The 72,089-nt window shown below is 38.7% G+C and overlaps 1 protein-coding gene across 1 annotated transcript; it reads left to right on the forward strand.

Moving 5' to 3' along the window:
• Positions 1-31,100: 31,100 nt before the first annotated feature.
• On the forward strand, positions 31,101-38,367 carry LOC122195016 (uncharacterized). The gene is made up of 5 exons (XM_052765411.1): positions 31,101-32,891; positions 33,672-33,895; positions 34,203-34,275; positions 35,054-35,121; positions 36,178-38,367. The coding sequence occupies exon 5, from the start codon at positions 36,344-36,346 to the stop codon at positions 37,403-37,405; it is 1,062 nt and encodes a 353-aa protein (XP_052621371.1). The 5' UTR covers positions 31,101-32,891; positions 33,672-33,895; positions 34,203-34,275; positions 35,054-35,121; positions 36,178-36,343; the 3' UTR covers positions 37,406-38,367.
• Positions 38,368-72,089: the final 33,722 nt, after the last annotated feature.

A 72,089-nucleotide genomic window follows, 5' to 3' on the forward strand; every position in this document is an offset into this window, starting at 1 on the left:
CTTCTAACGCATGAATACGAAGTATTTTATATGAAATACGTGTAATGTGTATATTTTTTTGTTATATGTGTGAATGTATACTCACTTTCTTCTACCGCATAGATATGAAGTATTTGCTATGAACTATGTGCTAGGTGTTTATACATTGTTTGTTTACTTGAGATAAATGTTGAAATAATGTGTTATACATGTTTTAAAAGATTTAAAACTGTATATGTGTTTGCATCTACAAATATGTTGGGTAGAACATGGGTAGATGAAATAGTTGATGTGAGACGAAATAATAAGTATTTGTGAACTCAATGTGTTCATTAGGTATTTTTGAACTCTATGTGTTCACTTGGTGTTTGGACTCAATGTGTTCGTTAGGTATTTTAGAACTCTATGTGTTCACTTGGTGTCTGGACTCAATGTGTTCATTAGGTATTTTAGAACTCTATGTGTTCACTTAGTGTTTGGACTCAATGTGTTCATTAGGTATTTTAGAACTCTATGTGTTCACTTAGTGTTTGGACTCAATGTGTTCATTAGGTATTTTAGAACTCTATGTGTTCACTTGGTATTTTTGGACTCAATGTGTTCATTAGGTATTTTAGAACTCTATGTGTTCACTTGGTATTGTTGAACTGAGTGTGCTCACTAAGTGTTTTAGAATTAAGTATTCACCAGATGTTTTGAATTAATTATTCACTAGGAGTATTAGAACTAGGTGTTTGTTAAGTATGTTGAACTAAGTGTTTACCAGTGGTAATTTGTGGACCTTGGCAGTGGTGGACTTTGTGTCAATTCCTTAGGTCAATCCTTAGGAATAAATGGATAGAGGATAGTTGATTCTTAGGGTAAATCTTTAAGAAATAAAGAAGATAATGGGAATGAGTATTTGGGTTGATTGTTTGATAATTGAATATAATAAATGTATTATTGTGGGATGAAAACCCTATATGCTCACCAGGCTCCCAAGCCTGACCCACTCAGTTTTCTTTGCATTACAGGTAATGGCACAAGAGTATAAGTTGGTGGACTTGACGAGAGGTTTTGAATTATAGATCAGTAGTTACAAATAACTGTTGTAAGGTCTATTTTATATTGTTTATGATTTTGGTCTGTATCAGAATATGACATCCCGAGGTTTTATTATTTAATGAAAATACATCCTCTTTGAGAAACGTTTTGATAAATTTTATTATATTTTGTTTTGGGAACAAGTTCCGCAACTCTTTTAAATCAAAAGAATTTACTCTGATTTTATAAAACGAAGCATAAACAAATCGGTCTTTTCTGGCCGTGAAATTGGGGATGTCACATGTCACAGTTGGTATCAGAGCATTAGTTTAAGTGAACTAGGAATTCGTAGGATTTCTAGACATAAACTTAAAATGCTAAGTGAAATTTTGAGATGTGTGTCTGTGATATTTTAGACACGAGCACTAGTTTATTTTAGGAAAATTGCCTAAAATGCTTTTATGTGCTAAATGTTATATGTTTGCCGTATATGATATTATTTTTTCGGATCTATGGTCTGTTACCGATCGGATCTGGAAACCTTATGTGTGTAGGATTCTAAGCGTACGTCTACGATATTAGAACTAGCATGTAAACGTTTCGGAGTGATAAGGATGATTTGAATATCTATCGTGAATGAGGATCTAATTTCACCTTATTCGGTGTGTAGATCAAAAATGGTGAGAATAAGAAGTGGAGTTGGAAATGCTGATGAAAACAGGAATCAACCACCAGTGATTGAGCAAATACCTGTCATAGCAGCAACACCTGAGCCGATAACAATGGTTGGTGTACAGTTGATGATTCAAATGATGTTGGATCGTCAAATGGAGGAGACTAGGCGGTTGCTTCAACAAAATCGTGAAGAACTGTCAATTCAAGTGGAAGAGCCCGAATTAAATGAAGGGCACTCGGAAGGTGGAAACTTCAGTGGGTCTATTGGTCAAGCCAACCCACCGATAGTTAGGCAAAACAACCATGACGGAAGGAATGATGGAATGGGATGCAAGTACAAGGACTTTCTAACTTGCAAACCATCGACCTTCACTGGAAAGGAGGACCCGATCGCAGTGATGGATTGGATCTCCGAAATGGAGTTAGCCTTCATGACTTGTGGCTGCAGAGGCAAGTTGCAGACTATCTATCCAGTGCATCAGTTCCGAAGTGGATCCGTTTGTTGGTGGAACACTCTAGGGAAAACTTTAGGCCCTAATGAGCCACTGCAATTGACATGGGCAGAGTTCTTGGCGCAGTTCAAGCGCAAGTTCTGCTCGGCTCAAAATCTGTTGGAGTTGGAGAATAAGTTTCTGGCATTGACGAAAGGCAGCATGTCAGTTGATGAATACACTAATAACTTTACAGACAAGATGGAGTTTGCTATGCGCATCGTGCCAGATGAGCTGACAAAGATTGACCGATATGCAAAAGGACTCCCATGGGAGTACGCAGTGCCAGTTCGTTAGGCGCCTACTCTGGAGGCAGCTATTTGGGCTGCCAAGTCTATTGAGGACATGATCAAGGGAAGGACCGCCGACAAGGTTGAAGTTGGCGAAAAGAGAAAATTTGAAGGAACTTCAGGTTCCAACAAGAAAAGTAAATTTTCGAAGTCAAATTCGAAGAAGTTTGGAGGAAAGGGAGGCTAAGCGAAATGGTGTGATAAGTGTAAGAAAAAGCACTTTGGGAAATGTAGTGAGGATGTAACCTGCTACAAGTGCAGAAAAATTGGGCATTTTGCCAATGAGTGTCCAAGCAACAAAAGGATGTGTTTTGGTTGTAATGAAGAGGGGCACATTTTGAAAGACTGTCCGAAGAAGAAGGAGGCAGCGAAGCCCAACATTCCACCAAAGCCAAAGGCGAGAGCCTTCCAGATGACACTTGAGGCCGCGGAAGATGAAGTTGATGTCGCTTCAGGTACCTTTCTTGTTAACGAACTACCTGCTCAAATTTTGTTTGATTCTGGAGCCAACTACTCCTTTAGTTCGCAGGAGTTTGGTAGAAAACTAACTTTGCCTGTTGATAGACTAGATAATGCTTTATTAGTCGAAGTTGCTAGTGGCAAGTTTGTACCTGTTAGCCATCATATGAAAAAAATCTTAATCGACCTTAATGGGAATAAGTTTCACGAGGAATTATTGCCTATCGAACTTAATGGTTTCGACATCGTTCTGGGAATGGATTGGCTTAGCGCCAATGACGCCGAGATTTTATGCAAGAAGAAAATAGTGAAAGTAAACCCGCTTGGGAAGGAATCGTTTATGGTGTATGGAGATAAACGCAGAGTAAATTCTGGAATCATTTCTCTAATGAAAGCCAGAAAGTGTTTGACCAAGGGGTGCACATCATACTTAGCATTCGTGATCGATGCTAAGAAGGAAAAGAAGGTGATGCAGAATATTCCCGTGGTGTGTGATTACCCGGAAGTATTTCCCGAAGATCTTCATGGATTACCGCCTGATAGACAAGTGGAATTCTGTATTGACTTGTTACCAGGAACAACGCCAATTGCAAAAGCACCGTACCGATTAGCACCGACGGAGATGAAGGAGCTGACGATGCAACTTCAGGATTTATTGGAAAAAGGTTTCATTAGGCCTAGTTCATCACCCTAGGGAGCTCTGGTGTTATTCGTAAAGATGAAAGATGGAAGTATGAGAATGTGCATCGATTATAGAGAACTGAACAAGGCAACAAAAAGAATAGATACCCGTTGCCGAGGATTGATGACATGTTTGATCAATTGCAAGGTTCAAGTTATTTTTCAAAGATCGACCTGAGGTCAGGATATCATCAGCTAAAAGTAAGAGAACAAGATATAGAGAAGACTGCATTCAGAACTAGATATGGACACTATGAGTTCTTGGTTATGTCGTTTGGACTAACCAATGCTCCAGCAACATTCATGGATTTAATGAATAGGGTTTGTAATCCGTTCCTTGATAAATCCGTGATAGTGTTCATAGATGACATTCTGATTTATTCGAAAAGCCAAGAGGAGCATGGCAGACACTTGCGAGAAGTGTTGGAAGTCTTGAAGAAGGAGAAGCTGTATGCGAAGTTCTCCAAATGTGATTTTTGGATTCGAGAAGTCCAATTCTTGGGTCACGTGGTCAACCAAGAAGGAATAATGGTTGATCCGGAAAAGATTGAAGCTGTGACGAAGTGGGAACAGCCGAAAAGTCCCACAGAAATCCGAAGCTTTTTAGGATTAGCCGAATATTACCGAAGGTTTATCCAAGGCTTTTCTTCGATCGCTAGTCCGTTAACAGCTTTGACCCACAAAGGAGCTACTTATGCTTGGAGTGATAAGCATAACGAAGCATTCGAGAAGCTAAAGAAGAAGCTATGTGAGGCACCGATTCTATCTCTACCCGATGGAGTTGAAGACTTCGTTGTTTATAGCGATGCGTCTGGGGTTGGATTGGGTTGTGTTTTGACCCAAAGAGAAAAGGTGATAGCATATGCGTCTCGACAGCTGAAGGAGCATGAAAAGAATTACCCGACTCATGATTTGGAGTTGGCAGTGGTAGTTTTCGCTCTAAAAAATGGAGGCATTACCTCTATGGCACGAAGTGTAAACTTTTCACTGATCATAAGAGTCTCCAATATCTCTTTAATCAGAAAGAGTTAAATATGAGCCAACGACGCTGGCTAGAGTTACTCAAGGACTACGACTGTGAGATACTTTACCACCCCGGTAAAGCTAATGTTGCTGCTGATGCTCTCAATCGGAAAGTCAATGTTGAGAGAAAAAGGCCAAGAGCGTTGAGAATAGAAGTTGTCTCGACAATTGTGGATAGTATAAAGAAAGCTCAAGAAGAAGCTTCTAAAAAGAATGACCGGAAGGAGGAACGTTTGGGAAAAATGTTGGTGTTTGGTACAAAAAGTCATGGACTGAAGGTATTCCAAGATCGTATTTGGGTACCTAAGTCAGGAGGAATAAGAGATCTTCTGATGGAAGAAGCTCACAAAACCATGTACTCAATTCATCCTAGCAGCACTAAAATGTATAGGGACCTGAAACCCTACTACTGGTGGCCGACGATGAAGCTTGATGTTGCAAAGTATGTGGCCGAGTGTGTGACTTCTACAACAGTCAAGACACAACATCAGAAACCATATGGGAGTTTAGAACCTTTACCTATGCCTATGGGCAAATGGGAAGACATTGCTATGGATTTTGTCACTAAACTACCCCGAACAAAGAATGGTCACGAGATGATTTGGGTGGTCGTTGATCGATTCACTAAGAGTGCGCATTTCATAGCAGCCAAGGAGAAATGGTCTATGGATAAGCTTGTGAATTCTTATGTGAAGGAAATTGTGAGGCTTCACGGTGTCCCGTTAACGATTGTGTCAGATCGTGACAGCTGTTTCACCTCAAGGTTTTGGAAAAGTCTACAAGAGGAAATGGGTACCAAGTTGTGTTTAAGTACAGCTTACCATCCACAGAATGATGGTCAGAGTGAAAGAACAATACAAACACTTGAAGATATGCTGAGAGCCTGTACCCTAGAATTCCTGGGCAACTGGGATGAACACTTATCTTTAGTAGAATTTTCCTACAATAATAGTTTCCACTCGAGCATAAAGATGGCACCTTATAAATCTTTGTACAGACAGAAGTGTTGTACGCCGTCTTGTTTGCTTGAGGCTGGAGAAAAGCAGTTTATGGGACCCGAGATGGTCCATCAGACTGCTGAGAAGTTGAAAGTGATCAGGGAAAGAATGTTAGCAGCTCAAGATCGTCAAAAGAGCTATGTTGACAAGAAGCGAAGGCCGATGACCTTCGAAGTTGGAGATTCAGTTTTACTTAAAGTCTCGCCGTGGAAGGGACTTATAAGGTTTGGTAAAAGGGGAAAGTTAAGTCCGAGGATTATTGGACCGTTTAAAGTTCTTCAGAGGATTGGGAACCAAGCTTACAAACTAGAACTACCAGAAGAACTGAATGGTATTCATAACACTTTCCATGTGTGTTACTTAAGGAAGTTCATAGGAGAAGTTCCTGATATAATTCTAATTTCTGAATTGAGAATTGATGAAAACAAGAGGTTAATTGAAGAACCATAGACATTTGTTGACCGAAAGACTAAGAAGCTTCGACACAAGATGGTCGAATTAGTGCTTGTCCGTTGGAAACATTCGAATGGGCCAAATCTCACTTCGGAAACAGAGAGTGACATGTTGAGTCGTTATCCGCATTTGTATGTTGATGTGTGATTCCGGGGACAAAATCATCCTAAGGGGGAGAGAATTGTAACGCCTGCGTTTCCAGGCTAGGCATTATCCTTGATGTAATAGTCTAGGTTAACCTATGTAACCCAATTTGAAATAATAAAAAATGTATTATTTGTGAATTATGTGAATTATGTGAATTATGTGTTTATTTTCTTAATTATTATAATTTAATGAATTAAGAATAAAATGAGCGTCAAAATTTAAGTATAAAATAAACTCGATATCTTTGCATAAGGTTGTAGTGGCCGAAACGAGGTTTTCGAATATATATAGAGCGCCCAAATGTGACTTCGTATGAGGAAGTTATGATTTTCTAAAGTTTCGACTTGATAGTATGCAGCCCGAATACTCGATTTGAGATCGAACGGTTTTTAGCCGAAACAATCTAAAAGAGAATCGACGATCTCGTTGTTAGTAGCGAAACAATGAAAAGTTAGGCGAGAACGGACGTTGGACGGAGAAGTTATGAATTTATAACGAAGTTTTCCTGTCCGGGCCTACTAAAAATAAATAATAAAAATAAATTCAAAATTAGCCGACGGAGTCTAAATGAAAGTTGTAGAGTATGGTCTCACCTACGCGTGGATATAAAGAACGTCGAAAACGGAGCTCGTATGTGAAAGTTATGCAATTTAGAAGTTTGACGAGTAAAATTACGTCGAGCGTAATTTGAGTACGCCCAGCGTACTCAGAAGTGTGCAAGTTGCCTGACCAATACTCGAGTGCCACCAAATGACACATGCAGTGACGTCAAAGTACGCCCAGCGTAACCAAGTTATGCCCAACGTACTGGGTACGCCCAGCGTAATCCCAGACCCAGCAGCCTATAAATAGAAACCGAGATCAACCATTTTCTATTGTTCAAACTCTTTCTTCTCTCTATTTTTTGCCTCGATTTGCGTGCCAATCGTATCCCGAAGCCCTGGTATCATTCCCGAGCCCCGAAGCAAGATCCGAAGCCCCGAGGATCTCGAAGAGCGTTATTCCCGAGCCGAAGCTCTGCCCGCGAGGAGTCCGATTTTTGTGAAGATCTTCCAGATCTATCGTAGTATACTACTTCTGCAAGTCGTAGTGCTGTCCGATCATCTTTTGATCAGGTGAGTGTGTAGTTACTTTCTTCTAAAATATAGATATGAAGTATTTTATAAAATACGTGCTATGTGTATATATTTTGTTGTTATATGTGTGAATGTATATTCACTTTCTTCTATCTCATAGATCTGATTTATTCTCTATGAAATACGTGTTATGTGTGTGTGCCTCATCTGTTATGTGGAATATATATTGATTGAACATGATATACTGGTTTTAAACTATGTATAAAAATAAATATTTTTATCTACTAATATGTTGGGTAGAACATGGGTAGATAGTTGATGTGTGATAAACAGATGAGAGGCCCCGATGTTGTTTTGATTCAGTCATCTAGCGGAGTTTAGATGACGACCACAGACTTTTCTAGATGGAGTACATCGAATGAACACCCAAGCTCATTAACACCTACAGGTGGCGAGCCTGCTAGTGTTCCACATGGTTGCCTTATTTGACATATATTGTCGGGAAACCCCCGAATGCATGTGTTGTCGCCCCGGTGAAATATTCTAAGACTAGGTCCCTTGTGTTAGTTGTTTTAGGGACGTAAAGTGAGAATAACAGGAATGGGTACTTGGGTTATTGTTGGTTGGTGGAATTAAATATAATTATTTATTGTGGGTTGAAACCCTACATGCTCACTAGGCTCCCAAGCCTGACCCGCTCAGTTTCTTTGTATTACAGGAAGTAGCGCGAGGGCATAAGATGGATAATCATCAAGTTGTTTTGTTTACAAGTCTGTATATGTATATATTTGTTGAATGACTTGTAATGTTATCGTGTATGCTTTATGGTCTGTATCGGAACATGACATCCCGGGTATTGATTATGAAATGAAATTATATTTCTTCATGAAATGTTTTGATAAAAATCTATTTCATCATGTTTACAAATTCCGCATCTCTTTTAAAATCAAAAGGATTTACTCTGAAAATGTTTAAAAAGCATAAATGAAACCGGTCTTTTCTGGCCGAGATTTTGGGGATGTCACACCATCCCTCTCAGGGATTCACCTGCCACGTTTTCAGGCTTCAAAGCGTCGAGTTGAGCCGCCTTAATTTGTGTGGACAAGTGCGAATGGATAGTCATAGTCAATGATTTGACTCTACGACCAGAATATTCCTTCCAACTTAGGGCGTCAGCTACTACGTTGGCTTTACCCGGATGATAACGAATTTCACATTTGTAATCACTGAATAGCTCGACCCACCGTCGTTGTCTCATGTTGAGCTCCTTCTGGTCGAATATGTGTTGCAAGCTTTTGTGGTTTGTAAAGATAGTGCTATTTGTACCGTACAAGTAATGTCTCCAGATCTTCAGAGCAAATACAACTGCTCCTAGTTCAAGATCGTGGGTCATGTAATTGACCTCATGTGACTTTAGCTGTCTCGAGGCATAGGCAATGACCTTGCCTCGTTGCATTAGAACACATCCGAGTCCTTGATTAGACGCATCGCAATAGAAAATGAAGTCTTCTATTCCTTCGGGAAGGAATAGTATTGGTGCGGTGCACAAGGCTCGTTTGAGCGTTTGAAATGCTCTTTCCTGCTTCTCTTCCCAGTCAAAGGCCACGCCTTTCTGGGTCGGTGTTGTAAGAGGTTTCACTATGCGGGAGAAGTTCTGAATGAACCTGCGATAGTAGCCAGCAAAGCCTAGAAATTGACGAATTTTTGTAGGCGTCTTCGGTGCTGACCAGTTCTCAATGACCTTGATTTTGGAAGGGTCCACGTGTATTCCCTCTTCGCTAACCACGTCGCCTAAGAATTCGACTCGTCGAATCCAAAATTCGCATTTCGAGAACTTCGCGTAGAGCTTCTCCGAACGTAATGTTTCGAGGACTTGTCGTAGATGTTGACTATGCTCCTCCTTACTACAAGAGTAGATAAGTATGTCATTGATGAAGCCGATGACGAACTGATCCTAGTAAGGACGACACTATTAGGTTTTGAGCATTCTAACACTCCTATGGTGTACATGCAACCCTATAAACCTTGGATCTATGTTTTCTCTATTATACATGCAAATAAGAGATTTCTAAGGCTTAAATCCTAACTAGCATATTATGAAGTTATTATACTACAAAGTACTAGTTAGATGACATACCTTTTGATGTGGCTTGATGTCTTCAAGCTTTAAGAGCTTAGCCCCAATAGTGTGGAAGCCTCAAATGGAATCACAAATCACCAAAACACCTTGGAAGACTTTAGAGAATATGGATACTTGGTTCTCTCTAGTGAAATCGGCTAGCCCTTCTTAGTGTACCCACACTAGTGCCTATTTCACCAACCAAGGACATCTTTATATAGTATGGAGACTAGGGTTAAACCCATGGCCTTTCATTTCATATGATCCATGGGTTAAACACTCCATGGACTATCCATGAAAGCTTAGCCCAACCTAAATGAACTTGGCCCATTCCATATATATAAGAGTCCATATTTAATTAGTTCATTTTGATCACTTAATTAATTATAAATTAATTCTAGATAAATACTAATTAAATAATATGATTATATATTAATATATTAGAACTTATAATATATTAATATAAATCATAAATATACTATTCTCAAAAGACTATCCATATAAATTGTGTCTGTGAAGTGCAACCCAAATGGACCATGCTGGCTCGGGTCAAGTACATACCAAATATAGTTATGGACTTAGACATTAATCCAACAGTCTCCCACTTGGATAAGTCTAAAACTATTATTAAGTATGACTTCAAAACCTAACTGGCAATCGTAGCTCTTAAAGCTATTGTCGAACTCTGATCTTGTCAACGAACTGGTCCATTAGATAAGGGATCATATATTCCTCCATTCTAGATATCATATGGACTGAGACATGGATTATAATCATTCTCTCTGTCCATTTGTTGTTTCCTGATTTCCGATTCATGACGAATGACTGATTGAACAAATCAAATCAGTCGTGGCTTGGCCAAGCACTCACATGTGTCATCATTAAATCATCGAGGGGCCCACATATATCGCTTTTATCCCGAAGGTAAAAGGACTGGATAAACTTCGACTCATATGGCTTGTTCTGCTACTTGTTGAATCATACACAAAGGCACGTTTTATAACACCGAGTCACCGAATGCATTTTCGTGCAATCAATGTACAACCAACTCATAGTAACAACTCATATCTCTAGGTTTGAATAATATAAGATATTATCGTCTCATGATCACTCGTGATAAAATCCATGAAGTGATTCCAATGAGCGCGGGTTGAATCCAATACTCAGAACTTATGAGCACTCATGAGTGTTGTAGCCCTTTGTCCAACATCTTAGACCTCTACAAGCCAACCCATGACAGTCTTAATTCATATCTACTTCCAACATATGACCGACTGTGGATGGTTTGAATAAGTTAGTCATTCCGGAAGAATAACCTAGTTTATTCTGGAAGTCAAAACATGCAAAGTGAAACACAAGAATAAATGAATCGAACATGGTATCAAACACTATGAATATAAATAAACACTTTTATTTATCACTATACTGATTACTCATTATTCATTGTTTCGGTTTATCAACTTTATACTTGAATTAAAAAACACTAGTTGTCCCATGCTCCAAGCATGTACACTATGTTTTCCTTAAACAATAGCTTTGCCATACACCAAGTATGCACTCTATGTTTGTCTATGATCCTTACTTTGTAACTTAGATCGATTGAACATAACTCCAGTGATCATCTTTTCACAGTCCCAAACGCTTACTGTAAATGCAGGAATTCCAAATTCATGCCATTTACCGAAATCTGTTAGATTCTAAACTTATATGCATTGATCCTCTCGTAATGATTATGCACAAATTCACTTAGACTTGGCAACAATCATTACAGAGTATTCCAAAGAAGATCAACTCCATGGAAACATCCTTCTTGCATTTAGTTTCCTAATCTTACAGATTGAATACTTTCTAACTTTGAAGCATTTCCATATTCCATTTTGACTATCACTTCTGTACAGGAGTTGCCTCCTTACAGATTATGTCAATATGGTCCTTCCAGAATTAACACTATACTTCCAACTGTCCTTGAGCAACCAATCTTTGGTAAACCATAGATTGTCCTCAACAATTGCTAAATCATTTTAGTCATATCCAATTCTAGACCTTTTCCCTTCTTAATGCCCCAGGCATTTGGAAAATTTTAGAAAGGATGAATATAGCACATGTAATCGATCCTATATCCGAAGCATATGGGACACAATTCATGATGTCTCACATAAAGACTAAACTAGTCTTTTGCTATAATACTTCCATTTCTATTTGCCAAGTTCTCATAATTCAGATTATGAAAAGGGATGCCGTAATCATAATCTAATTTTAGAACGCAAATAATGGACCCATATATAGAATTTTCTTATGTTGAGCCATTCCAACATAACATTCATATATAGTCTTGACTAAATACGATTAAAACCTCAATCTAAGCATTTAGATTGAGATGAAGTATAATTTCCTCTCCCTTAATTATAGCAAAACAAGTTTTTCCCAATTGAAACCTTTTGTTTTCTATAATTAACATTGCTAACTTGCAATACTTATCATAATTATCATGCTCCCACTAACATGATGATTATTAGCATAACACTTATGCTCCCACTAGCTTTGACATGTACTCAGAAATCAGCTGACTTTCTTACCAAAGTATTGATAAAACTTTATCAAAATCATACACCTTCCCTTAGATAGCACACTTGTGTGTCTAAATAATTATGAAGAGGGATGCCGTAATCATAATGGTTAGACCTTTTTGCCACTTCTCACAAGTCCATGTTAGTGTGCCGGTTAACCACACACGCTCCACTAACGACTTTGAGAATGCAAATATCACAATTCCTATCTAGATAAAATCTACTTAGTGAAAGTGTTTCCTCGCCATCATTTTCATGAATCGGAGAGAAACCTTATGACACTTAGATTTTTATGGTGTATGAGTTCCTACCCATATGAATTTGTCAAAACCATAATCACAAGATGTGACATCCCCAAATCACGGCCATAAAAGACAGATTTTCATTTATGCTTTTCAATAATTTCAGAGTAAATCCTTTTGATTTGAAAGAGTTGCGGAATTTGTTCCCAAAACAAAACATGATAAAATAATATTTATCAAAGCATTTCATCAAGAGATGCATTTTCATTATATAAAAAAAACTCGGGATGTCATGTTCCGATACAGACCCTAAAGCATAAACGATAACATTACAACTCATTCAACAAATATATACATATACAGACTTGTAAACAAAACAACTTGATGATTCAACCATCTTATGCCCTTGCACCACTACCTGTAATACAAATAAAATTGAGTGGTTCAGGCTTGGGAGCCTGGTGAGCATATAGGGTTTTCAACCCACAATAAATAAATTATATTTAATTTCACCAACCAATCGCTATCGCGATTACCCATTCCCGTTATCCTCACTGTACGTCCCTAAAATAACATCTATCTCAAGGGACCTAATCTAGGATTTTCATCGGGACGGACATCACTGCTAAAGGGTTTCCTCAACAATAGATATCCTAAAGGCAACCATGAGGGGGATAGAGTACACCGGTGAACACATCGTTCACAAAACCTACAGGTTATGAACCTGCTAGCGTTCCACTGGACTGTCTAGAAAGAGTCCGTGGTCGTTATCCATACTCCGCTGAATAACTAGATCAACAACAACAACAACATCGAGGCCTCTCATCTGTTTATTACACACCAACTATCTATCCATGTTCTACGCAACATATTAGTAGATAAAAATATATATTCTCATACATAGTTTAAAACCTGTATATCATTTTCATTCAATATATATTCCACATAACAGATGAGGCATACCACATAACACGTATTTCATAGAAAGCAATTCAGATCTATGAGATGGAATAAAGTGAATATCCATTCACGCATACAATCACAAAATATACACATAACAAGTATATCGCATATAATACTTCATAGTTACTTGTTAGAAGAAAGTAACTGCACCCTTACACATATAAACCACACTTTACTTAATACACTCGAACCATACTTGTATTATTATCGTGTTTATGAAAGGTAGTATACACTCACTTGATCAGAAGACAATCGAACAGCACTACGACTTGCAGAAGTAGTAATCCTCAGCGGATTTGGAAGATCTTCACAAAAATCGAACTTCTCGCGGGCAGAGCTTCGGCTCGGGAACCGCACTTCTTGGGATCTTCGGGATCTCGGGACTTGCCTCGGGGCTCGAGAATAATACCGGGGCTTCGGGGTATTTCTGGCACGCAAAACGATGCAAAACGGGAGAGAGAAGAGAAGAAATTGGCAAAAGACTCGGCTGCCTTCGGATTCCTTTTATAGAGGCTGAGCCTCGCACGTACGCGGGGTGTACGCAGTACGCGGGGCGTACTGGTCCGAGAAACGTCACTGCTTACATATCCGAAGCCACTTGTTGCGATGTCGACACCTTCGAAGTACGCAGGGCATACACGAGTACGCGGCGCGTACCTCGGATCAGATCGATGACTACTCTTCGGATAAAGCTTCCGATTTTTCAATTAAAAATAAATACAATTTATTTATCAAACTTCGGAAATTCATATCTTCTTCATACGAACTCCGTTTTCGACGTTCTTTATATCCACGCGAAGGTGAGACTACGCTCTACAACTTTCGTTTAGACTCCGTCGGCTAATTTCGACTTTATTTTTATTATTTATTTTTAATATGCCGCGACAGAAACTTTCGTTATAAATTCATAACTTCTTCGTTTGACGTCTGTTCTCGCCTAACTTTTTATCGCTTTGATACCAATAACGAGACCTTCGATCCTCGTTTAGAATGCTTCGGCTAAAAACCGCTCGATCTCAAATCAAGTATTTCAGGCTGCATACCATTAAGTCGAAACTTCGATAAATCATAACTTCCTCATACGAAGTCAGATTTGGGCGTTCTATATATATTCGGAAACCTCGTTTCAACTACTACAACATTAACCAAAGATATATTAAGTTTATTTTACACTTAAATTTTGACGCTTATTTTTATTCTTAATTAATCAGACCACATAATTAAGCAATTAAGCACAAAACACATAATACTCAAATAATACATTCTTATTATTTCAAAACGGGTTACAAAGGTTAACCTAGACTATTACATTGCTAAAAAAAAATGGCAAGCCCGGAAACACAGGCGTTGCACAAGACAAGGATGATGACAAATCCAAACTCATATGGATTGGACTCAATCTTAACTTCTTGCCACCTGGCAGCTCAAGGTCCTACCATTGCTTCCAAGTAACTATGCAAACAATTGAGACCATGTTGAACTGAATTGTATAGACAACTTAACTAGAATGGGCACATAAATGTCAACACGATAGGTTATAAACCTCTAGTTGTGTGATAGTGATGAAATACAGGTTTTATGCTTGATTACTTCTTGAGACCCTTTCAGGATCTTTTAGACTCCCACTGTCTCCTTGACATATAAGACTATCTTGCCAAATATTCAAGAGATAGTGCGGATTCTTTATCAAGACAAACACTTCACACAATTGGCCTAAGTTGGTCTTTGTTTTATCCAAAACATCACAACTTACCAATTTCAAATGTACAAGAGTAGGACACTTTTACTCTTACATTTGACAAGTGTTTTAAACCTTTCTTTAAGATATGTCACTCAACTTACAGTCTTGGAGTATGACTCTAAGACTTATTCTGGAACGAAGTATGACTCATCTTCCTGATTTGACCACTTCAACAACTCATAGCTCCTCTTCTTAGCTATCAAAATGCACTTAGAGGATGAATTGAGATAAGGTCTCTTAATCATTAAGTTGATCAAATGACATGATACTAAAGTACTCTCCCATCTTTTCAGATTTGAGAAACTTGTATCCTTCTGCCTAATTTGATTCTTCTCATTCGTTCTGTCATACATTGAAGATTTTTCAATGCTTCAAAATTATACTTAAGCTTGTAAGTATAATCATATTTACTGATCTTTAGTAAATTATGATGAATGATCTTATCGATATTTTGTGGTGGACTTAATCAGTGCACAAGAATGTGCACTCAATCCCTTAGTCCATTACTTGACTCACACATCCATATGAACAAGTAGTTAGTCTTAATTTTCCAAAGCTCAAAAGTTCTCATTCATCATACTATACAACTTACATGATTCCAAGTTTCTATCCAACTGAAACTTGGGTGATGAGAATCTTTCCTTATTTGGTAAATTTAGACACTACCACAAATGAAAGAATCAAATTCATATTTCCAATATTGCTATCAATAGAATCATATAAACAACATCTTTTTTCCCAAATGCCATTGTAAGGATATTTTAAAATAAACAAAATTAAAAACTTTTCTTTTATTTTAAAACTTTGCGAAAAAACTAATCCTTACAATGCAGATGTATATGAAAACTTGTTGTCATCTATTCCTAAGCAATCTATCATAACTCTTAAGCACGTACTCAAAATTCTAATCACCGAACCATGCTATTGAAATCCATCTTCGCGATCAGAATCATCATATACTTCCTTTAAGTTTCTTTACTTTTTGATTCGTAAAACATCAACATGTGACCTAGCCACATCATGTAATAAGAATCTCCAAGTAGGAACTTAATAAAGTTAGACAATGGACTTTACCTGAAATAAACTCAAACTTATTGACTTTATCATCCTTAGGTAAGTCTGGCAGCTTCATAACCAAAGCCCATGCCTTTGGCAATAGAAACATATGGACCCTTAGGTAATAGTACATGGGACTATCTCAGACTTAGCCTTTCTCTTTACCATTTGGTCAACCAAGTTGACTATGGCCAATCCCTTTCCATTGGGAAGAGAATACATTTCTGGATTTCCCGTGTCACTATTGTCCTTGTCCATAAAGTTTTGGGAAGTTGATCTCCTAATCAAATTTGCTTTACTAGTACGCTAAATCATTTCTGATTTAGCAGCACCAAGCAAATAGATAAGATCATTAAGGGTCTTGTCATAGTCCATTTCATAGGAGTCCCAAAGGAACTCACTATGTGACTTAGAAAGCGATTGAACCACTAACTTTCTCAAGACTTTGACACCCAACTCTCCCGACTTGTCAGCATGTGACTTCATCTCCAAGATGTGATCACACCTAGACATTGCCTTGCCAATAGGGCTTGAGTGACCTTAAACTTTTCAAGAACTTGTGGGTTAGGGAGAATAATTGGAGGAGGTGAAAGAAGTATGATTTCCATGGGACATCATCTTCATTTAGGAAAGCTTGTTTCAAGAGATTTGGGAAGATCATAAATGTCTAAACCAGACATCTTTTGGGAGATATTCAAGATAGTTGATCTAAAGTCCTTAATATGACACCCAATATGAAATATTAAGGCTAGGACCGAACAAACTATTTTATAACTTAGAGAGGGATGCCGTAATCCAAGCTATAAAATATTTGAAGGTAGGTGAATGACGATTCACCAATTTCCACCAAGATAAACGAAATGTATTATTAGGTTTTAATTGGATTTGAAACTCCTAGATCTTTTGAGATTCATTGAACTGTTCAATGGCATGTTTCAATCTCGAGTGTGCCCTTCAGGTTTTGTGGCTGGGATGCCGAGGATCACAAAACAAGGTGTGAAGTAACCATGCAAATTACTTGGTACCCTTAAATGTTTACCCCTCAATCGATGTGCCGGTTAACCACACACGCTCCATCGATACTATGATAAACATTAAGTTACCCTTTGCCTACCTTGTTAAATACGAGTTAGTGTGCCGGTTAACCACACACGCTCCACTAACCGTCTTAAACAAAGTGCAAAGTGTAATTTCATGGATTAGCACCTTATTCACATTTTCCTAAGTAACTAAGATTGGGTATTATTAAGAGTTTAGTTACTTAGTATTTGTCATTAATACTTTTAATTAAGGGAGAATTATAGTCCTGTCAAACCCGTTCGGCTAACGACCCTCCACCGGTCAAGGAAGCGGTGGGTGAGAGTGGACACCCATTAAACTGCCATTTTATAGGCAGTAACCTTATACCCCCCTTATAGACCGACTTCGTGAATGAGGCCTACTAGCGGTAAGACTGACTTGCTCTTATACACACACACACACACATATATATATATATATATATATATATATATATATATATATATATATATATATATTATTAACTTATAATATTATAAAGTATAAGGGTTGAATTTTAACTTTTAAAATTCTAAGGGCTAACTTGGAATTAAAGTATTCATAAGAGAAAACTTTAAAAATTCCAAAACTTGAGGGCAAGTTTTGAGACTATTCAAAACTAATTAATTTCATAACTTATGTGTTTAAAGTAGTTTTAATCCAAAAACTCTTCAAGTTCCATAACTTGAGGACAAGTTATGGAAGACTTTAAACTAATAAAAGAATTAACTTTTCTTTATTTTATAACTTATGGAATTAATTAAGGTTACACATTTTATAACTTAATGAAGTGACTCTTGAACTTCCATAACTTGAGGACAAGTTATGGAGTCATAAAATCATTCAATGAGACAAGACTCTTCATTTTTGTAACCATTGCCAACTTTCATGAGTTTTATGAAACTTAAACGTGAACTTTCATGTAACTTGAGGAAAAGTTACACAAACACATTTTAGAATCATCTCTTAGATTAAAATGGATTGAAAACAACTATTCAATTAACTTATCTATTAATCTAAGCAACTCATAAGAACAAGATAATTCAAATCAAATTTTTTCATGTAATTAGTCTAAACCTTAACCTAATACAAAACATGAATCTATTGACAATTATCTTTGAAATTGGATTAGTATGAACATTACCACATCAAAAATAAGTTTATAAGTCCAAAAACAGCTTAGGGTAATGTTCCTAGTCCATTTCTAGCCAAAAAAGTCGAATAAATGTTGCCTGGGGCTCCTACTCGTCGAGTGCATGAACCTACTCGACGAGTAGGATGATTTTACTCATGGACTCGGCAAGTTCATCAGTGGACTCGGCGAGTCCAGTGCCCAGAATACCCAAAATTCGACTTTTTTAGCAATTTGCATCAAGTATAATTGAAAACAAGCCTATTCTCTGATACCACTGTTGGGTTTTGAGCATTCTAACACTCTTATGGTGTACATGCAACCCTATAAACCTTGGATCTATGTTTTCTCTATTATACATGCAAATAAGAGCTTTCCACGGCTTAAATCCTAACTAGCATATTATGAAGTTATTATACTACAAAGTACTAGTTAAATGACATACCTTTTGATGTGGATTGATGTCTTCAAGCTTTAAGAGCTTAGCCCCAATAGTGTGGAAGCCTCAAATGGAATCACAAATCACCAAAACACCTTGGAAGACTTTAGAGAATATGGATACTTGGTTCTCTCTAGTGAAATCGGCTAGCCCTTCTTAGTGTACCCACACTAGTGCCTATTTCACCAACCAAGGACATCTTTATATAGTATGGAGACTAGGGTTAAACCCATGGCCATTCATTTCATATGATCCATGGGTTAAACACTCCATGGACTATCCATGAAAGCTTAGCCCAACCTAAATGAACTTGGCCCATTCCATATATATAAGAGTCCATATTTAATTAGTTCATTTTGATCACTTAATTAATTATAAATTAATTCTTTATCAATACTAATTAAATAATATGATTATATATTAATATATTAGAACTTATAATATATTAATATAAATCATAAATATACTATTCTCAAAAGACTATCCATATAAATTGTGTCGGTGAAGTGCAACCCAAATGGACCATGCCGAGTCGGGTCAAGTACATACCAAATATAGTTATGGACTTAGTCATTAATCCTACAGACACACCCTATTCATTAAGTCCATGAATACATCGGGTGCGTTTGTCAATCCGAACGGCATCACTACGAATTCGTAGTGTCCATAACGAGTCCGGAAGGCTGTCTTTGAAACATCCTCCCCTAGCACTCGTAGTTGGTGATATCCGGATCTCAAGTCGATTTTTGAAAAGAAGTTCGCCCCTTGAAGTTGGTCAAATAAATCGTCAATACGAGGCAACGAATAACGATTTTTGACGGTCAGCTCGTTGAGCTCCCTGCAGTCGATGCACATACGAAATGATCCATCTTTCTTCTTGACGAACAAGACTGGAGCTCCCCATGGTGAGAAGCTTGGTCTTATAAAGCCCTTGCTGAGCAGTTCATTAATTTGACCGGACAGTTCTTGCATCTCTACAGGTGCTAGACGATAGGGCGATTTGGCTACCGGCGTAGCCCCTGGAACTAAGTCGATTCGGAACTCTACTTGACGTTGCGGAGGTAATCCTGGGAGTTCTTCTGGAAAAATATGGAAAGTCTCGTACTACTGGGATGTTTTGAATGTCCTTCATTTCTTGGCTACCATCGACCACATGAGCAAGGAATGCTCTACATTCCTTTCACAAGAATTTCTGAGCTTGAATGCTCGAGATGATACGAAGGTTTGTGTCGGGTTTGTCGCCATAAACTACTAAGGTTTCGCCAGATAGCAGATTAATGCGAACAACCTTTTCGTAACACATGATATCGGCACGATGAAAACTCAACCAATCCATGCCGATAATGACGTTGAAATTTTTAATTGAGACCGACATGAGATCGATCGAAAATGAATGGCTATCTAAAGTTAGGGTACACCCTATAAATATATTGTTAGTGCTCTCTGTCTTTCCATTAGCCATTTCTACAGTGAACGGTTCATTAAGTGCTCATGATTTTTGCTTAAGTAAATGAGCAAATTTTTGGTTCACGAAACTCCTCTCCACTCCACTATCAAATAGAATGCATGCATAAGAGTTATCAAGGAGGAACGTACCAGTGACCACTGTGGGGTCGGCAACCGCTTCCTCATGGCCTATGGCCAGAACTCTTGCCGCTCCACTGGCAAACCCTGCCTTCGGGAAGTTTATTTTGAAGTGGCCTACCTCGCCACATCCGTAGCAAGTTTGGCCCACTCCAGCACCGGGGGCTTGGTTGATTGGTTTTGCCGGAGCTTTACAGAAACGGGCTGTGTGCCCCTTCCCGTTGCGGTTCAGACACTGCATCTCCCGACAGGCACTGACGTGATGGAAGTTGCACTTGTTGCACTTAGGCAAACTTCCAGCGTACTGCTTTACCAGAGCATCAGCGACAGGTGCTATCGCAGCATGTACTGCCACGACCTGCCTCTTCTTGGAAGCCTTAGCCTTCTTCTTGTGATCCCAAAACTTTTGCTTGGAATCAGCGGTTCTTGTAGGTTTTGAGATGGCCAGGGTAGTTGTTGCGGCCGGGGTACGAACCCCATGGTCTATGAGCCGATGTGCCAATTGTTTGGCACTATCAAATGTAGTGGGGTGTGATGCCAAAACATTTCCCTGGTATGGTGGCACCAGCCCCCATATGTATCTCTCGATTTTCTTTCCCTCTGAAGGAATCATGTTGGGACAGAGGGCCACCAGCTCGCAGAATCTAGCGGTGTAGGCGACTACATTGTAGCCCTTCATGGTTAGGCTCCATAGCTCTTCCTCAAGCTTCTGAATCTCACCCCACGGGCAGTACTCCTCAATCATGAGGTCTTTCAAAATTTCCCAGCCCATAGCATTAGCCACTATAATAGATAGTGACGTAACATGGCTATTCCACCAGGTTAGGGCTTTTGTTTCAAAGGTGCAAGTAGCGAACTTCAGCTTGCTCTCCTCGGGACAAGAGCAGATTTCGAAAACCGATTCGGTTTTCTCGAACCATTGTGAGAGGGCAATGACTCCGCCAGTCCCCTTGAAGGACAATGGCCTGCAGTTGGTGAAGTCCTTGTATGAGCACTCTTTCAAGGGCACCGGGATTTCACCATGAGTTGATAGGACATGGGTTCCTCCTCCAGTGGAACCAGATGAATGATATTGAGCCATGGCTGTAGCCACAATTGTAGCTACAACAGCATTTAAGGTTGTCGTGTCGAACTGAGGAGTAGGTGGTTGAGGAGGTGGAGGAGGTGGTGTTTCGTTATTAGGGTTTCTCCTTGGATTTCTACGAGGCGGCATCGTTGATCTATAAGTTTATGAAGATGAAAACATTGATAAGAGTTTAATGGAAGAATTGATGAAAATGACTCATGGACTAACTCTTTATAGCCCAACAATACGATTGAATGTAGATCTAGAACTAATAGGTGATCACATTTGGATAATAATTCTCATAAGATTAGGTACCTGTCAATATTACTGGAATTATAAATGTAAGAAGTTCGGGAAAAATGGCCAACAAAAAGATGCCTTACATCAACCAACATGGGAAAATTTTGACAGTATTAAAAGCTAACCAAGACCTAACAGGCCTAAGATTTACAAAGATAGAGAATTAGACCAGTGCTTTACATAACTAGGTTATATCCAAAAGAGAGAAGTTGATGAGAATCTATCGACAACGAGAACTACCAGACTGAGTTCTTGATCCTGACAGGAGATGTTCTATGTCCCTCATACGCCTATCAACTCTTTCTTGCTGAGCTCGAAGTTCTCTGACTTCAGCTTGGGTTTCAGTGAGTTCCCTCTGAAGAGCTGCATTGTGGACTAGAGTCCTTTCATGAGCAGACTCTAGCTGGTGAATGCAGAGAGTGTTAATGCCAGATCTGGCGTCAATCTCCATGATTCGGTCGATAGCTGCTCGACCCTGTTCTGTGTTCCGAGCAATCCTACGAACTATGATTGGTAGGACTCTGTCAGCAGAACCTCCCTCAGTAAGGTTATAGAAACTCCTGTCTCCATTGTAGGGAATGGGTTGACCCTGTTCCTGACTCCATCTATTCAAGTTAGTGGCCCACAGAGGTGTGGGTCCTTGAAATGCTGGACGAGGATTTGGGTTTTGATCATCTGGGGGCAGGTTATTGACTTCTGGCTCTAAGTCAGAACCATCAGAAAAGCCTTCAGTTTCATGATCATCCAAAGGAATTTGGTGATCATCTTCTGGTTCTTCTTCCAGCCATCCTGCATTGTCGTGGTTAGGATAGTACGGGTCTCCGGGAAGGTGGAATCCAACCATTAAATCTACGTGAGAAGAGAGGTATAAGAATCTAGTACATAAGTAACTTATAGTAAAGCAAAATACTCCTATACTATTTTAAGTTTAGGTTCTATTGTTCTCATTGTGGTATTGTGGGTAAGTTTTTAGATTTGTTGCAACCTCACAACCACACTTAGGCACATGCTAGTCAACCCTCAGATAATATAGTTGACCAGGCTATGTCTTCCCAGTTTTGACTATATGTCTTTAAGTCTACTTGTGTTTCCCAACAATCATAATACTTTTGTACTGTCTTAGTGACACTGATTTTAGTATGAATGCAGGCACGTATACTTAATTAAATATTTTAAATATTTAAAGTATAAACTGTTGGTCAGAGTATTTTTAATCCCTATGTATTTATAGTTAGTATATCTTTTATGGGTTGATATACTCAATTCACTATAAACAATGCTCTGATACCAATCTGTCACACCCTAAAACGATGAACGGCGGAAACGTTCTGGGGCGGAGGACGTCATGTACAATATCACAACAACGAATAGTAGTAAACAAGCAACAACATCATCCATTGCATTAATAATATAATTTCATACAAGTGTGTTCTGTCAAAATATATAAACACCAAAATATACATATCAAAATAAAAGACGAGTCTTGAACGAACTCCATCTTCTCAAAACCTGGCACCTATACCTGTCTACTGGTGACTAGAGAATACAAGTTATTTTGAAAGCAAGTATCAGCTTAAAGCTGGTGAGATCATAAGTATATTAGTGTCTGTGTTTGTATGAAAGCATTTGTAAGATGTTTTGTAAAATGTTTTGTAAGATGTTTTGCACTCTCCTAGAAAACCCTATGTTTCCTACTAACTGTAGCCTTCTACCAAGGCATCTAGTGTTTGTGCGTGTGTCTCTTGTAAGAGTGTGTGTTTTCCCAATTCTAACTATCCTTAACCAAAAATATAGTTTTTACATTACCGTGCATCGTGTGAATATTTACGAAGTGCATGTAATGGGAAAATATCATAGTGCCGTAGTATTTGTAATAAGTGACTACCGCTGTACTAACTACCTTAAAACAAAAGGTGTTCAAAGTAACATGTGATCGACCTGTATCCTACTACCGACTCTAGTAAAACGACGATGTAAGACGCCATAAGAAATGAAATTTGGCACCCGTAGACTTGCAAGTCCCACTGTAGCGAGCAGCAAGGTGTAGGATAGTCAATCCAGTATAGATCTATACGCAAACTCATACGCTCCCCAATTAAGGAGATTCGAGATACAAAAATGGTCATGGCAGGAAGTGCCATGACCCGTTTAATGGTTCACATAACTGCATGAATGTACATGTAATGAATGTACTAACTGTAAAGTGTACTCTTTCTCCATCTAGCTTGTATGTACTGTAATGTTCTGCGTGTGCTAGCTGAAATGTATGTTCTCTCTTTATCTAGCTCTGCGTGTGCTAACTGTAATGTATGTTCTCTCTTTATCTAGCATGTATAGTAATGTACTGTGTGTACTAGCTGTAATGTGTGTTCTCTCTATCTAGCATGTATAGTAATGTACTATATGTACTACTCGTACTGACTCATGAATGAACTGACTCTTTGTATGTTTCATTGTGCTAGTGATAGTATTAGTATCTTCCTGTGCTACCCCTATTGTAGCTTACTAGTAATGTAACTGGTACGTATGAACACGAAAGTATACCCTTGCTACCCAAGGGTATTCAATTGACTGGAAGAACCTTGATGTCTATATATGTATACATAATATATAACTAATATTTAGACGACCTTCGGACGGATAACCGATGCCCTACAGCCACATCCCAACGAGGAAAAGGAGATAAAGCGAGATGGCCTTCCTAATCCCTTTAAACATTGCTTACATATATATATATATATATATATATATATATATATATATATACACACACACACACATAGCCATGCATTTGATAATAAGTATAAAAGAGTTTAAGTAAAAATATTTGATAAGTAAAAAAGTTTGTAAAAGAGTTTGAAGCAAAACAGTTTGATAAACAGTTTGAACAGTAAGAAAACCACTGGTTTTGTAGTTATTAATCAAATGTGATTGATGTAATAACTATAAGTATTTAAATTGTATCCCCCCCCCCCCCATAAAAGCATTTAAAAACATTAAAACCATTGATTAAGGATATGAACTCACCTGTAGTGAGTGGTACGGATGAACTGAAGATGTAGGATTGCTAGGTGTCAAGTGAAGTCTTGAACACACTCTATGATGCTAGATAACATATAATATCACATATATGTATCGAATTAGTCTTTAAACAACTAATAAGCAAAGTCAAGACACCCTAGGACATGCTAAACACCTTATACAAGTGTTATAAGTCCCAAGGATTGCATCTAAGTGTTGTAGGGAAAGGCTAGTGTGCTTGGGGTTCAAGGAAAACTCCATTAGGGAGTTTACGGTTTTGTGGTCATAACCAAAAGAGTTTACGGTCGTAAACTCTTGAGTTTATGGCCATAAGCTCACACATTTTTTACCATTTGTTGTTTGAAGCCTTAAAAGTCCCTAGAAGCTTTTCTACTTGAAGTATGTGACTAAGGAAGGAACTAGGGTACCATTTCACTCCTATTTGGAGTTTACGGTCCCTAAACCTTTTTCCTTTGAGTTTACTACCGTAAACTCATAAGGTTTATGGTATTTTGGGGGTTTTCAAGTCCTTAGCTCATCAAACAATGGATCCATGATAGTTACTAAGGCATAGGAAGGAATTTGGGTCATTTATACATACTTTGGGGTGTTTACGGTTTTGGGAGCTCCCCAAACCGTAAACACATATAAATGAGAGACTTTTGTGCCTTTTGTGTGATAAACACATCAAGGAAGGATCTATACACGTCCCTAAGGCATTGTGAAGGACTAAGGCACCCTAAGGCACCCTTTGGCACCTTTACTTGGTGTTTACAGTTCAAGGACTTCTTGAACCGTGAACACCTTGTTCTTGGTGTTCTTGGGATATTTCCTTGATGTAAAGATGTATAACCAGCCTTACAATACACTAGGGTAGGAATACTTACTAGTTGGAAGCTTTAAATGAGCTAAAAGTCCAAGAACACTAGTGTGTGTTCTTGGTGAAAAGGAAGAATCAACCTTTTTGGAATGATTTCATGGTTAGAAGTGTGTTAAAAAAACTAGATCAAAGCATATAATCACTTAAGAAAGATAGAATCACTTACGAGATGATGATCTTGAAGAAAACTTTGGATGATACTTGAGCGAGTTTGAGATTTGATCTTGAAAAGGTGGAAAAATGCTAAAAATGGCTAAGTGCCACTTTTATACCCCTCCCCTTTAGGGTTTACGGCCGTAAACACCAAGTTTAGGCCGTAAAATCTAAACTTTTGATGTGTCGGGACTTTATTGTTGCACAATAAACCTTAATGCATCCTCTCTCCTGATATCTCTAAAGTGTGAATCTTGAAATACTCAAACTTATTCTAAAAAGTCTGAAAATTAACAGCAACTGTTCTGACTTCTATTGACTTGATATGTTTGTACAGAATTGAAATTTCAGGTTGTCAAATGAGTACACGCATAAAGAGGTTTACACATGAAGTTCTTGAATTCATTAAGGCCTTTCTTGTTTTGGGTATAGATCATGTGCTTTCAGTAGTACATGTCCAATACTACCTTCCACACCTATCTATACCTTCCACAAGGACTATCTGAAATCCTTAAATGTCACTTCCTTAATATTCATTACTTCTCTCATACGATAGAGCGCCTTATGCTCTAAGAGATATCCTAGGCTATCCTAGGACTACCATCACACCATTATCCATTATCAGCCGCAGAAGGAACTCCCTCCAATACCATATAACTACCTCACGAATACAATTACATATCATTGATACTAGATAATTCTTCGATTGAAAGGTCTCACACTACAATGGTTGGACTCAAACAAGAGCTGTGCAATAGAGTTGAACCCAACCTTCTAGAATTATCTAGTCCTTATAATATGTAATCAAATGCATTCAATTACTAGCTAGTTGATATTAATGAGAACTCCTAAAACCACAAAGCAAGCAACATTCAAGCACTGAGTAATCTGAGTCAGGGCATAACCTAAACATGTCATCTTATTAGATAGCTGATCCAACACTAGCATGCAGACCTACAAGGTCATACGATAGGCACATAAAGTCATCTATCCTAGCATCCTATGGTGCAATCCTAAGTAGATCCTTAGCCCTAATCTAGCATGCGATTCTCATATCCCTACATAAAACATATAATATGTATGGGTATTTTGGGAAGACTTACTTGAGGTCGGTCGATCGCATACATCACACCCCTTTATTTTATTATAAAACCTTTTAGAAAAAAACATTTTAAAATGAAAAACTTACCCAATCGTCATTTTGAGTTCAGACACATCGGATAGTATGTCGAATCCCTCAATACAATGCTCTGAAACCAACTTGTTACATCCCAAAAATCACAGACAAGAATTTCATTTTTAATTCAATCCAAACACCATAAAATCACATGTTAAACATTCAAAAGTATGTCGTAGTGAACTAATTATCATAGTACAATTCCCAAAATCACATACGTACGAAAAAAACATGGGTGGATGTGTTGCGATCAAACCAGGTTCTTCCCCTTCAAACTGGAGGTACCTGAAACCATAAACATAAACTGTAAGCACAAAGCATAGTGAGTTTCCCCAAAATACCCCATACCATGCATAAATAACAATTAGAACATAATTGGGTCTATTTCATGCCCTTCGGTCTCTTTCAACCGATATTGGGTCTATTTCACCACCTTCGGTCTTTCAACTGCCACTGGGTCAATTTCACCCCCTTTGGTCTCTCTCAACCGCCACAAGGTCTATTTCACCCCCTTAGGTCTATTTAAATCGGTATCACGTCTATTTCACCCCTACAGCTAAGCATACAATCATATCAAGAAGATTCATAAAGATAACAAGCACATACAGGCATAACAGTAAGTGTCACAAAGACATATATCATCCTACACACATAATCCAGTGGAACAACATTGGTTCCTTCGACCCACAAGTACAATAAAGGAACTCACCTCGGTCCGCTGATATACAAATAACACTCAGGCTGCTGAACTGGAACGTCCCCACACTAAACCATAAATAATAAAACTCCTAATTAACCATTTGGCCATAATCCAAAACCAAGATTCTAAATCCCTAATCTTGAATCCTAGGGTAAAATACCATTTTACCCTTTCTATATTGGGCATAACTTATCACGGTCCAAACCCAAAATTGCCCTAGGTCCAACAAGGCCCAAGAGACCTAAAACCTACCATGACATAAAAAGGCATAAGGTCCAATAATGGCCCAAATAACCTAAAACCCAAAAAGGATTCCTGGTGAGTACGCTAAGCATACCACTAGTACGCCCCGCATACTAGATTGTGCTAAGAGAATTGGTGACCTAGACGCGTAAGCTCAGTGTACACTTGCGTGTGCCAGACGTACGTTCCAGTTAGCCAAATCGCCATCAAGCACTTATGCTTTAAGTTCAAGCGTCCATTTTGCAGATCTAGATCTTAAGGAATGTCTTAAATGATAAAGTCAACAACTTGATGCCTTTGCATGGCTCAAATAGACTCAAGTCCAAGATTTAGCATTCTACTTCCATAAAATGATCATTAACTCATGCATGGTTGATCTACAGCCATCAAGATGCAAAATTTATGAACTAGGAACCTTAGAAACATCAAAAGGGACAACTCAAATCTTCTACAGTAACATTTAATCACAAGAACTCACTCATGGGACCAAAATTTGCTCAAAACTCAAATAGTCCTAGATCTAAGCATAGGGTAGCCAAGGTCAAGACTTTATACCTCTATGAACCTTGGATCTACAAGCTCCTACTTGATCAATGCTCCTTCACAAGCTTCTTTTTCTTCAAGATATGCCAGAAACACACAAGGATTAACTCTCTCTAGAAATGGGTTAGGGTTTTGAGATAGTGCTTAAACGGGAAATGGAGGCTAATACTGAGAAAGCCTTGGGACATAAGGTGTCTAAATAGGGTCCAAACTCTAAAATTTAAGGTTTACCCCTGGCTCACGTACGCCCAACGTACCAAAGGTACGCACATCATACTAGGAGGTTAACCCCATATTCAACATCCTTCGTGGTACGCCCAACATACAAGGTCTTTAAGCTAAATAAGTGAACATTTAATAACTAAGGAATTTACCTAAAATATTGGGCGTTACAACTATATTATAAAATTAAAATTTCAATGTAACAACATCTTTATAATGTTTTAGTAAAAAAATGATTGTAAATGAAATTGAGTTTTGACATGATAATATGAAGTTTTTAAAAGAAAAAAAAAAAACATTGAAGTAAAATGCAATAGAAAAACATATAACCAAGGTTGTTAAGATCGGGATTCTATGTAGGATATCGTTTTTGGGTTTGCAAGATCGGGATCGGGATCCTAAGATCCCACAAAATAAAACATAATTTTAATTTATAATTTTAAAACATTAAAAATATTTCAAACATTCATTTGAAAATTATAAAAACTTCAAAATATTAGTTATAAGCCACAATACAAAATGATAAATAGTAAATTGGTAAAGGGTAAAAGACATAAAATGGTATATTTATTTGCAAAAAAAAAAAAAAAAAAAAAAAAAAAAAAAAAAAAAAAAAACAAGGGAACATAGCGATCGAGTGTTGATCCTACAATCTTGCTATCCTACATGTAGTCATACCCAAAAATACGATCCAAATCGTTTTTCATACCTAGGATCGTGGGATCGTACGATCCAACGATCAGGATTGCGATTTTAACAACCATGCATATGATAATGAACTACGAAATAAATTGTTTCAAACAATGCTTTAGTTATGAATATGTCATTTAATTAATACACTTAAGTTTATATCAAAATGAATATTTTTATTTATTTTTTCACATCAAATCAATATTTTTATTTATTTTTCAGTTGAAATAAAATGCTTTTATATAACAACTTATACTCTTATTCAATTTATTTTATATAAAAAATATAAACAAAATATTAAATTCTTATAATTATGTTTTTAATAGTCGGTTGAAGGTTTTTTATATGATTTTATATCTTAACCTTATATGATTATATTATTTATTTAATTACTTAAACACAATTTAATTATTTTAATTGCATTTAATTAAGTCTCATAAATCTTTATTAAGTACCATTAATAAAAAAGCTTTTGAGTTATATTGGTTTAATGCTAGATAACTTTTATTTGTAATTTAAAAAGTTGTAATATTAAAAGGAAACTTCAATTATTAACATGTTAGTACTTGTATATTATTTTGATTAAAATATTGATATTAATAGAAATTTGAGTTTTGACAAAACAGTATGACGTTTTTAAATAAAAAGATTCAAAAACATTCGAGTAAAATACAAATCTTCAAACTTAAATTTATATATATATATATATATATATATATATATATATATATATATATATATATATATATATATATATATATATATATATATATATATATATATATATATATATATATGAAACGTATAATTGTAAATTGTACGATCTTCAAAAGTAAATATTCAATAATTCATTAGAAAATATCTGAAAATGTTTTATTCTTCGAAAAACAAGATTAAATGCAAAACTGTATATTTTTTTTAATATGTTATAAATATTAATTTGAATACACAAACATATTCATTTCCTAAATCACACAATATCTTCATGTACTACTTATTTTTTTTCAATTTAAAAAAATAAAACAAATTCCAAAAAATAAACCAACTAGACTACTTGAACAGCGATTAATGTTCAACAAAAATTATATCTAATTTAGCCTATATAAATCATACATAAGGTTATTAAGTTTAATTATAACATAATTCTTTAAGTTTCTTTCTATAGTATACCTTTTCACAGCTAATTCATACGTACGAATACAAACATCAAAATTAACATTCTCAATATAGTTGAAGGTGTTGATATATTTTCACTAAATATAAAAACTCAAATTGCAGATCCAATAAAAAAGAAAAAATCATGCCATAAACTTGATCTATAATAAGTTTGATCCTAATGGGCAACCAATCAATCCATAATAATATTTGTCAACAAACATAATAGGATATTATGTCATATCCAAACAACGAATATGATTTTTATAATGTTTATTCAAAATATTTCAAAACGTAGTGTAAAATACAACAACCTAAGAACCAAATGTCTCTAACTTATTTTAAATGACATATAATTCTAATATTTTAGCTATATAACTAAATTCTTGCGCAACACGCGAGGATTCATCTAGTTTGTGTGTGTGTGTGTGTGTGTGTGTGTGTATATATATATATATATATATATATATATATATATATATATATATATATATACCTTATAAAACATATTTGGTCAAATGTTGAATTTTAAGTCGTACAAACATTATTGCAATATTTACAATCATTTTATGCATCACCAACTTATGGGGTCAACAAAGAACGAGTCAAAGTTAAACCAATGTTTCTTGGATTTCTGCTTGTTCACTAGGTCCTCATTCCTTATCCTCCAACTTCTGCGTCTTGACCATGTCCTCATTCCTTATCCCCCCAATAACCTTTCCACTATATCACTATTTCTTTTGCCTGGTGATGCTATACATCTGCTCATCTTTTTCAACAATTTATATCACCCTCCCCTTATCTCATTCATCGTTGAATACCTTCCGCCTTTAACCATTTGCTTCCCTCACCACCTCAATCACATTCTTTCTCTCATTTTCAAACCATACTCCTCTTTATCCCATCGATTTTTTTGACCCGATCTTAGATTGGTTGGGTCATATAAACGACAGTGTAGTGTGAGGCTCGGGTAAGCATGAATCATCGAACAAGGCCAAGCGATAAACACATCAGGGTTGCTCTAATTTGATGAATATTGAAAAAAATTGGTCTATTCTCATAATCGAGCCCTAAATCTATATGGATTCAAGATTATGTTTTTATTTTGTCATTATCTCTTTCACTCTCATATAACGTTGTTGATCATTAGGGTTTATATTACCTTCCTCTTGGATTACAACAAGATATGTTATCCTTAAAAATTCCCTTTGTTGGTACATTTTTTTTATTTCATCACAAGTTATGTATTATCAGTTTTTGTCTTTCTTTGAGTCCTAGAGTTTCTATATATCACCTGACCATCATCATCTGTTTTTTTGTACACACGATATTGAACAAAATCAAGACCAAATAAGAATCAAGGAAGACAAAACTTGGTTCAAAAACCATTTACCCACTAAAGTTTTGTTTCATTTCATAATCGAATTTGTATGCCATTATTTATTTGTTTTGTGGATTATTTATAATTTACTGGATTTTAAGATTTTTTAGGTTCTTCAAACTTTATGATTGATGGTGTAGTTTTTTTTTTCAAGTTATTTCGAGTCATACATAGCTGGATTCCATCTTTTCCTCTAAAAAAAGCCAAATTTGCAAGTTCATTACATACCAGTTCCTTCTTCACTGGAATGGAATGGGTTATTCCATTAAAATGGAAAAAATCCTGTTTTTGTGTTTGTTTCTTCTATAGGGTATGCAATTTGGATATTATTCTCATATTATGTGGGTTGGATGTTAACCTTCATACGGGTATATAATTACTGTTTAGTTTGGATTTCGTGATTGTTTAAGCTTAATAAAATTAAAATGGGATATCTAAGACCCAACACAACTTTACTAAGCAAGCTTTTACATAAGCTCTCTCTCTCTCTCTCTCTCTCTCTCTCTCTCTCTCTCTCTCTCTCTCTTTCTCTGTGTGTGTTTCTTTTCTCACTTACGATTCCTTATCTAAGGTAAAAGCAAGTTTACTAAAGTGCAAGGAGCTTGCAAGAAACGATAAAAGAAGATCCCCTTTCTAATCCTAAAATCTACCATTTATTGGGAGCCTAAAAAACTGATAAATCTCTTTTTTTCCTTCTATTTTATATTTGCTTAAGTTCTTTGGTTTCTGTGTTTTATTATATAGTGGCTAAAGGAGTTCAAAAGTCTTGAACTATGGTTTCTAATTTCATACAATTTGTGTGTTTTTTTCTTTTTCTGCCACGTTTTTAGAAGTTGTCATTGAACATTCATGGTAAGCAACAGTTTCTAGCAATTATTTTGTTATTGTGGCTATAGAGATGAGTGAGGGTCATGATTTATGGTTAAACTCATATGCATCTTTCCATTAATGGTAATTTCATCTTGATTTCTCATGCATTTTGATTTTTTTATTTCATATTAAGATTGCTTTGGTTTATTATTTCTAGATGCATAAATAAATGAGTATGTTGTTTTGTCATTGTTTCCTTTGAAATATAAACTATTTTTGGTGATTTATTAATATGGTTTTGTTGGTTTAAATGTATGTGGAAGTCACAGCCCTCCATCCAAAGATGGATAAAGGTAAGTTACTACTTCTAATGCATTTTATCTGATAGCTTTTTCTATAGTTTCTAATTTCTACTATCCCTAACTAAGCATGAGTATAGGTATGTGCAATGATTTCACCAAATTGACACTATCAACGAGGGTACCTATGTTGTTTTTGGAACTGGATGTATATTATTAGTGAACAACTATTAAGGAACAAATGAACTTTTTTTGTTATCATTTTCATATTTTCAGAAAGTAAGTTAGGTCATGATTGGTTGCCTTGGGGATTTTATTGTGATAGTTGGTGTTTGGAATTCCTTCTGTGATTTTGACCATTTTACCCCAACTGATTATTGTTGCTTGGTTGATGCCCTAATATTTCTTTTTTTTGCCCTAATTATTTTTTAGACTCTCATTAAAGATTATGGACATGGTAGAGCTCATTGTTGTCAAAATTTTAGGCTATGTTTTAATTTGGCCGATTTTTCTCCTTGATTTTGCTCTGGTTTTGAAGTTAAATAGGAGAACCAATTGAACCAGGTCAATCTTGATTTTCATAGTGAATAGTGGTTTTCGCACAATAAATTATAAGTATGACTTCAAGTTCTGCTAATAAGTCCAAAATAAACTTCCAATTCCAAAAGGCCACCACGTTAGAAAGATAAAAAAGGTTAAAAAACTTTATATGTGACAAATGTCGATTGTTGGTTGACTTTTAGAGAAATGATCGCTACAAGAGCACAGTAGAATTGCGAATTTTTGAGAGCTTGACACTCACCTTTCTTACTAGAGACTTCCATTTTTTTGCAGGCCCATAACTTATGTCTGTCTTGCTCCCTAGTCCAAGCGGTCCTCAGATTAAAATACAAATGTTCGGCCCTTAATATGAGTCTGGCATACCAACCGATCCTCAGATCGTATCTAGAAGGCTACTGAGCCCTCAATAGGAGTTTGGCATGCCCCATCCGACCCTCAGCTCATACCTGGAATGCTCCAATATCCTTAAGCCCTCATGTAATAGCCCGGATTTCCAGGTATCTTTTATGCCTATGTTTTTAATGTTTTGTGAGGAGACTCGGCGAGATGGAGCTCAGACTCGCCGAGTAGGATCGCGGTTCAGGACGCGGGTTCGCGCCCGGACTCGACGAGTCCAAGGGGTGGACTCGGCGAGTCCTCGCTGTTTAATGAAACCCTAATTTCCCGGCCTTAAGCCCTATTTAAAGGACCTTATGGCCCTTCATTGCGGCTACCTGGATCTTGAGAGCACCAAAACAGCTGAGGGATTCGTGTGAGTGAGAAAGAGGCCATTGTTCACCAAATTTGTGTGTTTTTGCAAGAAAGGAAGAGGAAAGGCAAGCTAGAAGAGTTGGGGAGCTTGGATCTTCTTTCATTTCATCAGAGGAGGCTTCTTGAGGTATCCTTCAGAGCTTATTTTCGTATTTTGTTGTTATTGTCAAATCTAGGGTTTCTTCATGCCTTATTTGCTTTATATTGGAAGTGTGAGAGGTCCCATGGGGATATGGTGCCTAGATCTGGACCTTAGCAGGTCCAGAGAGTCCCTAATGTCATGCTTTATGTCCTCCCTTTTGGGTTGGAGGCTAGGGTTGCCATTCTAGAAGTCATTTCTCCAAAAAGAGCCTTGTAAGCGTTGTATGGTAACCAAGATATGAACTTTACGTGATGAATAAGCTTAGGAGGGCCAGATCTATGAGTGGATGGTACGGATCTGACCTCAGAAGCTAGTTTGGGTTGATGCATGGCATGGACTCGCCGAGTCTGAAGAACAGACTCAGCGAGTAGCATGAAGATTGTCCTTAACCACTCAGCGAGTGGTCTTGCCGAGTTAAGGGTCGACTCAGTGAGTCAGGGAGAGTTAGAGAGGGTGGATAGTTGGACTGAGTCGAGCTGGGACTCACCGAGTTGTTCTTGAGACTCGGCGAGTTGAGTCGTGGTGGCCCCGCGATTCATGCCAGGTGGAACCCGTCGACTTAGGGGAGTACCCGACGTGTCAAAAGAGAATCCTAGAGAGTTGGTGAATACGTATAGACTCGCCGAGTCGCCCTAGTGCACTCGCCGAGTCCGGCCAAAGTTGACCGTTGACCGTTGACCATTGACCGTTGACCAGAGTTGACTTGATAGGGGTAGTCAACCTTAGTGGTAAAAGTGTTAATCAGAGATGTATGATGTTATAGGAGGATTATAGCTCGGAGGATCGAGCACGAGTGATTTCCCGGATTCGCGAGTTATCGAGATATACGAGGTGAGTCTTCTCACTATACTTTACCTTGAGAAGGTAATCAGAGTTATGTGTCAGAGTATGTATGTTATGTGTATGCTATGTGTTGTACCGCATGATGTCTATGTGATTTATGCTGTGCATGTTTATAGAGTTGGAACCGGAAGGTTCCCAGAGTTAGAACCTGAGGGTTCACAGAGCTTGGGTGCACGGACCCATAGAGTTATAGCCTTAAGTGGCTAATATATGTTTATGTGGTATTTTGGGGAACTCACTAAGCTTTGTGCTTACAGTGTTAGTGTTGTTGTTTCAGGTACTAGCGATGACCATGGGAAGGCGCCGCCTTGATCTGTACACACGCATGAGATTTTGATATACATATGATCTTGGGATTTTGTATAATGTGAATTGGGATTTAAACTTAATGTTTTTATGAAAAGTTAATGAGAAATGTTTTTATAATTTGTGAAAAATTATTTTGAAATTCTCGGTGTTACAAGTTGGTATCAGAGCCTTGGTTTGAGGGATTCGAGTACACCTTCGGGCGTATTTAAACTCAAACTGAGGATTTGAGAAGTATTTTCAAAAAGAGTAAAAGATTTTGAAAAGAAACGCAAAGCAGAGTTGTGTGTACGATCAGTCCGCGCCCGAACGGTGATTTCCCAAAATACCCTCATGTTATGTGCTATTGATATTGATATGATGTATCCGCATGCTAGAGTAGGCTAGGTATTCCTATTAGGACTAGAGTAGCCTGATTTGTGGTACCTTAGCCTAGGAAGAGGTGAGCTGCTATGAGATGCTTGAGAGTGAGTAGGTAGCAGCGAGGGGCTTGTGAGAGATCTATTAGAGAAAAGGTCTATGCATGTTAGAGTACTTGGAATTTGGGATCCGAAGAGGAGGACTTGGGGTGTATTCTGATACGGTGCGGACAGTAGTATTGGGCCCGTACTACTGAAAGCACCGGAGCGGTGTACAGCCCAAGTAAGAATCTTTGGAATACCAAGGATCAAGGAGGGAAGAGTTGACGAGTGTGAGTATGCTCGTATGGGTTCTAATTTATCGTATGTTGTATTTCAGAGGTAGATCATGGTGAGGACACGCTTGATGCCTGAGAGCAGTGGTACCAGTGATGAGGAGATCCGCCGGATCATTCATGAGGAGGTGGCTGCGCCCATCAGGGCAAAGATACCAGAGATGTTTGGGTCTATTAAGACCATGCTGATCGAGACCTTTGACGAGCATTATGCCGCTCTTTCTGAGGCTACTGTTGCAGCGGCCACTGCAGCAATTGTTGCTGCGAGGCCGCAAGGTGGTGATGCGTTGCTGTTCCAAGAGTTCAGCAACACAAAAACCACCAGAGTTTGATGGGACCCAGGATCCGGTGGCAGCGATGAGGTGGATATCTGATATAGAGGGGTGTTTCTTCACTTGCTCATCTCCTGAGCATTTGAAGGTTCGGTTCGCGCTGAACCAGCTTCGCTTGGGAGCGAAGGACTGGTGGAAGTTTGTGACGGCGCATTATACGCCTGCTGAGCTTGCGGCAGTGACCTGGGAGAGGTTCACTGTCATGTTCCGAGATGAGTACGTTCCCCAGGTGGAGAGGGAGCGTTTGGCACAGGAGTTTCTGACCCTCAAGCAGGGTACTGAGTCAGTTACAACGATCACGAGGATGTTCCATGAGAGGGCGATGTTTTGCCCTGAGCACGTGTCCACTGAGAAGGCACGTATGAGCCGTTATTTGAGCATTCTGAGGAGGGATATTCGGGAGTTCGCGGCGAACTCCTCGTACCGGACATTTTCCGAGCTTCAGGTAAATGCCCGGAAGAGGGAGATTGAGCTAGAGACTCAGGCCAGGGAGGAGGTGGAGTCGCAGGGGAGGGATCGGCGACCGGCACAGTCTCAGCCGGCAGCCAAGCGGGCCAAGCCTGCTGATCCCAAACCAGGGAGCCAGAAGGGCCGCACTTGTGGGAAGTGTGGCAAGGGTCACGATGGAGTCTGCAGAGCGGAATCTTGCTACAAATGTGGCAAGGAGGGGCATATGGCCAAGGATTTCCCCAAGGGGTTTGCAGTGTGCTTTCACTGCAATCAGACCAGACACCGGAAGGCAGAGTGTCCGCAGTTGCGAGGGTCATCTCAGGGAGCACCTCAGGGATCTGCCCCTGCCGCCATCAGAGCTACAGAGAGTCGGCCAGTGAAGGCCGAGGCGCCGAGGGCACGGGGGAGAGCCTTTCAGCTGACCGCAGAGGAGGTCCGCGCAGCGCCCGATGTCGTGGCTGGTATGTATTCTTTCATGTATTTATTTTGATGTTGTGATATTATGCTTATGTTATGTTATGCGTAGGTACTTTTCTTGTGAATTCTGTACCTGCCTTGGTGTTATTTGAGTCGGGTGCGAGTCGGTCTTTTGTATCTTTGGCTTTTAGTCAGCATATCAGTGTCAGTCGTGAGGCGTTGAGTCGGCCTCTGAGAGTTTCCATAGCTGATGAGAGGGTGATATATGCCACGGAGGTTCTCCGAGGGTGCGTAGTTGAGATTTTCATATTTAAGTTCCCGATTGATCTAGTTCCTATTGCTATGGGTGATGTCTGTGTCATGGTGGGCATGGATTGGTTGAGCAGATTTGGTGCGGTTATTGATTGTGAGCGGCAGCTGGTGACCATACGAGACCCTAGTGGGGGAGTTCTTTCGGTATACGGCGAGGGTACACGTTCAGGATCAGCGTTTTGTTCGGCCGCTAGAGCGAGGCAGTGTCTACAACAGGGCTGTAAGGGTTTTGTGGCGTATGTGATGGATACGCGGGTGGATTCCGAGAGGCCGAGTTCAGTTGAGGAGGTTCCGGTGGTGCGTGAGTTCCCGGATGTGTTTCCCAAGGAGTTGTCGGGTGTGCCTCCTGTGAGGCAAGTGGAGTTTGGTATCGATTTGGTTCCGGGGGCCGCGCCTATCACCAAGGTGCCTTATCGCCTTGCACCTCCAGAGATGCAAGAGTTATCCTCGCAGCTTCAGGAGCTGCTGGGGAAGGGGTTTATTCGGCCGAGCAGCTCGCCATGGGGAGCACCTATCCTGTTCGTCAAAAAGAAGGACGGTTCACACTGGATGTGTATTGATTACCGGTAGTTGAACAAGCTGACGGTCAAGAACCGTTACCCGTTGCCGAGGATCGAAGATTTGTTCGACCAGCTGCAGGGAGCATCATGGTTCTCCAAGATCGATTTGAGGTCTGTCTATCATCAGGTGAGGGTGCGGGATGAGGATGTCCAGAAGACAGCGTTCAGGACGCGTTATGCGCATTATGAGTTTGTGGTGATGCCTTTTGGGCTCACCAATGCCCCGGCAGTGTTCATGGATCTCATGAACCGAGTGTGTAGGCCGATGCTGGATCGGTCGGTGATTGTGTTTATCGATGATATTCTAGTATATTCGAGATCTAGAGAGCAGCATGAGGAGCATTTGAGAGAGGTTCTCGGGGTTCTGAGATCGGAGAGGCTTTATGCCAAATTCTCCAAGTGTGATTTCTGGTTGCGGGAGGTCCAATTCTTAGGACATCTCGTTAATCAGGAAGGGATATTGGTCGATCCGGCCAAGGTTGAGGCGGTGATGAGTTGGGAGGTGCCGAAGTCACCCTCCGAGATCAGGAGTTTCCTAGGGCTGGCAGGGTATTATCGGAGGTTTATTAAGGATTTCTCTAAGATCGCAGTGCCACTCACCAGGTTGACCTGGAAGGGTGTTGCTTTTTCATGGGGCCCCGAGCAGCAGGCCTCCTTTGAGACACTTCGCAAAGGTTGTGTGAAGCCCCGGTGTTAGCTCTCCCGGAAGGGATGGAGGACTTTATGGTATATTGTGATGCATCGATTTTGGGATTGGGAGTTGTGCTGATGCAGAGGGGGCATGTGATAGCATATGCTTCGAGGCAGCTGAAGCCTCATGAGACGAGATATCCCACCCATGATCTAGAGTTGGGGGCTATGGTGTTCGCCCTCAAAATTTGGCGTCACTACTTGTATGGGGTTCGGTGTACGATATACACGGACCATAAGAGTTTGAAGTATTTGATGGATCAGCCCAACCTAAATATGCGTCAGAGAAGGTGGTTGGATGTGGTCAAGGATTATGATTATGAGATCTTGTACCACCCAGGCAAGGCTAATGTGGTAGCCGATGCACTGAGCCGCAGGGAGGAGAGCACCCCGCTACAGGAGGTATGTTTGAGATTGACAGTGATAGCCCCGGTATTGGACGCTATTCGTGGGGCACAAACCGAGGCTGTGCAACCTGAGATGCAGAAGAGGGAACGGGTTGTTGGTTTGGTTTCAGAGTTTGTTACCGATGGTCGGGGGCTTATGACATTTCAGGGGCGTATTTGGGTACCGTTTGTGGGAGGAACGCGTACTATTTTGATGGAGGAGGCGCATCGGTCGAAATTTTCGATCCATCCGGGGGCCAATAAGATGTATTTGGATTTGAGAAAGGATTATTGGTGGCCCTGTATGAAGAGGGATGTCGCGTGGTTCGTTGAGAGGTGCTTGACCTGCCGTAGGGTTAAGGCTGAGCACCAGAGGCCGCATGGTAAGTTGCAGCCATTGGAGGTTCCCGAGTGGAAGTGGGAACAGATCTCTATGGATTTCATCACCAAATTGTCGAGGACTGCCAGAGGGGTTGATGCAATTTGGGTGATTGTGGACAGGTTGACGAAGAGCGCTGACTTCCTTGCCATCAGTGAGAGTTCTTCAACAGAGAAATTGGCGGAGGTGTATGTGAGAGAAGTGGTATCTCGGCATGGGGTGCCGATCTCGATTGTCTCAGACCGTGATGTGCGTTTCACTTCCAGATTTTGGAAGAAATTCCATGAGGAGTTGGGTACTAGACTGCATTTTAGTACCGCATATCAGCCCCAGACAGACGGTTAGAGTGAGCGGATGATTCAGATGCTCGAGGACATGCTCCGAGCATGTGTGTTGGATTTTGGGGGTAGCTGGGATTCATATTTGCCTTTGGCAGAGTTTTCCTACAACAACATCCATCATTCGAGCATTGGTATGCCACCCTTTGAGCTGTTGTATGGGAGGAGGTGTTGGATCCCCATTTGTTGGGGAGAGGTTGGTCAGCGGGTGTTGGGCAGTACAGAGATCGTGCTTTAGACGACAGAGCAGATTCAGCAGGTCAGACAGAGGTTGTTGACCGCTCAGAGCCGACAGAAGAGTTATGCAGACCGACACCGGTCCGAGCTTGAGTTTCAGCTCGGCGACCTTGTACTCCTGAAGGTCTCTCCTTGGAAAGGAGTGATTCGATTCAGGAAGAGGGGCAAGTTGGGACCCGATATATTGGACCTTTCCGAGTGATCGCGAGGGTAAGCCGGGTAGCCTATCGTTTGGATTTGCCAGCAGAGTTGGGGCAGATTCACGACACTTTTCATGTGTCGCAGCTGAGAAAGTGCATAGTCGATGAGTTGGCAGTGGTTCCATTAGAGGATATTCAGGTGGATGCGAGTCTGAATTATGCCGAGAGACCAGTGGCCATCAGAGATCGGAAAATCAAGGTTTTGAGGAACAAGGAAGTACCCCTGGTGTTGGTTCAGTGGCAGCATCAGAGGGGATCGGAGATGACCTGGGAGCCGGAGCGTGAGATGCGTGAGCAGCATCCGGAGCTATTTGCAGAGCAAGACTTCAAGGGCGAAGTCTAGGTTCTAGTGGGGGAGAATTGTAACAGCCCGGATTTCCAGGTATCTTTTATGCTTATGTTTTCAATGTTTTGTGAGGAGACTCGGCGAGATGGAGCTCAGACTCGCCGAGTAGGATCGCGGTTCAGGACGTGGGTTCACGCCCGGACTCGACGAGTCCAAGGGATGGACTCAGCGAGTCCTCGCTGTTTAATGAAACCCTAATTTCCCGGTCTTAAGCCCTATTTAAAAGGCCTTATGGCCCTTCATTGCGGCTACCTGGATCTTGAGAGCACTAAAACAGCTGAGGGATTCGTGTGAGTGAGAAAGAGGCCATTGTTCACCAAATTTGTGTGTTTTTGCAAGAAAGGAAGAGGAAAGGAAAGCTAGAAGAGTTGGGGAGCTTGGATCTTCTTTCATTTCATTAGAGGAGGCTTCTTGAGGTATCCTTCAGAGCTTATTTTTGTATTTTGTTGTTATGGTCGAATCTAGGGTTTCTTCATGCCTTATTTGCTTTGTATTGGAAGTGTGAGAGGTCCCATGGGGATATGGTGCCTAGATCTGGACCTTAGCAGGTCCAGAGAGTCCCTAATGTCATGCTTTATGTTCTCCCTTTTGGGTTGGAGGCTAGGGTTGCCATTCTAGAAGTCATTTCTCCAAAAAGAGCCTTGTAAGTGTTGTATGGTAACCAAGATATGAACTTTACGTGATGAATAAGCTTAGGAGGGCCAGATCTATGAGTGGATGGTGCAGATCTGACCTCAGAAGCTAGTTTGGGTTGATGCATGGCATGGACTCGCCGAGTCTGAAGAACAGACTCGGCGAGTAGCATGAAGATTGTCCTTAACTACTCAGCGAGTGGTCTTGCCGAGTTAAGGGTCGACTCAGTGAGTCAGGGAGAGTTAGAGAGGGTGGACAGTTGGACTGAGTCGAGCTGGGACTCGCCGAGTTGTTCTTGAGACTTGGCGAGTTGAGTCGTGGTGGCCCCGCGATTCATGCCAGGTGGAACCCGTCGAGTCAGGGGAGTACTCGACGTGTCAAAAGAGAATCCTAGAGAGTTGGTGAATATGTATAGACTCGCCGAGTCGCCCTAGTGCACTCACCGAGTCCGGTCAAAGTTGGCCGTTGACCGTTGACCATTGACCGTTGACCAGAGTTGACTTGATAGGGGTAGTCAACCTTAGTGGTAAAAGTGTTAATCAGAGATGTATGATGTTATAGGAGGATTATAGCTCGGAGGATCGAGCACGAGTGATTTCCCGGATTCGCGAGTTATCGAGATATACGAGGTGAGTCTTCTCACTATACTTTACCTTGAGTAGGTAATCAGAGTTATGTGTCAGAGTATGTATGTTATGTGTATGCTATGTGTTGTACTGCATGATGTCTATGTGATTTATGCTGTGCATGTTTATAGAGTTGGAACCGGAAGGTTCCTAGAGTTTGAACCTGAGGGTTCACAGAGCTTGGGTGCACGGACCCATAGAGTTATAGCCTTGAGTGGCTAATATATGTTTATGTGGTATTTTGGGGAACTCACTAAGCTTTGTGCTTACAGTGTTAGTGTTGTTGTTTCAGGTACTAGCGATGACCGTGGGAAGGCGCCGGCTTGATCTGTACACACGCATGGGATTTTGATATACATATGATCTTAGGATTTTGTATAATGTGAATTGGGATTTAAACTTAATGCTTTTATGAAAAGTTAATGAGAAATGTTTTTATAATTTGTGAAAAATTATTTTGAAATTCTCGGTGTTACACCTCCGTACGAGTCTGGCATACCACCTGGTCCTCAACTCGTATCTGGAATGCATCTAATCCCTTAATATGAATCTAGCATGTCCCACCCGACCCTCAACTCATATTTGCAATACTCCAATACCCTTAAGCCCTCAGTATGAGTCTGGCATACCACCCGTGTAACTCCTAAAGCCTTGAAGATAAATTGTTGACAATAAGCTTTATTTGAGTTGAACTCAGTGAGTTGGAGGGTCCAACTCGGTGAGTTTATGATGAAAGATTCGCAAGATTAAAGTAGCCAACTCGGCGAGTTGGTGGCAGGGTTGGAAACCCTACTTTTTAGGGTGTTTCACCCTATTTAAAGGCCTTAAGCTCCTTTGGTTGGCTCCTTAGCAGCCTCCATTGTTTTCTGAACCCTAAATCAAGTGGTAGCCTCCATTGTCAAACTTTTGAACCTTGGATGAAGTTTGGTGGTCATTTTGTGCATTATGAAGGAGTTTGAAGATCTTGAAGTTCTAAGCTTGGAGAAGGAAGTCTTCAATCCAGTATATCTACCCACTTTGCAAGGAGTTTGAGGTATCAAGTTCTTATTTTGATGGCTAGATGCTTAGATCTCTCTTTTCGGTTAATTTGTTATGCTTTAGCCATGGGTTGAATAAATTTCTGTATTAGGACGTCCAAAGCATTATTCTTTCAGATATAGGGTTGTCATGCACTCTTTTGGCATAAAGGTGCCAACTTTATGGATTTAAGGACTTCTTGTGTGCATTAAGTCCCTTATTAAGCCCTTCTTGAGCTTTTCAGCTTCTTCTAGGCATGCATGAATGTAAAGTTGGCAACTTTATGTGGGTTTCCAGCTCTAGGGTGTCAGATCTGCACTATGTGGCTTTATCTTTGGAGATTAAGTGCTTAATGGTTAAGACTACACTCTTTCAAGTATATCGTTTGGGTTTGAACCCATTACGGTGGTTCCTAGGGGTAAAGTTGGAAACTTTACCCTTCTAGATCTCATTTTGGTCGAGATCTGATCTTTGGAGCTCTTGGATTCGATGAAGGCAACTTAATGTATTAAGTTGTTGGGTCTCGGGCGAACTCGGCGAGTTGTTTTGGTTTTCCCCATTTTTGAGTTGATGTAGAACTCTACGAATTGGGTCAATATAGATTATGGATCTTGTCCTTTTGGCTTATGTCGTTGACCAAGTTTGTCCTAAGGGGTGCTTGAGGTAATTTGAATTGTATCTAAGGAAAATATGGGCTTAGGATAAGGCCCATATAGGATTGGGCACAATTTGAAAAATTGGGCCATTAGTGGGCCTTTGTGGATCCTTTGGTTTTGGGCTTGAGAGCTTGATTTATTAATGGGCCATCAGAACATAAAGTGTTGGACTAGAGAGATTGGTTGGGCCTTAAGACGAGGCCATGTACGGGTTTGGGTCTAATGTGGAAAATTGGGCTAATGGTTGATTTGTGGGACTTTGGCCCTTTTAGAGTGTACTTGGGTCATACATTTGGATAAGGTTAGGTAGGGGTAAAATGGTCTTTTTATCCCAAACATGGAGTTGTGGTTTGGATTGGAACTCAATTTTTAATTAGGTGTCGTTTTGTTATTAATAGTTTAGGGATCAGTCAGCCTGCAGCCAAGAGTTTTCTGTAAGTTTTAGTAGTGCGAGGTGAGTCTTCTCACTATAGCCATGGGTCAAAGGCACCAATGTCGGCCCATTATGTGATATGTAGTATGCTAGTTGTCTCTATGATACTTGCATGGAAGACCCCCGGGGGGATCCCGTGGTAATTGGATGTCAGACCATGAGGGGAAAGCCCATGGCATTCCAGGTAAAGACCATGGAGGAGCCCATGACATAATAGATCAAGACCATAGGGGAGCCCATAAAACCTATATGTATATGTGTGATAATCTATGATTGTATGAGGTATGGTATTTTAGGGATCTCACTAAGCTTTGTGTTTATGGTTTTCAGTTTATGTTTTAGGTACTCCAGTTTTCAAATGGAAGAGCTCGAGATGATTGCAGACCACACACCACATGTTTCCGCTTATTGTGAATTATTTTACTTAATTGAAGTTTCACTAAATATTGGTTACTCTGGTTTATGAAAACAATATGTATTAACGATTTAATTATTTAAAAAAATTGTGTCATGATTTTGGGTCGTTTCAACCCGATCCTCAGCTTGTATCTGGAATGTATCTGAGCCCTTAGTATGAGTATGTCATGCCCCACCTAACCCTCAACTCATATCTAGAATGCTCCAGGGTTTGTTGGCTACAACACGAAGCAGTACAACCTCAACCCAACACAATATATCTATAAATAACAACATATACAGATAATAATGCAGACAGAATCATAAGTAGTCCTACTGATCTACCAGACTAGCATATTAATAACTAGCATAATCTTGCACATCTATTCTATACTCAGCATATCAGCAAATATCAGGTTATCAAACCAATGGGCCCACCTTGGTGCCTTCGAACCGTAAGTATAGTAAGGAAAACTCACCTCTCGATCTGATCCATAGCTGATGAGGACCGACTCCGAATCTCAGCTCTTTAACTGATACCTGTTTCCACCAAGCGACCAATTCCATCAAAATCCTAAAATACCCAAAATATCCTCAAGGTCCAACTTGGTCAAAGTCAACTGTCAAGGTCAATAGTCTGTGTTGACCCAATAAGTCGTGTTTACTTAGAAACATGCCATGTTCCGCCTGCATCGAAACAGTCGGGAAAATCCCAACCAACACGCCATGTTGACTTAGAACACCCCATTTTTGCCTAATATCCAACAGCTTAATACATTAAGTTGTTTTCCTTTATTCCAAGAGATCAAAAGCTCAGATCTAGGTCGAAATATGATCCATATGGATAAAGTTTCCAACTTTATCCGTTGGGACTTCTCAAAAAGGTCCAACACCCAATCCATGAAGCTTAAAACAACAAAAGGGCTTAACCAATAAGCACTTAATCCTTAAAGTATGAAATCCAACCTTTCCAAAAGTGATTCTAACACTAAAACCATCCTAAAGGTTGGCGCTTTTTTAGACATACATGTCTAACGTATGTCTTGAACCCATATTAGGTCAGAATGAGGATTTATGACCTAATCTCTACGCATGGCATCAAAACTTGCTTAAAGACCAGATCCAAGACACTACTAGGTCACCTTGACCTGGAGATTCATAAAGTTGCACAGTTTATGAGATCTAACCATTCCAACATTCAAGAAAAGAAACAAAAAGGAAAAAACTCAAGATCTAACAACTTCAAATGATGAAAATCAAGTTTTTGACTCTTACTAAGGTCTAGAAGAGGCCAAACTGAAGAATAGGGGCATGCTTGCTGGATCTTTGCTTCCTTCTTCCACCTTCTTCCTTTTTTATCTCTAAAAACACCATACTAGCTTCAAAAATGGGAGGGAAAGATGATTAGGGTTTCTTCTAGGGCTTGAGGGCTGATGGGGGCTGAGGGTGAACAAACCCTAGCCTCCACATTCCTTTAAATAGGGAGTAAAACCTGGAAAATTAGGGTTTCATTACCAACCATCAACATGTCGTGTTCCAAGTGGCAACACGCCATGTTGTCCTTGATAAAATATGCATCTTTTCTTATCTGGACACGCAGTGTCCAATACTTAAAAGGTGATTTAAACCAAAAGTTGATCCTCAAATTTTCGGGTGTTACAACTCTCCCCCACTTAAATTAGATTTCATCCTTAAAATCATTCCTTATTGTCTCTTTACTGAACTAGACGATCCTGAATGAACTCTCTGAATCCTTAAAAAATGAATGGGGATGTCACCCCACTCTGATGACCGATCACCCTTACTTATGTCGAATTCCAAAATAGAAGATATCATGAGCCCTAATGAAGAATGAATATTTACTTTTCCTTAAGCCAACGGGTATCTAGCCACTATACCTGAACTTGAAAACCCTGATCAATGATGGACTCCAAGACATACATAACCAATCAAAACTTCTCCCGCAAAGACTCAACTTCACATTCCGAACCGAAAAACCAACCAGGCCTGAATAAATTTACAAACACCTAAAAACATATACCTCCGACCACCTGCCAGATCCTTGATAAAAGTCGACCCAACATACGATGGTCTTCTATTAATCAAACCCATTCTAAGCAGAACTCACATACGGACGACAGACAGTCCTTGCTCCCACTGATGTTAAATGATAAAGGACAACCATCACTACTCAGTCCCGAGACCAGAAATCCAATACCTTATCTGAAAAGAACCCAAACACATCAATCGTGAATTTTCCACTAATCCCAAATCCATAAGATGCACCAAATTCTCTTAATTAACTCATTACTCCTTGACACGCCACTCCAACCACGACTCCTATGAAAAAATATGATAATTCCAGGTATTCCACATTTACTCCAATCCTCAATATTTTAGGTGTATCCCCCATCTAGCAAAACACCAGATACATTAACGAAAAACTTTTAATTTGAGACTTCATAACCGGTTCCCAACCTTGATAATCAACCCCTCATAATAGCTTGCTAGCAAATGGGATTATAATGCAACATTCTGAGAGACTTATGATATACGACCAATACTCCCAACAACCTCCAGTTGTTCCCTTTATCCAAACCAGTTGATTGTGTGTCTCCTGACTTGCATCAATGCGCTAATACAAAAAGTACCATACTCATATGAAATCAACAACCATGATTACTGGGCCCATAACCTATGTCTGGACTACCCTTACAAGGTCCTCAACATAGGTTTAGATTACCACCGAGCCCAAAGCATGAGTCTGGAATGCCTTACCCGACCCTCAGCCCATGACTAGAATGCTCCTGCTATTATGCCGATCTTGTCGACATTACATATTTCTCCAGTCACTCACGACCCACAATACGGGCCCAAAGACTCTCAGTCTCTTTCCACTACCTTGCAGGGACCTAAACAACGTCCCTCTCAACACTAACTGCATAACAAGGCCAAAATCTTACCACACACAAATCCTTTCATAGAACATCTTGCTACCAATGTAAAACCCTACGAAACATGGTCACACACGACCCGAGAATAGGATATGCGGTCGTACTCTTGATCCAATTCAAAGGCTATCACCCAATAGGACCATGCGAATAATTCGATCTAAGCCCTAATGATATCTTTTCCAACCCACATATACACAATGAATTACCACAACGCACATCCTTAGGGAACCCATAACCTCACCCAAAAGGGGCATAAGTATCAAAGTTCAATTGAACGATGAACCTCAATCATTAACAGAAGATATCCTCATGGTCGATCGAAGCAAGATTCCATACTTGATTGATACTGAACAGGTTCCACCTATACGCAACCGACTCAAGAAAACTTTTGAAGTGATCCTGATTTCCACCAAATCCAAACCTGCTATGAACCAAATTTCTACACCTCCATTGAGGGTAAAGATACCTAGAGACCAAAGTGATGGGTTTTATACAAACAATCCTAAGTGTGCATGCAACCCTAGTTTGGATCTATGTTTTCACTATTAGATACACAACATTATGAACACAAGAATAAAACCCTAATGTGCATTTCTATTTTCGAAATTAACATATAAGGTTGGATTACATACCTCTTGTTGTTATATTGCAATAACAACTTAAATCTTCAAATCCTAAGTCTTGAAAGCAAGCACCACAAGTGTAGTGCCTCTAATGGCTCACAAACACCACAAGCAATTGGAGAGGCTTAAGATAGAGGAGGGAGGAGATGGAATTCGTCCTTGGGACCTCTTAGGAGCATGTACACGAATTCTAAAGGCCTAGGGGTCTTTATATAGGGTTTAGATTAGGGTTTCAGTCCTTATCCTTATCCAGTTGCTTGCCCACCAAGCAACCACAAGATAAGCCTTGAAAAACCCTTATCTACTTATCCTTGGACGATTTTAAGGATATCCTTATCCTTGAATTCGTCCATCCTTTAACAAGGATAAATATTGCCCTATCTTGCAACTATCTTATAATTACAATTCAGCCCCTCTAGTTTAATTAATTACACTTGATCACAAAATTAATTCCTAATTAATTATTAACCAATATTAATTAAACATATATGATTTTTCCTTTAATATATTATTCTTATAATATATTAATAAATCACAATAACCTCTCTCTCTATTTAATTTCTCCAGTCAAGTTGCTTTGGTGAAGGCAACCCAAAAGGACCATGCACAACCGGGTCAAGTACTTACCAAATATGGTTACGGGCTTAGACATAAGTCAAATCAAATCATCGAGCGGCCGATATATCTCTTCTACCCTCTTAGGATAAAATTTACATATAAACTTTGACTTATATGCATTTACTTATTCAATAATCAACTATACACAACAATGGATTTTATAACATTGAGTTACCAATGCGTTTTCGCATTATCAATGTACAATCAATTAGCAAATAATAAACCATATATCTAGGTTTTAAGACTATATGATATTATCGTCTTGCGGTCACCTCTTATATATCATATTCCATACGGTGATTCTAGCAAGCGCGGGTTTATTCCAATGCTCAAAACCAGTTCATAAGCACTCATGAATGTCGCAGCAACCCTTTGCTATGTCTAATACCATTTAGACAATCTATGCACCAATTCATGACAATCTTCATTCATATCTACTTCCAACACATGAACGATTGTGGACAATTTGAATAATTCGATTATTCCTAATAAACTCAATTATTCTGGAAGTCAAAACATGCAAAAATTGAAACAATAGTTAAACAATTAACATATGACAGTAGCTTTACTTATAAATAAAAATCCTTTATTTAATCATCAAATGTCAATTACATTTATCTATTACACGTTTCTAAAAGTATCTAATCTATGCTAATACCATCCTTCAGCCCAATACTCCTAGCATGCTGCAAGTGCTTAACCCTACTCGGTCCCTTCGTAAGTGGATCTGCTGGGTTATCTTCTGATGATATCCTCTTCACTACGAGTTCTCCTTCTTCTACATGATGTCTGATGAAGTGATATTTTCTGTCGATATGTCGAGATCTACCATGATCCCTCGATTCCTTGGTCAAGGCAACCGCTCCTTCATTATCACAGAAAATCTCCATGGGCTCCTTTATGGCGGGTACAACTCCAAGGTCACCAATGAAGTTCTTCAGCCATATTGCCTCCTTCGACGCTTCGCTCGCTGCTATGTACTCTGATTCGCACGTTGAATCAGCTACTGTTTCCTGTTTGGAACTCTTCCAAGTCACTGCTCCTCCATTTAGGGTAAAGACCCAGCCCGATTGCGAATGATAGTTGTCCCTACCGGCTTGGAAGATGGCGTCACTGTACGCTCGCACCTTCAAGTCATCACGCCCTCCGAGGACTAAAAACCATTCCTTCGTCCTCCGAAAGTACTTAAGGATATTCTTCACAGCAATCCAATGTGCTCTGCCAGGGTTCCCTTGATATCTACTAACCATGCTCAAAGCAAAGGCTACATCAGGGCGAGTACAAGTCATAGCGTACATGATTGAGCCAACTGCGGAAGCATATGGAACTCGGCTCATTTCAGCTATCTCAGCTTCGGTACTCGGACTTTGAGTCTTACTCAATTTGGCATTACTTTGTATCGGTAATTCTCCCTTCTTTGAGTTTTCCATACTAAAACGTTTTAGTACCTTCTCTAAGTAAGTGTTCTGACTAAGTCCAATTAGTCTCTTACTTCTTTCTCTTACTATCCTTATTCCCAAAATGTAAGAAGCTTCTCCAAGGTCCTTCATAGCGAAGCACTTCCCGAGCCAGGACTTAACCTCCTGCAAAGTCGGGATGTCGTTTCCTATGAGTAATATGTCATCGACATATAAAACTAGAAAGCTTACTATACTCCCACTGGCTTTGACATATACACACGACTCATCTTCGCTTCGTACAAATCCAAACTCTTTGACTTTCTCATCGAAACAGAGATTCCATCTGCAAGATGCTTGCTTAAGTCCATAAATGGACTTCTCAAGCTTACACACTCTATTCGGATGCTTTGGATCCACAAACCCTTCTGGCTGAGCCATGTAAACATCCTCAGCCAAGTTTCCATTAAGGAAAGCGGTCTTGACATCCATTTGCCAAATCTCATAATCATGAAATGCGGCAATAGCTAGCATCACTCTAATAGATTTTATCTTCGCAACTGGTGAGAAGGTCTCTTCATAGTCAACTCCGGGAGTTTGAGTAAAGCCCTTCGCAACCAATCGCGCTTTATATGTGTGTACCTTTCCATCCACGTCGGTCTTCTTCTTGAAGATCCACTTACACCCAACGGTCTTACGTCCGGGCACATGATCAACCAAATTCCAAACTTGGTTATCATACATGGATTGGATCTCGCTATCCATTGCCTCTTTCCATTTCACAGACTCCAGGCCTGCCATGGCTTCCTTATAGCTATTAGGTTCATCAAGATTTATTAGTGTACCATCACTAATATACGTGTCCCCTTCGGTAGTAATATGAAAACCATAAAAATGGGGTTGAACTCTAACTCTATCGGAACGTCTAAGAGGTAAGGACTCGTCAATTGGTTCAACCGGAGTTTCCTCCTCGGGTTGAGTGCCAGCAGTAGAGGTTCATTCATCTATCGACTCTTGAATCTCTTCAAGCTCGATTTGCCTCCCACTGTCCTCTTGGCCTATGAGTTCTCGCTCTCGGAAAACTCCTCTCCTCGCAACAAAGACACGTTGTCCTTCGGTCTATAGAAGAGATATCCAAAGGATTTCTGCGGGTAGCCGATGAAAATACATCGCTCACTTCGAGGTTCAAGTTTGTCGTGAGTGTCTCGTCTTACGAAAGCCTCGCAACCCCAAACCTTGATATGTGCCAACGAAGGAGCTTTCCCCGTCCACATCTCGTGAGGTGTTTTGGCAACCTTCTTATTAGGGACTCGGTTAAGGATATGGGCGGCAGTCTCTAAGGCATAACCCCAAAAAGCGATTGGTAGTGAAGTACGACTCATCATAGAGCGAGCCATATCCGATAAGGTTCGATTACGCCTTTATGCCACACCATTCAACTGCGGTGTCCTAGGAGGCTTCAATTGTGAAACTATTCCACACTCCTTGAGATAATCGTGGAATTCAAGACTTAGGTACTCTCCTCCTCAATCGGATTGAAGCATCTTGATCTTCCTGCCCAATTGATTCTCCACTTCATTCTTAAACTCTTTGAACTTTTCAAAAGTTTCTGACTTTTGCTTGATCAAATAGATATACCCATATCTATTATAGTCATCGGTAAAAGTCACGTAGAAGCGGTTCCCATCCTTCGTAGTTAATCTAAACGGTCCACATACATCGGTATGTATTAGGTCCAATAAACCTTCACCCCTTTCGCACGTACTAGCGAAGGGTGACTTAGTCATCTTTCCAAGCAAACAAGACTCGCACGTGTCATCTTCCCTAAGGTCGAATGACTCCAACACTCCATCCTCTTGGAGTTGGGCTATGCATTTCTTGTTAACATTGTTGGATTAGTGTCTAAGTCCATAACTATTTTGGTATGTACTTGACCCGATGGTGCATGGTCCTTTTGGGTTGCCTTCACCAAAGCAACTTGATTGGAGAAATAAATAGAGAGAGAGGTTATTATGATTTATTAATATGTTATAAGAATAATATATTAAAGGAGAAATCATATTTGTTTAATTAATATTGGTCAATAATTAATTAAGAATTAATTTTGTGATCAAGTGTAATTAATTAAACTAGAGGGGTTGAATTGTAATTGTGTGATAGTTACAAAATAAGGTAAGGATTATCTTATATATATGGTGAACGAATTTGAGGTGTAAATCCCTTAGAATTCGACTAGGATAAGGATTTCTAAGACTTATCTTATGGTTGCTTGGAGGACAAGCAACTAGATAAGGATAAGGACTAAAACCCTAATCTTTACACCTATATAAACCCCCTAAGGCATAGGAATTCGTCCAACCCTTCCTAAGAAGTCCTAGGGACGAATTCTAACACCTCTCCTCTCTCTTTATACCTTCTCCACTTGCTTATGGTGTTTGTAAGCCATTACAGGAGTGACACTTGTGACTCTCTGCTTTCCAAGGTCAATTCAAGGAGGAATTGGATTGTTATTGCTACATAACAATCAAGGTATGTTCTTAAACCTATATACATGTGAATTCTGATTTCCATATGCTAGAATTAGGGTTCGAAGTCTTGGATTCAAAGTATGTACAATAGAGAAACCTAGATCCGAGCTTTAGGGTTTGTATGAGCACATAGGATGTCTTATGACCAAAACCCATCAGTGGTATCAGAGCCATGATTGGTTTCTATTGTATTGATGCTTGTTGTAACTGGAAAATTCGATTTTTTGCATTCTGGAGGCTGGACTCGCCGAGTCCATGGCTGAACTCGCCGAGTCCAAGGTGACTCGACGAGTCCATGTCTGACTCGACGAGTCAACTCGTCAGAAGGAGGGTACTTCGGGATTTCTTGCTGTTTTTGCTTATGGATAATTACCTAATCATGTTAGATTAATATCAATTCGATTATATGATATATTTGACTATATTTTTAATCTAATTGAAGATATTTATCAATTAATAGGATAATTGTTTCCTTATAAGATAATTGATTAATTATTTTAAGTAAATTGATAAATTATTTTGCAAGAAATCATCAAATATGGATAATTATGTGATTAAATGTTAATTTGAATTATTTGTTATTTGATCCTTGTTGTTGTGAAAAGTTTCATATTTGGCTCTTTAGGTTTTATAGTTTAAATTTGAACCCCAAAAGTTTTGTTGTTTTGAAATTTAAATAGTTGAAACCCTAATGTTTTGAAAAAGGTTTCAAAACTTGCCCTCAAGTTTTGGAATTTAAATTTTGATTAAATAGTTTAATTTTGATGCATATTTAAATTCTAAACCCTAATGTGTTGAAATGTTTCAAAACTTGCCCTCAAGTTTTGGAATTTAAAAGTTGATTAAAAGTTTAATTAGGAATGTTAAATTCTAAAACTCTAGTATTGTTTTGACAAAGTTCACATCACACCCTTATGGTTTTATTAATTAATTAATGTGTATAATTAAAAGAGATTTAATAAATCCATAAAAGTTTAGGTTTACAATTTAATTGAATTAAAAGTATAATTGTTAAATTAGACCACATAGTATTTTAAAAGTTATAAAATACACCCTATACTATATATAACATTAAAAGTCTAATATTATATATATGTATAACTAAAAGTCAGTCTTACCGTTAGTAGGCCTCATTCACAAAGCTGGTCTATAAGGGGTGTTTAAGGAAATTGCCTATAAAATGGCGATTGAATGGGTATCCACTCTTACCCACCGCACTCTTGACTAGTGGAGGGTCGTTAGCCGAACGGGTAGGATAGGACGAAACCTTCCATTATAAGTATAATGAATTACTAAAGTAACTAAATGTTTTTCGAAATTCCCAATCTTAGTTACTTAGGCAAAAGTGAATTGATGCAATTCCATGAAATTACACTTTGTGCCCTTGCGAAGACGTTAGTGGAGCGTGTGTGGTTAACCGGCACACTAAATGGGTCTAAGCAAAGGTAGCAAAGGGTGACTCAATGTTTGTCATAGTTCGGTGGAGCGTATGTGGTTTACCGGCACATCAAATAGGTGACTGTAGAATGTGAGGGCACCATGTAAGTTTGCATGGTTATTCACACCCGCTTTGTGATCCTCGGCATCCCAATCACAAACAAGAGGGGCATATCGAGATTTAAACATGCCATTGAAAGTTCAATGAATCTCAAAGGATCTAGGAGTTTTCATAGATTTAAAAACTTAAATTTCTTTTCGTTTTTCATGGTGGAAATTAGTGAATCGTCATTCACTTACCTTCAAATATTCTGCAATTAGGGTTACGGCATCCCTCTCCCGAGTTGTAGAATATTTTGTTGGGTCCTAGCCTTAGTATCTCATTTGGGTGATTTACTAAGGACTCAATCAATCAACTAACTTGAATTTGTTTTTTCTCCCGTTTTGTAGATGTCAAAGTTCGACAACTATGGTCTTCCCAAATCCCGTGGAACAAGCATTCCACATGAAGATGGTATTCCACGATTCAATCGAGGAACGAGAAATCATGCTTCACTTCCTCCTCCTCCTCCTATTGTTCTCCCCAACCCACAAGATCGAAGAATTGAAAGGTTCAATATCACTAAAGCCCTATTGGAAATGAAACATGAAGATGGTAAACCCGTGTGTGCCCACGTTCTAGGAATGAAATCACACATTGATAGGTTGATAATGTTGGGTGTGTCATTCCCAGATCAGTTGGCTGTGAATTGGGTTTTGCAGTCACTTCCTGAATCATATAATGAGTTCAAAAGAAAGTATTATATGATGGATCATGACGACAACCTCATTGACCTAACTTACATGCTCATTGCTGCTGAATCAGAGATGATTTGGCGAAGCAATGGAGCGTATTTGTTGGGAAAGTCAACCAACCATGCTTCCGAGGACGTTCTAGGAGAACCGACCTGCGTTTGCTGCCAAAAGAAAGGGCGTTGGATACAAGTCTGCCCAAAGAGCCTGAAGAGTCCAGAAGATGGGAGAGTCAAAGAGTATGGCTGCGCTTCAGGTAAAATCCACTATCTAACTCCATTAAGTTCCTATTCATTAATTCTTAATACATAATGTAATAAGATTGCATTTGAATGTTTTACAGGATCGGTGAAAAGAAAGGAAGCTTGGTGAAAGAGCAAGATGAATCTAATCACAAGGAATGGATCTTGATCGCATGGACTTGAAGATTAGATTTTGATCTTAGATAGTTATGATACAGTTGTTAGAAGTTTTTCTTTTGAAATATATAGTTTTCAATGGATTTTGCATTGTAAGGACAAATGTTTTCCGCTGCTTTTATAAAATAAATTTTTGTTTGACTTATTTATTTATTTATTTATTTCCTTGCAATGAAATCGTTATGAAAATTGGTGTTTGCATATTTCTACAACAAGTGGATATGATTTTTATTTATGGTGTTTATGGAAAAGTCGAGAATTTACCAAATAGGGAGAGTTTTTCATCGCCCAAGTTTCAATTGGACAGAAATTTGGAATCACGCAACTTGGTTGCACGATGAATGAGAAATTTCATATTTGGAAATTAGACAAATTCATTGACAAAGTGTCAAGTGAAGGACTAAGAGATCGAGCACACAATGATATTCGTCATGATTTACTAAAGGTTTAGTAAATATGATTATACTTACAAGATTAAGTGTAATTCTGAATTGATTAAAGGGTTTAGATCAATAACAGAACGAATAAGAAGAATCAACTAGGCAGAAAGATAAAAGTTTCTCCATTCTTAGAAGATGGGAGAGTACCTTTTATGCTTTATGATAGGTCTTAATGATTAAGAACCATATCTCAATTGATCTTCTAAGTGAGTCTTAGTACAATTGTATGTCTAAGAAGAGGAATCAAGAATTGAAGAAATGATTAAATCAATAAGTCAATCATACTTCGTTCCAATAACAAGTCTTAAAGTTAAGATTGTGACATTGAGTGATAGGTATTAAGAAGGTTTGTAACTTTCATTAAATGTGGAAAGTTGTGATGTCTTGGATAAGACAAAGACCAACTTGGACGAATTTATGAAGTGTTTTGATAAAAGCTACACTAACTCTTGAATATTTGTTTGTCAAGAAATGGTTTTTGACAAGAGAATCTTATATGTCAAGGAGTCAGTGGGAGTCTTAATGATCTTGAAAGGTTTCAAGAACAAATCAAATAAACCTTATCGATCATCACTAGCACACGAGTTGAGGTTTACAACCTATCGTGTTGATTCCATGCCAATCCAATCGAGTTAATTATGCATGTGAGTTCTATGAGTTCTCATTTTGAACGCATAAAAGGCAAAGCACCTTAATCAATGAAAGGTACATTGATAGGAAAGGGTGAGCTGCTTAACTACTTGGAAGACATGGTGGGCAGCTGTGCTACCATAAAGGCAAGAAATCGAGATCAAGAAAGTTCGATCCATAAGAGTTTGAATTTGTCGTAAACTTTGGTTTTGACAAATTCACATGGATAGGAACAAATACACTATTTAAATCTAAGTGTCATAAGATTTCCTCCTTCATGAAAATGATTGTGAGGAAATGATTTCACTAAGACAGATTTTAAGAAGATAGTGATTGTAAAATTGCATTCTCGAATTCAATTATGGTTATGGCATCCCTTTCCATAATTTGAATTGTGAGGTTTGACAATTAGTCTTAATTGTTTAGACACACATACGAACTATCGAAGGCAAAGGTGTATAAGTTCAAGAAGCATTGATAAAGGATTATCAAAGCACTAAGTATTAGAAACATGAACTTAAGAAATTCAATAAGTATTGTTTTCTAAAAGTTAAGATGTTTATGAATACATGTCGAAGCTAGTGGGAGCATAAGTGTTATGTTTTATAATAATCATCAAGATAGTGGGAGCATAAAAGTTATGATTGTATGATTATTAAGGAAAGTATTGCAAGGTTAGCAATATTAATTATAGAAAACAAGAGTCATACTTTGCAAAGGCGCAATAGTTGAAGAGTTGTTTTGCTATAATTAAGGGAGAGAATATTATGCTTCATTTCAAATCTAAAGGTTTAGGTTGAGAAATGTTAATAAAATTTAGTCAAAGGTACAAAGTGTGTTCTTAAAATTTCGATTATGATTACGGCATCCCTCTTCATAATTCGAATTTTGAGAACATAGCAAATAAAACATTATGCGTCGTGTCCCATACGCTTCGGGTATAGGATCGATTGCAAATGCTTTAATGTTTGACCATTCTAAAATTTTCCAAATGTCTAGCGCATTTAGAGGGAAAAAGGACAAGAATTGGTTTTGATTAAAATAATTAAACAACTATCAAAGGACAATCCAAGTTCGACGAGGATTGGTCGCTTGTGAGTAGTTGGAAGTATAGTATTGGAAAATATGGAAATGTTTCCATATTGGATGGACCATATCGACATCATTACGAATAGATAAGATTCTATTAAGAAATAGTTGTCATATGGAACATATGGAAGTGTGTCCATATTGGAAATTGAATATTGAGAAATCTATGACTAGATTAGAAACTTCTATGCAAAAGGATGTTCAAAGAATGTACTTTGAGTGAGAGACATCACGTCTATGGAATTGTCTTGTAACAATCTACGATAGAGGACTTTGTAATATCATTGGCAATAGTCTATGTGACTTTGGTGCAGTGACATTACGAAAGGATAGTTGCATAGAATTTTAGAATCTAGCATATTCTATAAGTAACAAAAATTTGATATTCTTTAACTTATGAAAAACGGATTTGGAGTTGTGAAATGAGAAGATTGGAAATGTGTTCAATGTGATCTATTTCACAAAGTAAGAACCATAGGTAAAAATTGTGTGCATGTTAGGAGCATGGGACAAGTGTTGGAATTCAAGTAAGAAGTTGATTACCCGAAACGACAAATAATGAGTAATCAATATGGTGATAAATAAAAGGTGTTTTATTTATACTCAAAGGTTTGAGGCCATATGGGATTAGTATTATTCTTGTGTTTCACATTTGCATGTTTTGACTTCCAGAATAATTGAGTTTGTTAAGAATAATCGAATTATTCAAACGGGCCACAGTCGTTCATATGTTGGAAGTAGATATGAATGAAGACTGTCGTGAATTGGTGTGTGGATTGTCTAGAAAAGTATTAGACATAAGCAAATGTTTGCTGCAACGTTCATGAGTGCTTACGAATATGATTTGAGCATTGGATTAAACCCACGCTCACTTGGATCACTCCATGAATTGTATCACGAGTGATTGGTGAGACGATAACATCTTATATTCTTGAAACCGAGATGTGTGAGTTGTATCTTGCAAATCGGTTGCACATTGATAATATGTAAACGCACTAGTAACTTGGTGTTATAAAACATATTGTTGTGTGTGATTTGGTTAGTGAGTGCAAGCAAGCATTGTATCAAAGTTTATCCGTTCCTTTTATTCAAAGTAGAATAAAAGCGATATCTTTGGGCCCCTCGATGATTTAGTGATGACAAACGTAAATGCTCGGCCGGGCTAGGGCTAATTTGATTTGTTCAATTAGTCAGTCGTCATAAATCGGGAATCGAGATATAGTACAAAGAGAATGATTTGAAATCATATCTCATACGATATCTAGAATGGAGGAATATATGATCCCTTATCTAAGGACACGCGTATTTGATATGATCAGAGTTGACAGCGGCTTTGGAAAGCTACGATTGCAGATCGGGATCCAAAGTCATACGCAAAATAGTTGTTAGACTTATCCAAGTAGGAGACTGTTGGATTAGTGTCTAAGTCCATAACTATTTTGGTATGTACTTGACCCGATGGTGCATGGTCCTTTTGGGTTGCCTTCACCAAAGCAACTTGATTGGAGAAATAAATAGAGAGAGAGGTTATTATGATTTATTAATATGTTATAAGAATAATATATTAAAGGAGAAATCATATTTGTTTAATTAATATTGGTCAATAATTAATTAAGAATTAATTTTGTGATCAAGTGTAATTAATTAAACTAGAGGGGCTGAATTGTAATTATGTGATAGTTACAAAATAAGGTAAGGATTATCTTATATATATGGTGAACGAATTTGAGGTGTAAATCCCTTAGAATTCGACTAGGATAAGGATTTCTAAGACTTATCTTATGGTTGCTTGGTGGACAAGCAACTAGATAAGGATAAGGACTAAAACCCTAATCTTTACACCTATATAAACCCCCTAAGGCATAGGAATTCGTCCAACCCTTCCTAAGAAGTCCTAGGGACGAATTCTAACACCTCTCCTCTCTCTTTATACCTTCTCCACTTGCTTATGGTGTTTGTAAGCCATTACAGGAGTGACACTTGTGACTCTCTGCTTTCCATGGTCAATTCAAGGAGGAATTGGATTGTTATTGCTACATAACAATCAAGGTATGTTCTTAAACCTATATACATGTGAATTCTGATTTCCATATGCTAGAATTAGGGTTCGAAGTCTTGGATTCAAAGTATGTACAATAGAGAAACCTAGATCCGAGCTTTAGGGTTTGTATAAGCACATAGGATGTCTTATGACCAAAACCCATCAAACATGTCCAAGACGACTATGCCACAAGGATGCTTTATCCAAACTATTGGAAGAATCTATATTCAAAACACCATTTCCTAAGTTATCAACAATCATAACAGTTTCATGAATTCCATTACATGGTATAGCTTCAAAGTAAAAGACACCATTTAGATAAGCTAAAATAGAACCATTCTCATTATTAAAAGAAAATCTAAAACCTTGCCTATATAAACCATGAAATGAAATGATGTTTCTAGCCATTTTTGGAGAATAGCAACAATTGTTCAAATCTAAACATAAATTATTCCTAAGCACTAAAGAATACACTCCAATCTTGGTCACATGTGACGATCTTCTGTTCCCTATGATTAGATTGATTCTTCCTTGCTCCACATCCCTACTTCTTCTTAGTCCCTGCACATTAGAGCAAATGTGGTAACCACAACCGGTATCAAGAACCCAAGAAATAGCATGACTAGAATCGTTAGATTTAATTGTGTATATACCTGCGAAAGATGGCTTGATCTTTCCTTCTTTGATGGCTTGTAGGTACTCTGGGCAGCTTCTCTTCCAATGTCCTATCTTGTGGCAGTGGTGGCACTCTGCCTCCTTAGGGTTAGGGCAGGGCTTAGCGGGATCAACTTTGGTCCCACTAGAAGAGGCACCATCTCGGGCTTTAACCTTGCGATAGTTTTTAGACGAAGCCTTCCTCTTCTTTCCCTTTCCTTGACCAATAGCCAAGACAGGAGCAGCGGGTGGATTGGGAGTTGGTGCAACAGACTTGTCCTTGAAGTTGCTCTCAGTGACCCTCAAGAGACCTTGGAGTTTGCTTAGGGTGACCTTTTCTTTGTTCATGTGGTAGGTCATCCTAAATTGATTGTACATCGGAGGCAAAGAGTGAAGCACCATGTCGATCGCCAAGTCTTCCCCAAAGTCAACATTCAACTTGCGAAGACGATCGACATACCTTTGCATCTTTTGCAGGTGCACGGTAAGAGACTCTCCATGACCCATCTTAGTGGAAATCATGTTAGTGAAAATCTCATAATGCTCTTGTCTCGCGTTTTGGTGGTATCTCTCCAATAAGTCTTGGTGCATCTCGTATGGATACATGTCCTCATAGGACTTTTGGAATTCGGAGTTCATTGTGGCTATCATGATGCAGTGAACCTTCGTTGCATCATGCTCATGAGTCTCAAAAGCACTCATTTCAGCCGGAGTAGCGATTTCTGGATTAATCTTCTCGAGTTTTTCATCAAGGACATACTCCTTGTCCTCGTAGCGAGCAATTGTGCGAATGTATCTTATCCATTCGCTAAAGTTCGTTCCATCGAAAGTAACCTTTTGGCAAAGGCTCATCAATGAGAAGGAACTATCGGCAGCGTTGTTTGATTTCGACATCTACAAAGGAAAAGGAGAAAGATAGATTAGAATATGAATCCCTAATTATCACCCAATTAGAAAAAATTTGGGCTAGGATCCAACAAGAATACTTACATCTTAGAAAAGGGATGCCGTAATCTAAATGCAAATAATTTGAAGGTAAGTGAATGACGATTCACTAATTCTCCATCATGAAAAACCTAACTCTAAGTTCTAAATGTATTGAGAATTCCTAGGTTCGGATGAGATTCATTGAAACTTTTCAATGGCATGTTTAAATCTCGATATGCCCCTCTCGTTTGTGACTGGGATACCGAGGATCACAAAGTGAGTGTGAATTACCATGCAAATTCACATGGTGCCTTCGTTGTAACGATCACCTATTCGATGTGCCGGTAAACCACACACGCTCCATCGAACTATGATAAACAACGAATCACCCTTTGCCACCTTCGCTTAGAACCAATTAGTGTTCCGGTAAACCACACACGCTCCACTAACTTCTTAGCAAGGTGCAAAGTGTAATTTCATGGGATTGCATCAAATTCACTTTTCCTAAAGTAACTAAGATTGGGAAATTTTAGAAAACATGTAGTTACTTTGTATTTCTTATTATACTTTTAATGAGAGAATGAGGTTACCCTATCCTACCCGTTCGGCTAATGACCCTCCACCGATCAAGCAAGCGGTGGGTGTGAGTGTACACCCATTAAGCGTCATTTTATAGGCTGCAACCTTATACCCACCTTATAGACCGGCTTCGTGAATGAGGCCTACTAACGGTAAGACTAGCATTTTAATTATACATACATATATATATATATATATATATATATATATATATATATATAAAGCTTGTAATAATATAATAGTATAGGGTGTATTTTAAACATTTCAAAAATACTAGGGTTTTAATCTTCAATTAAAATTTTCGAAATTTAATGTCACTTAAATTAAAATTTTAATTATTAAAACTCTTGATTTAATAATTATCTTAAATTAAACTATTAATTTAAATTATCAAATCATAAGGGATTATCTAAATCTAAAAGATAATTACCATTTAAACATTTAAGTTATCCTAATCCCTTAAATCCCTCTATAAATTTCGAAAATAGGGATGGGATAATTCATGATCTTTAATTACCATATTTAACTATTAAAGGATAATTACAAGATATGGGATTATCCAAATCCCTAAAATTCAGGATCTTATCTTGGGGAAGGAGGCAAATCTCGAAATCTAAGGGTTTGCAAACCCTAGATTTCGAAATCTTGGATTGAAAGGAAAGGATTCAAGAACCCTTTCAAGATTTTTCGCAAATTAGGGTTAGGAAACCCTAATCTCGAAATCTATGGCCTCCTAGCGTTTATTGGCTATAAACCCTAATTTATCAAGTTCATACAATTGAATAAAACTAATTGAAAACAAGTTAACCAAAGGCTGTGATACCACTGATGGGTTTTATACAAACAATCCTAAGTGTGCATGCAACCCTAGTTTGGATCTATGTTTTCACTATTAGATACACAACATTATGAACACAAGAATAAAACCCTAATGTGAATTGCTATTTTCAAAATTAACATATAAGGTTGGATTACATACCTCTTGTTGTTATATTGCAATAACAACTTAAATCTTCAAATCCTAAGTCTTGAAAGTAAGCACCAGAAGTGTAGTGCCTCTAATGGCTCACAAACACCACAAGCAATTGGAGAGGCTTAAGATAGAGGAGGGAGGAGATGGAATTCGTCCTTGGGACCTCTTAGGAGCATGTACACGAATTCTAAAGGCCTAGGGGTCTTTATATAGGGTTTAGATTAGGGTTTCAGTCCTTATCCTTATCCAGTTGCTTGCCCACCAAGCAACCACAAGATAAGCCTTGAAAAACCCTTATCTACTTATCCTTGGACGATTTTAAGGATATCCTTATCCTTGAATTCGTCCATCCTTTAACAAGGATAAATATTGCCCTATCTTGCAACTATCTTATAATTACAATTCAGCCCCTCTAGTTTAATTAATTACACTTGATCACAAAATTAATTCCTAATTAATTATTGACCAATATTAATTAAACAAATACGATTTTTCCTTTAATATATTATTCTTATAAAATATTAATAAATCACAATAACCTCTCTCTCTCTATTTAATTTCTCCAGTCAAGTTGCTTTGGTGAAGGCAACCCAAAAGGACCATGCACAATCGGGTCAAGTACTTACCAAATGTGGTTACGGGCTTAGACACTAATCCAACACAAAAGGAACATAAAACATACTAATCTTGTTGATATGTGGACACATCCATAGAACTTCATCTGCCACAACTCAAATCCTTCATAGAAACTTTGTTGAAAGACAAACGATGCGACCAATAATCGTGAACGTACCAATTTCCGAAACTGATTCCTTAATCGATCTCTGCCCAAGCTATATTATAAATAGAAATCCATACCACCAGATGATAATTTCCTTCCGTCACCGATTTTCATCCCGAGTAATCCCAATGGCTCCTTATTTATTCATTAGCACCCCTAAAAGGGACCAATAGCTGCAACGAGCTCCTAGATTACCCACCTCTATATACCTCTTCCTTGGCCAAACCCTGAATCGAGATCCCACACACTCGCACCGTAGAACCCAAAAAGACATTCTTCTATATCACGAATCCGAACAAATCGATGATCTACCATGAAGAATGCCCAGTTCTCCCCTACTTAGGGTTCGAACTACTACCCACGGGTGTTGAAACCAAACCATAGCTCAAACCGGCTCAACCAGGTACAACCATCCCCGACCCTAGGAATGAATCATACACACATGATGATCTTCCAGATAAGAATCGAACAAATCCCAAGAGAATCCTGAATTTTAGCTGAAGATCTATGAAATTTCCCTAATCGTAACCACTTAACATTAAGGATCCCTTGAAAGAGCATAAACCAATACCAACTTATGATCCAAAATATACACTCCTTGCCTGCAATTCCAACCGCCAAACCGGTACCTGGACTGCCTCTCACCCAAGAACACGCACCCTTGATAACGTCACCGGCATCCATATCACATCAACCCACATGCACACTACCGTGTTGAAAATTTTTCTCCAAACATCGCGACCAACAGTCCCCATATGGGGTTACATCCCAACACTGCAATTTAAAAGCCTGGTTACTCCTCCTCCGAACCCAGAAGACTGAAAGGGCAAAATTGCAGCTATTTATGGTGACATACCAAACCATCAATCAATCATTCTACTTCCAACTGTAATCCCCAAATTGATCATAATGGTCGATCCATCCTTGAGTCTCGCGACTTAAATGGACGACCATGAACAAAACCCTCAAGACCCCAAAACCATCAAGCTCATCCATGACTGAGAAACCATAAACAAATATCAACCGATACGCAGCTACTACCATGAACAATGGTATCAAACCATTCTATTCTCTCCCAACCAGTCTTTATAATTCCCAAAAGTTTCCTTGTTTCGAGTATAGATCTTGTGCTTCCAGTAGTACGAGCCCAATACTACCTTCCACACCTATCCATACTTTCCTCAAGAATCATCTCGGGTCCTCTAAGACGTACTCATAATAATACTTCTGATACCTGCTCAACAAGAGATAATCACGCTAAAATACTTCCTAGGATCTCTTAGGATCCCCCACCTCCCCTGCCATCAGCTGCTGAGGGGTTCTGATCAATGCCAACCAACCACTTCATGAATGCAATTAAATGGAACAAAACTCAAATATTCTTTTGACTAAAGGACACAACCCTACAACGGTTAGAATCAAACGAGATTTGTGCAATAGGGCCAAATCCTTAACTCTAGGATTATTTAACCTCCATAGCATGTAACTTAATGTATTTACTTGATAGTTAGCTCCTATTAATGTGATTCCAACAAAGCACAAAGCAAACAACATTCGAGCAGTGGAGTCGACTAGCTCTAAAACACAATAAAATCAGACATATTCTCATAAGAAATCCTCAATCTATATCTCCCAGCATCTCGGATACACCTTCGTCCTGCCCTCACTCTCTCAAGAGTTGCTAACCATCCCACACGCTATCTGGCAATGAACTGCACTCACTCATCAAACTTCCACCAACCTTGCAGCACTCGTGTATGCTAATCATACATAAAACTGGATCTGATAGACAGTCGAATACTCGATTCTAACCTAATCCCTTCATCAAAAAAGAAAAGAAAATAAGGCTAAACCAAACATTCTTAGGCTATTGAATCTTAGTTATGTACAACTATGATGCATACACTAAGAAACTACAATAGTGATCTCAATTTCATATAACATATCAAAATGTCAAATAATTGGGTGGTAATTTGGGGTCTACTTACTAGCTCCGGCTGATTGTACACATCACATCCTCGTTGATCATTTTGAAAACCATTTTGAATTTTTTTCCTTAGTTTTTGACTAGATTCACACGAGTGTTCCTCCAATTCACTCAAACCAAGGCTCTAATACCAACTTGTAACATCCTAAAAATTTAACAAATTTAAAACTTTTCAAAACAACCCTTTTGTCTAGTAGAAGTGTTACAAAACCATCGTTTCAAAACATTATTTAAAATTAGAGTCTCCCAAGATCCATATAGTTTTAAAACCAATGATGTGTACGGTCACGCCTTCGCCTTGCCACGCTCCATTTAAGTACATGAAACCATAAACCAAAAATGTAAGCACGAAGCTTAGTGAGTTCCCCCAAAATACTAACACACGAATAAATAACATATTTAAATAACAACATGTATTGGGTCCACAGCTAAATGACTGGATTACCCATGAGCCTACAATATGAGTTTGGCTTGCCTATCAGGCCCACAACTCATATCTAGCTTGCTCCTGAGCCCACAACATAAGTTTGGCGTGCCGTCGGCCCTACAGCTTATGTATGGCTTGCTCCCTAGTCCAATCAATCCTTAGATTATAACACAAATGTTCGGCCCTTAATACGAGTCTGACATACCAACCGGTCTCGTATCTGGAATGCTACCGAGCGCACAGTATGAATCTGGCATGCCCCACCTGACCTTCAACTCATATCTGGGATGCTCTAATACCCATAAACCCTCAGTATGAGTCCTGTATACAAGCCGGTCCTCAACTCGTAATTGGAATGGATTTGAGCTCTTAGTATGAGTCTGGCATGCTCCACCCGACCCTAAGCTCATATCTGGAATGCTCCAATACCCTTAAGCCCTTAGTATGAGTCTAGCATACCACCTGGTCCTCAACTCGTAATTGGAATGCATATGATCCCTTAGTATGAGTCTGACATGCCGCACCCGGCCCTCAACTCATATCTAGAATGCTCCAGGGTTTGTTCCTTACAACACGAAGCAGTACAACCTTAACCCAACCCAATATGTCTACAAATAAAAACTTATACAGATAATCATGCAGATAGAATCATAGGTACTCCTACCGATCTACCAGAGTAGAATATCAATAACTAGCATAATCATGCACATCTATTCAATACTCAACATATCAACAAATATCAGGTTATCAAACCAATGGGCCGACCTTGGTGCCTTTGACCCGTAAGTACAATGAGGAAAACTTACCTCTCGATCTGATCCATAGCTGACGAGTATTGAATCCGAATCTCATCTCTTTAACCAATACCTGTTTCCACCGAGTGACCAGTTCCATCTAAATCCTAAAATACCCAAAATACCCTGAAGGTCCAACTTGGTCAAAGTTAATGGTCAAGTTCAACAGTACATGTTGACCCAACATGCCGTCTTGACTTAGAAACACGTCGTGTTTTGCCTGCATCCAAACAGTCAGGAAAATCCTGACCAACATGCCGTGTTGACTTAGAACACCCTATGTTTGCCGAAGATCCAACAACTTAATACGTTAATTCGTTTTCCTTGATTCCCAGAGCTCCAAAGCTCTGATCTTGGCCGAACTATGATCGATAAGGATAAAGTTTCCAACTTTATCCATTGGGACTACTCAAAAAGGTCCAACACCCAATCCATGAAGCTTAAAAAATGCAAGGGCTTAACCAATAAGCACTTAATCCTTAAAGTCCGAAATCCATGCTTTCCAGAAGCGATTCTAATACCAAAACCATCCTAAAAGTTGGTGTTGTTTTAGACATACATGTCCAATGTATGTATTGAACCCATATTTAGTCTAAACGAGGATTTATCTCCTAATCTCTATGCATGGCATCAAAACTTGATTAAAGACCAGATCCAAGACACTACTAGGTCACCTTGACCTGGAGATTCATGAAGTTGCAAACTTTATGAGATCTAACTATTCTAACATTCAAGAACAAGAAGTAAAAGGGACAAAACCCAAGATATAACAACTTCAAATGATTAAAATTGAGTCTTGGACTCTTACAAAGGTCTAGAAGAGGCCAAACTGAAGAATAGGGGCGTGCTTGCAGGATCTTTACTTCCTACTTGCACCTTCTTCCTTCTTTAGCTCCATAAACACCAAACTAGCTTAAAAACTAGGAGGGAAAGATGTTTAGGGATTCTTCTAGGGGTTAAGCGCTGATCGGGCTGAGGATGAACAAATCAAAGCCTCCACATTCCTTTAAATAGGGAGCAAAACCCAGAAGATTAGGGTTTCATTACCAGTCATCAACCCGCCAGGTTCCAAGAGGCAACACGTCATGTTGTCCTTGATAAAATCCGTGTTTTTTCTTATCTAGACACGTCGTGTTAATTCCTCCAAGACATCGTGTCCAATCCTCAAAACGTGATTTAAACCCAAATTTGCTCCTCAAATTTCCGGGTGTTACAATTACCCTTAGAATGAAACTACATTGCAAATATGGTCCTTTGGCTCACTAGGAGAAGTTGCATGTTTTTACCAAGTACGCAGTGCGTACATGGCTCCGGGTTAAGCCCTAATTTTTAGGGTTTGAGCCCTTTTAAACAACAATATCTCTTCAATACATCTTCCCTCATCAGCCTCCATCTCCCAAATCGTCCCTTGCTAATTATAATCCATTGTGTGAGCATTTGAGCTTGAAAGTGTGCTTTTGGTGATATTGATGGAATAAGAAAGAAGTAGAACCAACTTGCAAGCTCAAGGCATGTTGGGTCCTAAATTATCTTGCCCTCAAACATCATTTGGATGTATAAAGCTTGGATCTTGATTTGTTATTTGCTTAGATATTTTTATTTTAGAGTTTGTACGTATTTTTAGTCCCATAGTTTGGTCTAATGGAGTATTAGCTACTTCAAGTCCTTGAAATTTAGTTTCCTATAGTTTTGAGCTCATAGGTTCACAAAAATGAGAGCTTGGACACTCTCATTGAGCCATGCAAGAGTATTGGGACTTTAGATGACTTTTGGATCAAGGGTTTTAGTTTTTACCCTCTTAAATACATAAAAATGGATAAAGTCAGAGACTTTATCCATTAAGACATTCCTTTTTATCATGATCTGAAGTTTGGAGCTTTGGCTTAATGAAATAAGAGCTTAATGGAAAAGTAAGGGTTTGGCTCTAGTATGTTGGGCGTACCAGGAGGTACGTTGCGCGTACCAGGGATCGATCCCATGTTTTGGAAGGGCACCCTCTATGCTGGCCGTAGAGGGAAGTATGAAGGGCGTACTCAACCCAGATGCAAATCTTGAGTTTTGACCTTGAATTTGACCAAGATTTTGACTATGTTTGACCTAGGGATATTTTGAGCAGTAGTTTGAGATTATGTTATAGTTTTTTGTATAGATGACCTATACATTTGGAATTTGGAGCAACATTCTTTTCTGCTAACTTTTCAGACTTTGAGGTGAGTTTTCCTCACTAAATTTGTGGGTCGAAGGCACCACTGTCGGCCCACTGGATTATGTATCATGGTATACTGAAATGATGCTATGATTAGTATGTGTTAGATTGGTAGATTTTTATGATTAAATGTGTTCATTGAGTACACGTTAGATTGGTAGATATCTATGATTACATGTGTTGCTGCTTACTGATTGTTATTGTATATGTCGACATGTGATGGTTTGTTGGGTTGAGGTGGTCCTGCTTTGTGCTGAAGGCCAAGATACATATGGCAGTCTTAATAAACTAAAGGACTGCGAGGTGGTCTAGTCAGGCCAAAGGCCCAGAGAGTAATCCAGATAGGTTGTACGCCCTGCGAGGCGGTCAAGTCAAGTTGAAGGCTCATATATGCATGCTAGTATCTCTTTTGGTTGTGCATGTTTCTTTTGGGGAACTCAGTAAGCTTTGGCTTACAGTTTAAGTTTTATGTTTCAGGTACTTTAGATGATTAGGAAAAGCAAAGGCGTGATCATACACATCTTTGATTATGTCTTTTGGAGATGTTATGATACATTTTTAGAACATTTGTACTTGATCTTGGATTTTTATGAATTGGGTTGATTTAAAATAATGATTTTTGTTTAAATAAATTTAAAAATTTTATTGTGATTTTGGGATGTTACAAGTTGGTATCATATCCCTGGTTTGAGAGAATTGGATATTCATTCGTGTGAATCCAGGCTCAAAATAATGATTTGTTATAACTTTCAAAACCATTTTTCCAAAAATGGTTTTCAAAATTGTTTTCAAAAGTAACCAAGGAAGGATGATATATTTACGATCAGCCGGAGCATGAAAGTATGCCCTAAGTTACCCACACTATTATTTGTTTATGATGATTCTGATTTAACTACATGCTAGTGATAGGCTAGGGATGTTCAGGAATTGCATAATAGATTTGACTGATGTATAATGCTTGATAGCCTAAGAGAACTTCTTATATGTTAGATGAAATTGAAATCATTACTGTAGTTTCTTAATGTGTGAATCATAGCTGTACATAACTAAGATTCTATAGCCAGAGAATGTTTAGTTTAACCTTATTTCATGTTCCTTGTTTGGTTGTGGGCTTAGGGTAGGATCAAGTATTCGATTGTCTATGGAATCCAGTGTTATGTATGATTAGCATGCACAAGCGGCCACATGGTTGGTGGAAGTTTCATGAGTGCAAATGGGTGTAGCATGCCAGTTGAGGAATGGTTAGCCACTCTCGAGAGAGTGAATATAGGATGCATGTGTATCTTAGTTGTGGGTTTGTTTTAGGGTAGTTTGTAACGATCCATTGAGACAAATACGAGTAGGTGAGGAAGGTAATATGGGCCCGTACTACTGGAAGCACAAGACCCATACGCGTAGCAAGGAAGTCATAAACACCGAGGGTTTAGCCTCTCTTTGATGGTTGTGATAGCATAATTGTGGCATTTTTATATATTTTTGGTTTATTTTCAGTATGGTATCCACGAGAGCATATAGTTCTGGAGCTGGTGGCCAGGATAGGCAGGATTGACAAATGATGACATCTGTGAGTTGAATGCTACTAAGGTAGCTGTTGCTGTCCAAGGTGCCACACAAGTTTCTTGGGTCTATCAAGACTTTTATGATTTAGCTGTTTGATGAGCGGTGCGTCGCCGTGTCTGAGGCTTCTGATGTTGCAGCTACCGCAACTATTGCAGTTGGGAATAAATTCGAGATGCCAAATGCGGAATATCAAGAACAAGAAAGAATCAATCACCATAATATGCAAGTAATTTGATAAAGGTTTTGTGTATATTGATTTTGATATGAACATACAAAGAAAACCCTAATCAAGAAAAAGCTTCTAAACAAAAACTAACCTAATGATTATTTATAGGGAACATAAAAATATTTACCAAATATATAAACTAATGCCTTAATATAAAAACAATGTCTTAGAAGAGCTTGATGAAGAACTTCTACAGTAAAGGCACTGTAAGGAATCATAAAACGATTAACCCTAAAAAGGCTTCCCTAAATAACCAAACATGCCAAATCAGTTTCAATATTTCAAATACTCAACAATTTTCCCCTAGATGTTGAAACTGATGAAGATCATGATTTTCGATCTTCTTTGCATTTCTCCCCTAAATTGTGAGACTCATCAGCACATTGGGTCCTCAAGGTGAGAGAAACAAATATCATATTCTAAATACAAACTCCCCCTTGAATAAACATCACTCGCCCTTAGATCTTCAACAAATACCATGGAGATAATCTGGAAAGTTAAGAAGAATCACCAAAAATATTCAAAACCCGTCATATTTGATGAAATAAATCATTTTTGAATATTCACTATTCTTAAAAATAAAACCAGAAAAATAACAAAAATTAATTTTGTATTTTTTGATTTTTAAATATTAGACAAAAAGAATAGAATAAGAAGCAATTATTTAGAAGGGATTAAAAAGAATAAGACCAAAGAAAAGGATTAGAAATGAAAATATTTTGGAGAGAAAGGGGTTAAAAGTGGTAAAATTCCAAAAGATTGAAAGGATTAAGAATATGGGGTTAAAACGGTCAAGCTGTGTAAAAACTGGGGACTAAACTTGAAACTTCAACCATCTTCTAATCCGAATGAACGCTTTTTGACTTTGAAAGTCAAAATTGAATACGATAAAAGAAAAATCCGATCACTGATGTGTTTTCTGATATACGATTCCAATCTCTGATAATTTCCGATTCCGAATTCTGTGACATTAAATTCGATTGATGAAAATTCCGATGCAAAATTGATTTCTGAATTTGATTTCTTTGAATTCCTATTGCTATGAGTTTTGAATTTTGGTTTCTGATTTCATGAAAATTTGATTGCTATGGATTTCGGATTTCGTTTGTTAATCCCATTTCCCAATTCGATTTTGTTTTTGAAATCCTATGGCAAATCTTTAATCCCAGAACTCCGATTCCAGAAATTTTGAATCCGATTTTGAAGGTGTTAAATTCCGATTCCGAGACCGTTCGTTCCGAATCTATTGATTACACTTCCGATTCCCAGCCGACTGGAACTCCGAATCCAGGTTCGTTCCAAGTCAAACAGTCATACTTCCGATAGCAACTCCGAATGCATACACTACGAACGATTGCAACCACCGAACCTAGAACTGCTAATGCCATAACTACGAACGATTGCTAACGCTCGGAGAGAACAGTGAACTCCGAACCCTTCGCAGTGAGAAAAATTAATTCCAATCG

The sequence above is a fragment of the Lactuca sativa genome, chromosome 7 (assembly GCF_002870075.4).
Source record: "Lactuca sativa cultivar Salinas chromosome 7, Lsat_Salinas_v11, whole genome shotgun sequence".
NCBI classification, from domain to species: Eukaryota; Viridiplantae; Streptophyta; class Magnoliopsida; order Asterales; family Asteraceae; genus Lactuca; species Lactuca sativa.

Coding starts and splice junctions, on each gene's coding strand:
- LOC122195016 (XM_052765411.1), top strand. CDS start 36,344: ATGCCGCTCTTTCTGAGGCTACTGTTGCAGCGGCCACTGCAGCAATTG.